The sequence below is a fragment of the Cavia porcellus genome, unplaced genomic scaffold, assembly GCF_034190915.1.
Source record: "Cavia porcellus strain 051 isolate PalLab524CR breed Dunkin Hartley unplaced genomic scaffold, mCavPor4.1 scaffold_14, whole genome shotgun sequence".
Lineage (NCBI taxonomy): Eukaryota > Metazoa > Chordata > Mammalia > Rodentia > Caviidae > Cavia > Cavia porcellus.
In genome coordinates this window covers 35407547-35479635 of record NW_026947497.1, presented here as the reverse complement: position 1 = coordinate 35479635, position 72089 = coordinate 35407547, and the positions used below count along the sequence as shown (strand labels likewise).

The following is a 72089-nucleotide window of genomic DNA, read 5'->3' as shown; positions in this document are numbered from 1 at the left end:
TATTTTTTTCTTCCATGGACTAGTGGCACACACTTTCATTCTTCTTCCACAGCTCGAATTTTCCACCCTTTAAACAGGGGGCTGTCAACTTAGATGCCAATAAATGAAGGAGCAATTAAGACTGCAGGTGCCTTTCCAATTTCCTTTCTGTCAGTGCAGATTTTCTGTGGATACATCTCTGAGGAGAGAACATACAAAGCTTTCTCGGGTCCCCAGACAGCTCTGTAAACCCCAAAAGTCTGCTAGGGCAAGGCTTTCCTAAGGCTCCAACTCCGCTTGATCCTTGGGCTGTTAGATTTCATTTCTGGTGCAGCACTCCTCATTCCATATACTTTGTGTATACTGCTGTTTTAAAGTGAAGCTATCCTCATCCGTAAACAGCACCTTTAATTCCCTTGCTGAACTTACTGAGCTGAACGTACCCTGTGCTGAGTGCCACACCTGCTTCCATTTTTCCCCTTCTCCTCCTTCTCCTCTCCGCCAGTCTTTCTCCCCACGTGCATTTTTGGCCTTTACTTGCAGATTCTTCTGCTTTGCTGTTTCCATTTCCTCATTTGTTCACACTTTTTCAGTCTCCCTCAACTTTGTTTTCTGCACAACATCCTTTCTTCTTCTCCACCCATCCCCATTCATTTATTTTAGCCTGGTTATTTATCAAACCATCAACGTACTTTAAAACTGGAAAATATCTTAACAGACTACGTGACAGAGGCCAAGAAATTTAAAAATAATAAATGACAGTACTTTAATAGCTTGCCTACTCCTTGACTATGTAATTAGCCTCTAACATACAAAAGACAATAAACCAAATTACAGAAGAATCACTTGTATGTTTTAAGTCATTTTAGTACACTGTTGGCAATCAATTACTAACATATGGAAATATTTCAAATCAGCTAATACTAGTGCTAAGTGGAGTAAAAAATATCAGGAAGTCATTTAAAGGTTTGCTAGAATCCCTGGCCTCAACCTAGAGTCAAATTCTACTAAATTGTTCAAACTTTATACTAAATTCTCTTCAGATGGATGCTGAGAGATCATTTTATAATTAAAAAATTAAGATTACTGTGTTGTTTATCTCTAAGAATTATTCAGAACATAAATGCCTATAAAGCTTAAATATTTCAAGAAATCACATACTTTTGTAATTGAAAAGGAACTGTGGATATTGAAATCCTACTATAAAGTCCTCTTTCCCCAGAACAGCCCTCCTGATACTGACCCAAATATTTTTTCTCAGTAGTAACCCAATTTAGCTCAATTTCAGAATTTTTTCACAGTAAGAATCAGCAGTTGGCCTCCCACTGTAGACACCTTAGAGTCTTTAAATATAATTTATGGACAGGCCCAAACACTAGAACCTGCAATTCCTAATAGAAAATTATATATTCCAGTTTGTTCTCGAGAATAATTTTGGCTATCATTTACAACTTGAGTCGCATGTTTTGGGATTCGACTAATGCACACAATCATAAATAATAAAGCAGGAAGAGCAAGTCCGCGTTGGCTCTGAAAAATCAGGGATTTACATTAGTTATGACAAGTAGTGAAGAACACACATGAAGACTTTTTAATCATCTTATATAGTTGTTTTTCCCTAAATGGAATCAGAACCCAGAGAAAAAAAGGATATTTTTAGTAAGAAAAAGAGTATGCACGATGAAAATGAATACCAGACAGGGATCCAAGAAGAGAAAGGGAACAGAAACACTAGTAAGAAATCTCCCCACCCCACCCCACCCCCACACATATACCTATAGCACTGCATTAAAATTCAGAGACTGTATGAAATAACTAGATCAATTCTTATTACAAATTAACTAGCCTGGAAATTACACATAATTCATTGTAAGAGAAAACAAACCTTATTTTCACTTACACGAGATTGATTAATCCAAGTATGCCCATGCCTCTGAAGTCTGTTTTGGGATCATCCCCCTGGAAACCAATGTCAGCCCACTGCTTGGAGATTCTAGCTGTCAGCTTCACCGTGGGCATCAGGAGATTCCAAAGCTGTGTAAACATGCTTCCGTATTACAAATAATAGTGCTGCTCTGAATTTAAAGACACCTTCCTTTTCATGGTTTACATAACTAGTAATGGATGCTTTTGATTAAAAAACTTTTGTAGACCTATCACAAGTAGTTCAACAAAGATTAATTATAGAAAACTTTTCAATCTCTCTAAAAAACGTAGTATATTTAACTCAAATGACTGCTATAAATACATTTTGAAAAGATAGTAAATAATACAAAGAAACCTCAAAAACTGAGAATAACAACTCAATAAATGAATTGTTATTACACATGTACCAGAATTAACTGTCTGCCTGAGAGCTCCAGGGTAACTGTGTCTTTCACTTGGCCGTATTGTAATAGTGGATGATTAAGGTCTAATGTGAAGGATGGAACCAGGTCTGAGGAAGAGGATCATCAACTCAATATCCTAACTAATAACTACTTTATAAATCTTCAGTTTTAGAAGAAAAATGTATGATTTGGTTTCAAATAAATATCTTTTAAAGACAGAATTTAATTACAGCTATCAGATACTACAAACCGACAAAACTAATCAAAGCAAAACAGACTTACAGAAGTCGATTTAACAAAAAGTTTGTGAGAATGTACAAAATACAACACCCCCTCCATTTCACTCCATTTCCAGCACTGCTGAGTAAAGGATTCCTAATAAAAGTATCACATTACCTAGAATAAAATGTAAAGACTAGTGACCTTCCTTTAAAAACTGGCTCTACCTGCAAAGTCTAGTCATTAAACTAGGTTTTACCTTGTCCTTACTTTTATTACCAACACACACAATTTGTTCATGTTAACATCTCCTCACAAATTCAGCAAGGAGTATCACAGGGGTGATGTGAGAGCTGCAGTGCGTAATCCGCAGAACTCAAAGTTTAGTTTAATATGCACAAGCATCAAATTTGTGGCCTCCATCCCTGGAGATTCTGATTTCATGAGGATAACATGGTACTCTGGAATCTATATACTAATTAATACCGGTTAGGTCTAGTGAAGGTGGCCCGAGGGCTGTACACATGGATTCCACAGCTTTGTAGCCAGGAAGATGGTGGAGTTAACGCATGCTGCTTAAGTCACTGCCAAGAACTGGCTCTCTGCCTGCAGCATCAAATTTTATAATGAATCATTATGGTAATGTTAGCACTTGTATCTTATCCCTTTTAAATGGGAAAGTACTGTATAGAAAAGGTCTGAAATGAAAAAAAATAACTACGAGGACAGAAAACAGTGGTTAATCGTCAGTGTGTCAGATATTACTTTAAACACTTTAAATACAAAAGGAAAATCCATGCAACAGTTTGAGATATCTACCTGTATTGTCCTCATTTTACAAAAGTAACATATATTAATTTTATAATCAGTTGAAGTATATATTTTATTCTTTTCATAGAAAAAAAACTTTTATTTTTAAACCTGTGTCTCTTACTTTAGATGTTCTCAGTGTTTCTTTCCACTTTTGGTTCTAATGACTCCTAGGTCCAAGTATATGTGCAGTATTCTTTAATCATTTAAAAATGATAATTAGAACAGGCATATAGGACAGAAAAAACTTCTCTTTTTTAGTTCCTACCATCTACTACTAAAGTGAATCACTTCATCTTCTCTGCGTCTTAAAACCCTTGTCCCTAAAACTGAATGATGTATAAAGTTTACTAATTTTAAAGGACTAACACACTTGAATTTTGGCACTTCATTTATCTTATCTACTTATACTTCAATAATAACAAACAGGAAGGTTTTTAAGTCTATTGTAGCATTGTCTAGTAACATTCCATAAATCTTAAAAGATTTACATAATAACTTATAAAGGAATATACAAAGCCTCAATTTGAGAGTAGCCAAAAATAATGCCAAATAGGAGCAATCTACATAAAAAGTGCTGTGAAAATCTAAGGTTTACGAATCTAGTTTTTTGGTTGAAATGATCTTTTATAATTTATTTCATAATTAAAAGCATTAAAATAAAATTCATTTGATTTAAAAAAATCCATTAATTTAATGATGCTTATGAAATTATAAATATTGCTGACTAAAAATCTTTCTGTATCAATATAATCTAACATAATAAAATTCTCTAAGGGGTAAAGCAACTGGATAGCTAAATAAGCCTTTAGAATTTGCACAAAGACCTTACTTAATTCAAGCTTAATTAATTATTTTATGTTCAACAATTCCAAATACCAAAAACAAAATTTACCTTTAGGAGTAGCTTTTCATGTTGTTCATTATCAGAATCATATGGTCTTTTCCTCACGTCTTCTACATCCAAATAGAGTTGTTTATACCCAGTTATCTGTAGCAAACATGTCTTCATGCAGATTTTAAAACTGAAAATGTTAAAACTTTTTTAAAAATCACACTATCACAATAAAGTAATACCTTGCATAGCTTGTAGCTCATGTGTCTATTTAGAAAGCATTTCCTGAGTTTCAGTTTAATTCAACAAGAAGCAAAAGTCTCCTTAAACACTCAACATATACCAAGTATTACGCAGAATATGGTAATACAGGGCCCAGGAGGATGTGATAGGGTCAAAAACCTTTGCAGTCACAAGACCTGACCTTCCTTTCCAGTGTTTCCTATGGGCGACCTCATACATCCTCAAATCTCTAGTTCCAGATACCAACAACAGACCTAACCCTCCAAGAATAACAAACAGCTCTGTGACAGGTCACTTGCATTTTCCTGACTATAACAGCTTATCTTCTCTGAAAGAACAGGGTAGGGGGTTTCTAGATGAACAACACCGTTAACCATTAGTTCCCCAGCAAGAGCACACCAGCCTCTGACCCACCTCTCTCTGCCAGCAATACACACATCAAAGGTTGGGGATGTAGCTCAGGGTAGAGAGGGGGCCTAGCAGGCACAGGTGCTGGGTCTGACTCACACACACACACACACACACACACACACACACACACACACACACAATACACACATCAAACAGTGCCCACTCCCTCACCCTGTCTTTAAAGTATCCTTCAAACTAATCCTCACATCACTAACTCCCCTGCTACATTTCTGGCTTTGTCATTTCTTTCCCATTTTCCTGTTTTCCTTATTCCTCTACTCATCTCACACATCCCAAAAGCTACCCTACATCTTCCCTCAGTACATATCTGACAATAGAGCGTGTGAGTCCACGTCTGGCATGCTCATCTGGCATGTAAGGTGTCGCGTGTAACCAACCCAGCACTCCACTAACCTCCTCTCGGGGAGCAGAGCACATGGGTGCCTGCAGCATAGCAGAGCGCTCCATGCAAGCACAGGGCAATGCACCTGACTCAGACCGAGGAGCCGAGGGACCTCGCCAGACACAAAAGCCAGTCATCTAACCTTGGGAAAGTAACAGTAAGCACCCAAAGGAGGCCAGATAGTATGCTGATCACTGCACTAGACTGGAAACCAGCAGACACAGGTTTTAGCCCTGTGGCTTTCCTCCACCTCTCCAGACCTCAATAGCTCCTGTAGTGATGTGAAAGGGTTGAATTAGATTATCTCTACAAAGTTTTAAAGCCATGTGATCTCTACACCTGACAAACTGTGAACACATTATAAAATAGTATTAATACTACTACTACTACTAATAATAATGTGAAGGCAACACACCTGGTATCCTTCTCGGGGTTAATATTTTTTTCCTTCATTATATCTTCTACATATTTATCCACTTCACTCTCAACTGCTTGTGTTGCTTTCTGTAAAATCTATTGACATGAAAGAAAGCTGAATGAGAAAATTCTGATAGGTAAAAGAGGTACATTTCTCAGGGATTTAATCAACTTTACGAAGAAAATATTAAAGTGCAGAAGGAAACCAACTGTATTTCAAATTTTCCTGGGGCCAAAAACGTGTGTGTATGTGTGTATGTAAATAAAATAAAAGCACCAATAGGGGTTGAGAGTTGTTTTCTTCCTTCCATATGGATATAGTTATTCCAGTACCATTTACTGAAAACTTTTCTTCATTGACACCTTCATCAAAAATTGTATGACCTCTTATGTGTGGTTTATTTCTGTGGTTCTATTATGTGTGGTTCATTTGTTCATCTATTTACTGAGGAAGTTTTAAGTCTGGCACTGCACTCTAAGTGTTTGAATTGAGTTCTTTTAGATGACTTGCATTATTCTAGGTCTGTTCCCTTTCTGTATAAACTTGACAACCAGCTTGTCAGTTTCTTCAGTAGCTTGCTGGGATTTTTATTATAACTACATTAAATCCATGGGTCAATTTGAGAATTAACATTTTAATACTCATTCTTCCAACTAGCAGCTATAATATATTGTTCCATTTTATTTTTCTTAAAAATTCAATTTGAAAATTAAAATTTTAATGATAATGAGTCTTCCAATGGATGAAGGTATCTTTCCATTGTACTTAAAAATGTTCTCCAACAGTTTTAATGCAGTCTTACATCTCTTTCATTAAATATCTCCCTACTTTATATTTCTAGATGCTACTGAAAGTGGTATTATCCTTATATTGTCCAAAAGTTTGTTAACATACAGAAACTTTGTCCTGTGCCACTATTAAATCAGTAATATAATCAAGTTAGCGGTTTCTGTAAATTCCCAATTGTATCACTGAGTAATTAAGTTCTACTTCTTTCTGTCTGATTTTTTTTTTTTTTTTTTTTTAGGCAAGGTCTCACTGTGCAGTTCAGGCTGGCTTTTGAGTTTACTCTGTAACTCAGGCTAGCCTCAAACTCACAATCGTCCTCCTGCTTCAGCCTCCTGAGTGCTGGGATTACAGGTGTGCACCACCACACTCAGCTTCTGTGCAATTATTAAGACTCAGACTTCTTTTTCTCGTTTAATTCACTATCCAGGATCTCTAGGACAATGCTAAATACAATGAGAAAACACCAACATACTTCTTGTGTTCTCAAATGTCGGCAGAATTTAGTATCTCAGTGTTTTCTATCATGTTAGCTGCAGGTTTTTCATAGGAGTCCCCTGCATAGGTAGTCAGGGGCTACATATAAAAAAAAACAGTCTTAAAATCATAAATGGATACTGAAATCTATCAAAATAATTTTTTAGATTTCAGGCCTTCAAAAATTCCAATGGTGAAATACACAAATTCTGGTATGTTTTCATGATTATTTGGTTTAATTTTCTGTCTGTATTTCCCAGTGAATTTTTCTTTGATCCATGAGTAATTCAGATATTTATCTGCTAGATATTTGAAGATTTTCTTTTTTTAGTAATCTTGATGTTTAACTAATCTGAAAACAAGTAAACGAGACTCAATTTTTAACAGTCAAGAATTTCCACTGTAGAACAGCTCATAACTCCTCAAGATCACTTTGAGATCACTTACTCTAGGAATCAGCCTTATTAAAGAAAAAGCAACTTTTATTTCACAAGCAATCATTCATAATGCTTAATCTTCTAACGGATTTTCATAAATGCTTCTAAAACTCTTGTAATATATAAGCAACTTAATTGCATTATCATTGATACTATTAATATTAGGCATTCTCTTAGACTGCTTTCATAGCACTGTCTCTAATTCTCAAACAATCATATATTAACACTTCTTACAATGAGAAAATGAGTGGCTTGCACAAAGCCAAACAAATGATTAAATCAGGATCCGAACACACATATTTTCTCATACAATAAAATACAGACCTGGGCAACAGAAACATCACAAAATCACAATAGATTTTCTCTACAAAGTAAGTGGAACATACAAATGAGATCCAAGATACACAAGAATTACGTTTAAACTGATAAAGCTTCCTATATATATTGACAGGTTTGCCTGAGGTTCAAAACTTCAAAAAAAGCACCTGTGATTTAATTCAGTCATTACACACTTGCTGTACAATCCACAAAACACTATCAGCAATTTATATTTTAATGAGAAATTATAAGAATTTTAATATTTATTCTTCAAAAGAGCTTTTCAACAGCCATTAAATAAGAACTAAAACGCGTGTTATTTTTCATTAATTGATCACCATCACTTCGGTATTCCCAAACACTCTAGTCCACATGTAACGCTACCTTTGGTAAACTTCTATTTATCATCATGCTCAATATTGATCTATTTCTTTTCTATCTACACTGAGTATCAAGCCTTGTTTCTCTTTTAGATAGCAAAGCCTTCAGTGGAATGTTGAATATATGGTAGTCATCACATCCGTCCTTGGTCAAGTAAATTTTATGTTCTTAAGCCTGGCATAATTCTACCACTCGAAATCTAACAATAAATTCTGAGACCAAAAATGTCCCTACAATCCCTTACAGGAATGAGTTACACTAACACACATGACACCATCACAGTTCCAAAACTTCTCTATAAATGGAAAATGAAACAAAAACCACAGACTCTATCTGTAGAAAAAGGAAATTTTCCTTTACTTGCTATTCTTCATCCTTCTGTATTTCCTTTTCTATCCAGAAAGCTTACTCCCCAGGTACTTTTGTACATACAAATGTTGCATCAGTGAGCAAGATAAGAAGTTTATTTTTTTCTTTTGGCCAGAAGAGAATGGAAAAACTTAAAGTAAAAGATAGTGAAACAACCAAGGAAGAAAGTGTTGAAGAGTCTGACTTTAAGCAGGTGGTGGTCAGAATGAGGTCAGAACACTTGGAGAGATGCAGACGGCTGACGAAGAACGGAAGGCAGGAGGAAGAACATCTGGCTCCACAGAAGTAGCACAAAGGCTCTGGGTCAGGATCATGACTTTGTTTGGAATGTAAAGTGGCACGCTGGTGATGACAAGTGAGCAAGGCCAAGAGCAGCAGATGAAGAGGGGGCCACAGGGAGCTCTGGGGGACAGCAGAGGTGGTGCTGTAACTTCCGGCCGAGGGCTCAGCTGGACCTGAGGGGATTAACTCCTAAGTAGGGCACAAGCTACAAACTGAGGGCGTGAAGTGCTTAATTATAGCTTCATTAATTTCAAAGCTACAAGTAAGTGCATTTTCACAGAACCATCCATTCTAGGGAGTTCACCACCCAAATAGTTCCAAACGTATGACATTCTGAAATACCATGTGGTCAGTTTGGGAAATGCACTGTCTCCCACAGAAACAAGGTTAGAGCAGCTGGATCCTAAGCAGACCCCCAAAGCATACTAACATAAAGACCCTTAAAGCTGTTCCCCAAGCAGCGGAAGAGCATTAATAACACCATCTGGGAACATGTTAGAAATGAAATCAGAACCAAACCAAAGATCCCGGGGGTAGGAATCTTGGGGCCGTTTAATAAGCTTCCAGAAGATTCTGCTCAAGTTTGAGAACTATACTTATAATTAGACTTTTGAACCAGCAACTTGTCAGCTTTCTGGGCCCCACATTCTCATTTAAAAAAAAAAAAAATTAATTGCCCCTTAAGATTCTAAACAAAAGAGGACTCTAGACATTCAGGTATATGAGTTATTTTTACATAAACCATACATTAGTAAAAGACTAAGTAAAACACTAGTTCATAGGATACTCACTAGAACATAACACATATCCCTACAACACTTACCAACCATTCTGTTTCTAGCAAAAATTAGTTAACTCGTATCAGTATCATTCAATAGTAGCAAGTCAAATTTATCTTGATTAGCATTTACATTATGACCAAATACAAACATATACATGGATATAAAAAAAAAGAGATGCACACACACATATAATTAAGAATTTCATACAGCAATATTTAATCTCAAGGACCAATAATTTTTAATATTTTCTATTGTTCCTTTCATTGTTTAATGCTAATTGTAGTCCATTAATAGGATTTCAAACAATGATCTAGATCACCCACACTCTGTGTCAGATCAAACAATCCACACATAAGAAAACTTCTGAATACAGCAAAGTAACAGCATGTGGTAGACTAACTACTGGTCCCAGCTTTTCACAGCTCTGTACGTCAATAATACACCCACCTGCCTATAGCATCATGGCCTTATGGTGAGGCATAATACCCTTTTCTCTGCTTCTTGAAGTGGGCTTGGCCACTTATTTTAACCAAGAGGATGCTAATAGACATGATACAAGAGAATTAAAATATGTCTCTATGTTTGGGCCTCTAGCAACTCATTATGAGATCATTCCATCAGTACCCACTATTTCCCCCACCTGGGTGTTCGAGCAAAGACAAATGAATAGACCTGAACTTGGCACCAGCTTGTAAGCCTCTCCAGCAAATCAACGGAACATGAGTAACAAATAATGTTTTCTGCTCCTGAGACTCTGTAATAGTTTGCTACATAGCAAAAGCTAAGACTACACAGCATGAGTTAGGACCTTTCAGGATATTCCAAAAGTACAGGATGCAGGGTTTTCTTTATCCAAAGCTGCTTGCTCCTCTCTCATATAACTAGTCCTCAGATGGTCTTAGAGAAGATTTTTTCCCTAAGACCCTGCCTCTTCCAAAGCTATCAACTCTTAAAGGCAAAATAAGAGAGTAAAACCTTGGAACAGGACAAGCTGAGAAACTTCACTGTGCATGAAAAACATACATACAGAGAAAACATTCAGAACGCAATCACTACTTCCAAAGAGGGAAAAGCCATCTAATGTTCTTTATAAAAAGACATTAGCAGAATAGTAAAAATAATTCTAAAGCTTAAGCATTATTTTAAAGAAAAAAATATGCTCAAGTTTTCTAGACTTATTCTCTTAGTATGATCTTACCTTATTCTTGGAATAGGTCAAAGAATTTTCTGAAATTAAAACAAAAATTGTTAACAATTAAATGCTGTTTGTCATTTACTCCATGAATAAAAATAATCAAACCACTAATAAATTACTTTCAGTTTGAAGATATAATTTCTACACGAATAACATCAAAAACATTTTAAAATTTATTTCTATAGTATAGAACTAAAGTAGGTACCACTCAAAAATCCTCAACCAAACACAACGCAAAGCAAACGATGACACCAACCTTATTTACCCAATTCTATTTCTAGATAGATCCCTGACATGTCTGGCTAAGTCAGGGCCCAGAAACCCAAGTGAATACTACATTCTTTTCTACATTTTTTTACTTTATGTTAGCCTCCAGGTGTAACAGTTTAGAGGTGCTAGCAAGTGAATCCTACAAGAACAAAGAGGCAAAGATTTATGTGGCCAACTACTCTCTAATCAAAGAATAAAACAGCTCCTTCATTCTGGCATGTTTCAAGAATGACCAGAAAATTTGTACTGGTCTATTAAAAAAACTCAGCAGCACACAACTGTAGTCCAGGTATTCAGAAAGTCAAAGAAGATTCCAAGTCCAAGGGCGTTCTGGGCAACTTAGTGAGAGTTCTGGTCTCTAAACAAAAACTTTTTAAAAGGTCTGGGAGTGTGGCTCAGTGAAGTGCTTTCCCAGTAAGCATGAGAACCTAGGTTAAAAAAAAAAAGTCTGGCATATTTTTTAATTATCTTTTTCTCTGCAATTTTAAAAATTTGAAAAACAAAAAAAAAAGGTCTTCTGTTACAAAATAAATAAGGCTTTTCAACATATGTCCCCCACACTATGAAAAACTAGCAACACTGCCTGCTAAGATTTCCTATCAAAGAGGTTATTTTGTTCTTCTAAGGGCCAATAAAGAGAGCAGGCAGTAATTTAAGTCAACCAGCAGTTGTGAGAAAACTAAAAAAGTAGTGAAGCTTCAACCACCCTAAGGCACATTCTGTCATTCTTCCACATCATCTCAGATGCACCTTCCAATGCCAACTCCCTGTCCCCCAACTTCATGGGGATGATTTTTCATTTAAAGTACACTTGTTTGACACAAAAGAGAATCTGCTTAATTCATGATTTTTCCACTTTATACAGTGTTCATGAACAGTAGCAGTTCTCAGGTCTTCCTACACTGGCTAAAAACTGACTTCAAACCACATTTCTCACTCATTTGTGTTCTAATTTAGGACAATGAAATCTTGAAAAGCCGTATTTCAGAAGAGAACAGCGCTGGCCAACAGCAATACAATGCACGTGAAAATGTGAGTCACCGGTGTACCATAAAAATTGCTCTAGCCAAATTAGAGTAAAAGGCAACTGATAAAATTATTTTAACTCAACAGATCCAAAACATCACTTCAGCATATAATGAATATAAACGATGAAGACCATCTTGAACGATGTTTACCATCTTGAAAAATCTAGTGTCTACTCGACAGCTGTGACACATCTGGGCCACATTTCAAGCGCTTAACAATCATACGTGGCTATGACCCGTACCTATGATACAGGGCAGCACAATTTTGAGACTACCAATGTTTCCTAGAGACCGCTGAACACTATCACTGTCCTTTAAAAAACGGGTGAGAAATTTAAAAGCCTTGTGAATGATGCCAAGTATAAAAACGGGTTTAGACCAAATCACCTCACTCTTCTCATTTTCGTAAAAAGGGGTTAGGACCTTTCAGGATATTCCAAAAGTACAAGATGCAGGACAGAAGTTTTCTTGGATGCAGGATGAAGTACGAAAAGTTTTCTCCAGAAAACAAGTTGGAATTGAAAAAACAACTGATAAATTTGAGCCAGATAAGATCATTAATTGCCCTGACACAAACTTACAGTTGGTTTCTTTTTCGATAGTTTTTCTATAGTTTTCTATATTTTAGAACTGAAAGGGTTCAAAAATAAATTACACCGCTAGCGAAATCCAGTGTGACTTGACCAGAATACACAGTACGCTGTCACTATTTCTATTCATTCGAAGTTACTTTTTTTAATAACATTACCTATCCCGTGTGTCCTTTGCGCACCTACATAGGTATCAAAAATTCGTTGTAATTCACACTTTCCAGTCATCTGTCGTAAGAGCCATTTCATCCAATATCGAAAAAAGTGCCCATAGAAGAACTCCCACAAGGAAAGAAACATTTTTCCCCCTGGGGAAGGAAATAATACAAGCTTAATGACCTTAAGTTGAATTTAAAACTGAAAAAAAATTTACAATTTATCCAACTCACCAAATCTCAAATTATTTTTAGTATCTATTAACTCACTGTTTTGTGATTGTGTTTCATTAGGCATCTAAGAAAAAGATGTAATATACACAAGATGATTAATTAGATAAATGTCAACGTGTCGCTTTTTAAAAACTGTAACAATCAGAAGAACTGCTTCAACCTACCTAGTGACTTAAAAGAATGACAGCAGATGTTCTGCGCTTCTGAACCAATTGTGCTGTACTTTACAGCTTCCCAATACTAGGACTGAACAGTCCACCTAAATGACAATTAAAATATACCAAAAATCTGAACAGTTCTGCTAAGAAATAAGCTCTTCTTCGCCCTCATGGATAATGTGTTTCAGCTGTCCCATTACCAGCTGAGATCAGCAACTAAAAACACTACACTTGGCTAGCAAACTGAAGCACCCAAGATGAAAACAGAGTAAATCACACCCTGATTCATCTTCCATTCACTGAAGGTCAGAAATCCTAGTAAGTTAAAAAAAAATCCAAATAAAAACCTACACACTTAATAACCCTGGCTGTTATAATAAACTCTTGGCTTGTAAATGCAGGGGGTCACGCATGAGGGGAGCTACGTTAACACAATGCTGGTCACCGGCGGTCTCGAACATCCCCACACCACGTCCGCTCCGAACTGGGCCACCGGGCCTGAGGTTTGGGGACTGGCGCTCCCCGCCGGTCAGGGCGGAGCCTGCGTTTCGAAGAGGTTCTGACGGCATCGATAACAACTCCGCGCTCCGGGACAAAAGACTCGCGGAAGAGCCCGGCGGAGGGGCGCTAGCCCGGAGGCGCCGCAGCTCTCCCGGTCCTCAGGAGCCGCTGCGCCGGGGCCTGCGGAGTCGCCGAGCCCGGCCCACACGCCGGCCGGAGCGGAGCGGGCGGTGCGCACAAAGCCCCGCCGTCCGGGGTGCCCCGCCGAGCTCCCGCAGGACGCCGCGGGGCTCGCGCAAACCCGCGCACCCTCGGCGCAGCCGCACGGAAACAGCGCAGGGTGAGAGAAAAGAAACAGCGGCCACCTCACAGGAGCGGAAGAACTAGGGGGAGCTGGAGCTGCCTCGGTTTCCCCAACTGCAAACAGCCGGCAACGGAAACGACGCTATTAGCGGAGCGTCCCCTGAAAACACCGCGACCCGGAAGTGAGGGGGGGGAGGCCGCCGCACCTCCCTCCCCGGCTTCGCGCGTCCCGCCCCCAGGGCCCCTTCCGATTGGCCAGCGCTCCACCTATTGCCCACACTGGAGGCGGGGCCAGGGCAGCCGCGGCGTACAGCGTGCGCCCGTTCTGGAGACGTCCTTGCGGTTTCCCTGGTAACGACTCCAAAGAGACACGCCCAGCGCCAGCGAGGTCTTTTGGTAGCTGCTCTGGAGGCACCTCTTTTCCTTAATATTGAACGCATTACTGTACTGTTGCTAGGCAGCCAGCACTGAAGCAACGGTGCGTGCCTTTAGTAACTTTCACATCGCCAAGGTTACGTAGTCATTCTCATATATAAGCTTCTGTGAAGTAACCATGAATTGTCTCATTTTATGGATGACGAAAAGGAACTCAAATCACTTGACTTGCTCATGGCCAATAAGTGGCAAATAAGGAGAGCTCTGCATTGTGAGAGCGTAGGACTTTTTCCTCTCGTAATAAACATAAAACTGTTAATTCATCAAACATTCATTCCTTAACGATTATTTCTATCGAAGAATTAATTTACGCGCATGAAAAGGGAAGAAAAATGCTTGTTATCTATAATACATCGGGATTGAAACAGTTACAACGCAAAAGGGATTCAAACAGTAAACCAAGGAGCAAATATGTAGTGTGCCAGCTGTTACTAAAAAGGACGTTAGGGGGAATTAGCTAAGGGATATGGGGGCGTGAGTCATGATATAGTGTCATCAGCAAAGTCGGTAATAGTGACATTTGAGCCTTACTGGATGAAATAAGGGAGGGACTCTGACTCTGACTCTGACAGACTCTGGAGAAAGTATTTCCAGTTCACAGGCTTCGAATGGAGCATATCTGAAATATTTGAGAAACAGCAAGCAGGCTAGTGTGGCTGAAGAAGAAAGCCAGGCAGGGAGTAAGCAATAAATACAACGAACAATTTGCATTCCAAATAACTCTCCTTCACCGCACCCAAGACTCCTGGTTCCTCAGAACTCTTGCTCAGGAGCAATCATTGCTAGCTCCTTATTTATACTTCAGATATATTCTATGCAAGTACCTACAGGTATATTTCCTCCATCTCCTCGTGAACACAAGTTGAAGCAAGCACTACACAATTTTCCACATCTCAACCAGCATTTTAAAAAGATACCCATTGTGGAACACTAGGCACTTAAGTGTTGAAGTTTGTAGTTCTTTTAGGTTCTCGGTATCCCAAAGAATTGAGCAGAACACACAGAAGTAGAAGTGAAAGCATGTATGTATTAGCAAAGATAGACTCATCGCGGTGGGAGAGGGGCAGTGGAAAAAGCTGACAGCCTGGAAGAAGCCAGGTTTCAGTGTCTATATGTGATTTTTACAGCGAAGGAGGAGCTCTGAAATGGCACAGAGATTGACTCTAACCAGTTGAAGTCTGTCTTCAACTGGTTGAATCCATTGATGCAGAGTTCATGACTGTAAAGGATTGACTGTGTGCTTAGCACTTGGTAGTGGTTTTAGTTCATCTATTTAAGCTGTAGGGGATGATTAATGTGAGGGAGAAGATATCCTTATTTGACTCCTGGAAAAGAGTCCAAGGATGTATGATGTTATTGACATCAAGTGGCAGAAGACAGTAGAAAACTTTCAGGAGTTTTCTAGCATAATGATGATACAAAAGGTACTAAATGCATTTAGTACAATGGAAAGGCAATACAGTATTAAGGTTTAAAAATTAAAGTTTAGAATGCATGGAAATGTTACGGTAGATAGCAATAGAATTACTACTTAAGTGCAGATGGAGAAATAAGAAAGAAAAAATCCAGTTCTTATTTTTACCTGCATACATCATTAGAATGGATATGAGGTTCATGTTATCACCAATTTAAAGCCAGATGTCTTTAAGAAACAGCTAAGTATGCCCTTCACATAGTTTTAATTAGATATGCAAAACGGAAGCCCTGAGACTTATTCAAATAGTTCTTTACCATATATATCAGGGAGTGTCAAAATCAGGCAAAAAAAGAAAAATCTTATCTTCTGTTAAGAAATACTGAAAACAGAAATGCTAACCTCCACTAATGCTTTGTATTAATCCTATGTGGCCTAGAAGAAAATAAAAAAGCTTTTAGAGTTAATGCTAAACTATTATGATTTGAACAACATCATTTCTATGCCTTAAACAAGTGTTGCTTATACCAGGCACTGTACAAGTTATACAAGAAGTCTAGATTAGATCAATGCTGCCACTTAAATCCACTCAAAGAGAAGGCAAGCACAGTTTGAGGAGAAATGGAATACATATGCATGGCCTTTCCCCAAGGATTTCTGACCTTCCCAACTCACTGCACAGTTTGGTGAGATTGTATTTAGGCATTACCACTGTAAAAATAAACTCATCATACTGATGACATTATGAAGACTCACTCTTGGAAAGAGAAACTTCAAAAAACTCAAGACCTGTAATGGCAAGTATGACTCACCAAATGTTGATTAATCCACTGGACTCAGAACCTGCCCTATCGGTGAAATATATAAAAATGACTGAGCCACCAGAGAGACTCTATAAATAGTAAATAATCCATTACTCTCACTCCAGGACTCTGCTAATAAAAAGGCAGATACAACAACTCTAGAGGCTAATTGGCTAGCTATGGAAAACTGACCCAAATATGTTAGTGAAATCCTAGCATTTCCATGCATTTACAGGACTCAGAAATTTCTGACAGGAGCATGCATTCGAATCAGACGTTGTAATATAATACTGCCGCCTTGTGGCAACTACTAGGAATTTTGGCTTTTAAAATTTTCATGATTTGGGTGAGCTTATTTATTTGTTGGCAAGGCTCTCATAAAAACAGTGCCCATGAAAATGGACACTTCCTGCTATTTTGGAGAATGTAAAACAGTAGATTCACTATGAAAATAAATATGGAGGTTCCTCAAAAACTGAAAGTAGAAATAGCTCATGATCCACAAATACCACTCCTTGACGTATGCACCCAAAGGATTTTAAAGGATGCCCACATGCCCATGTTTACTGTGGCACAATTCAAAAGAGCCAAGTTATGGAATCAATGTGGGTGACCATCATCTGATGAATAGACAAACAAAATGGAACGCATATGCACAGTGATGTGTTATTCAGCCAAAGAGAAAGAAATCATGTTATTAGTAAGAAAGTGGATTCAAATAACAGTGTCCTATTAAGTGAAATAAACCAGATTTAAAAAGACAAGCAGCAGAAAACCTTCTCTCATATGAAGTATCTGCAAAAAAGTATGGTATGAAAGCAAAAAGAAGACTTAGGAAAATATAAGAGAAACAGAATAGGAAAGAGGAGGCCAAGAGAGGGCAAAAGCAGAGTGGATAAGATCAAAATATATACTTGTAGGGAAATGTCACAGTGGAGCCCCTTATTGTGTATATAATTAATGTGCTCTAGTAAAAAAGAAATATTGCACTGAATCTCATCTATACATACTAGTATTAATATTTAAAAATAAAAACAATTACCATAATTTAAGAACTTCAAATTGTATTAGGATCTGAGCTACCTATTGGTGATGTAAGAAAGAAGCTGTAATGCAAACAAATTATGTAAATCCCAGGCTGACCTTGAACTCCCAGTGATCCTCCTGCCTCAGCATCCTGAGTGCTGGAATTACAGGCATGTGCCACCACACTGGACAGCACTTTTAACAGGGAATCACTGAAGAATTTTGGGGTAGGTGGTTGTCTGTTCCAAAAATAATAATTAGAATCAGCAATAAACTTGTCAGTGCTTTGGTTGAGTAACAACAGACAGAGAAAAAAGAGCCAAATGTCCTGAGTGCTTAGATTAGGACAGGATGTATGCTAAGTTGTTGTCAGAGTTTTTCTGTGGAGCCTCAGCAACGCTGGATGAATAGCATGTATCTCATCTTAGTGAAGAAGAGCTCAAGCTTGGAGAGGATTAGGAACCTTTGCTAAATGAATCCGACATCACAAGGTTTCTCTTCTATATAAATACAAATAAAGGGCAGAGTAAAAGAGAATAGGAAGTAGAGAGATACATGTCTCTTAAAGGTGAAAGGGATGGAGAGGTGGAGGCAGAGGGAGGGAGAAGGAAAGGGGCTGGCAAAAGGAATTAAAATGTGTTCTGCACAGGTACAAACTCCACACAAGGAGTGTAAGCATTATGTACCATAAATATGTATTAAAAACGTTCCTAACATGACATTGTTAGTAAATAATAGCATTGTTTGCTCCAGAAATTAACAGTTGACTTACTTAAGGGGAATATGAGACAAAACTTCTCCTTTCTCTATTTTTTCTTGGGCGGGGCGCACTAGGAATTGAAGGCAAAGCCAGAGACATGCTATACTTCCACTCTACCACTGAGCTGCATCTCAGAGCAAGTGTTTTAAGAAATAGATTTCCGGCTCAGTGTGGCAGAGATGGCTTGTAATATCCTCCCATAATCAAGGAGTTGAGGGGAGGCGGCTGCTAGGCAAGGACCACAGTTTTCAACTCTTTTGCATTGTTTCTTTCCTATGGAGAATTTGTGCCCAATTAAATTATAACGCTTCTATTTCTTCCCACGCTTTCCCTCCATCTTCCAGCAGAGGGAGACACTTCCTCCTCCTCCTAGGGAGGGCGCCCACAGGACAGAAAGCCTGGGATACTGCATGATGGTGTGGAAAAGCAGCCCATCAGCTGGAAGCGGTGGTATTAGATATTTGCTGGCCAAGAAAAGAAACCTCTGTTGTGTTAACCGATGGAGGTGTGGGGTCCTATCTGTTCCTGGAGCTGGTATTGTAACCAATCAGTTGCTAGTCCACTTAAAGTTATAAAGCAAATTGTTCATATCAATAAAACTTGTTTATTTGTATTTGTGAATTGGATGAAATAGTGCTAAATATCTGACTTGCAATGAAGGATGTACAGAAATGTTTAAAAAGCAGTAAGCTTCCCTTCTCATTCACTGGACCTCAAAAGAACTGAGGCAGCTACAAAGTTATTCAAGGAGAGTCACATAAAGTCTCAATGGTTGGAATCAATTCATTATTCTGTGCTGGTTACCATAGTCTCTGGGTTTTCTAAAAGAAAGGGAGAAGGTGGATAAATTAAACTGCTTAGGTCTCCTGGTTTTCTCCTTCAGATGTCCATGAAAAGCTTCCAAAAAAGCAAGTGGAACTGAATTTAAATTATGTAATTATTACTTCTTGGTTATTAAATTACTTTTCTTCAATTGAGCTATACCACAATTCCAGAATTTTCTTTTTCCTGGGCACAGGTATTTGTCCCATGACATGTATTTACACTGAGATTTCCTTTCTCTACAAGTAATGGCCTTATAAACTACACTGATACTTAAACCCACCAGCACTGTTTGGTTCTCACTGTTTGTTCCAATCCTACCTTCAAGGTTCATGTATGCCGGGCTGTTTCAATACTCTATAGCTTCTTTAATGGAATTATTCCCTTTTTAAATATTACTTAATATAGTTTGATTTTATTTAAAGTGACATAATAATTGTGTGGGGCACAACTTGAAAATTTGGTACAATTTTTATAATATGAAATGACCAATTCAGTCTACTGAGTATATATATATCCATTATCACACATGCTCATCCTTTCTTTGTAACAAGAACATTTAAAATCCACTGTTGGCATTTTTTTTTATTCTGAAGAGAGTAATACCAAACAAAATAAAAGAGTCAATCAAAACAGTGAACATGATACAGGACTTCAAAGCAAGATAATAAGAAATCAACAATGGCTACCATAATGCCTCTTGCTATCTTCAAAGTAGCTGCCTGTATCATCAGATATAATAAAATCAAACAAAACAAAATAGAATAAAATCGATCAAAATCAAACACTGAAAGCAATATAAGGCTTAAAAATAAAATAACAGGAAATCAACAATGGCTAGCATGATACATTTTGTTATCTGTAAAACAGCTGCCCATACCATTAGGTATAATAAAATCAAACCAAACAGAACAATGAAAATAATACAGGACTTCAAAACATGATAACAGGAAATTAACAATGGCTACCACCTTCCCTTTTAGATATTTCCTCCGCTTTCATTTTCACAGTATGTATCGTGCATTTTGGATCTCACTAACTCCTTCAGTTTTTTATACCAGGGAGCCAACACAGTGTTCACCCATGAGCATGATCTCAAGTTGCATCCATTTACCTACAAGAGCCTCGAGGTTATCTTTTGTATAGCTGAATATCTTTCCGTTGTACAGAAATTCCATGTCTTTCTTACCCATTCTGCAGTTGATGGGTAAGCCACCCCTGCTTTTTTCTGGTTCTCTGTCACATGGAATAGTGTTTTTTTCTCTCCCTTGACTTTCAGTCCATGAATTTCCTTTTGAGTTAAATGTGTTTCTTTATAAGACATTTCTCTCTTTCTGGGCCCTCTCTTGAGGTCTGTCTGTGTCCCTGCTCTACCAAAGGCCCTATCCACCTCCTGGCCATCAGAGTCCAGACTTCCAGGTGCGTTTTTCAGGAAGCCCAGTGTTCAGATCCCTCTCTCAAGGGCCCGAAAACCAGCCAGGCCAGAGGCGCAGTGCTGATGTGAAGCAGATCGCTTCAAATCAAAGACTGAGTGCAGAGCCGGACTGAGGTTTTCTCCCAGCACCTCTGGCTTGAGAACGACTCTTTAGGATCCTGAAAAGAAGCCGGTGCCAGCCACCCAGCAGCGCGCACGGGTTCCCAGCGCGCGGCACCGCGGAGCGGCGACAACGGGCTCAGAGCTCAGCGCAGGGACCGCTAGGGCGGCGCTGGGGACCCGCGACCCGCGACCCGGTGACCCCGGCCGCGCCATGCGGAACAAGCACCTGCACTGGCTGGTGGCCTTCGCCACCCTCGTCCCCATCGTGCTCTTCAGCTTCTCCTGGTTCTGCCTCTCCAGGATGGCCGACATGAGTAAGCGGGGTCCGCGCCGGGGTGCGGGGGCCTCGGCGGGGAGCGGGCCGACCACGCGCGCCCACCCACTCGTCCGCCGCCCGCAGTGGGCGCCGCGGTAACGGGCGCCCGGCTGGTCCCGCCCGGTCCGGTCTGGTCCGCGTCGGGGCTGCGGCGACCGCCCGGGGCGCGCGCTCGGGACCGGGTGGGGCGCAGGCCGGCCTCCCGCCCCGCCGCTGCCCCCCCCCCCCCCCCCGGCTCCCTTCTTCTTGATCTTCTCCAGCGAGGCGCGGGTGTCCGACTCGGCAGCTCCCGCCGTAACCGCCTCTGTCCCCCGGGCGCCGGTTGGGGCTGGACCCGCCCGGGGTGTTACCTGCAGAGCCGGCCGAGGCCGGGTGGCGGAGACGCAGCACCGGCGCGATTTGGGGCTCAGGTCCGGCACCGGAACGTTCTCAAATAAACCTGGAGCCTGTGTGACGACTACCCCAAGCACTCCAGCGTTTTGCCTTATGGGCCACAGGACCGTCAGTCTAGCAAACGGAAGTTAAAGTTGCCTGGTTAAATTTGAATGTCAGACACAGCGAAATTTTTCGTATAAAAAAGTTGCATGGGACGTAATTGTTCCAAAAACTTATTTTTGTTTTTCTGAAACAGCGCTAACGCGGTGGATTATTCATCTTTCACCCTAGTTGTCCACACTGTGCCGCTCAGGGTTCATACTTGAGCTCTTTAACACTTGGGAAAACTGGGCGTTATTAATCCAGGATGCTTTAGGTTAAATTCTTGTTTCTCCCACTGAACACATTTATGATTTAGGTGTAAACAAGGTAATCTCCGCAGTAGTTTAAAAGTGGCTTCATGTTAAATCAGTACTACATTTTGTCATCATGTACACAAAAATGCCCCATTCTAGCTCATCGAAATACGAGAAATACTAAAAAGTACGTCGTAAGACCTCTAGTCTTTCGCTTATATCCTTTTTCATTTTCTCTAAAGGAGACTTTTAAAATCTTTTTGTATTAGAACAAACAGTGAGCATATTTATAACAAAAATAAAGGGTTTCTTGTAACTAGAAAACAAGTAATTTTGTTTTTTAAGAGAAAAAATAACTATAGAGAATTTCAAAATGATACATTAACAATGGTGAATATACTGCATAGTATTATCTTCAAAATAGTTGCTCACATTACATGATACAGGCATGCAAAATTGATCCAACGTATAAGCACAATCCATTCTTTTCAATGAACAATGGAAATTAGTAGTATAATTATCAGCTATCCTGTGTGTGTGTGTGTGTGTGTGTGTGTGTGTATTCTTTTTCCTTCTTTTCTCCTTTCCCCCATCTCTGTTGTGCATTCCTCTTTCACAGTACCTATTGCACATTTGGATCTTATTTCCTCTTACATTTTCTTACATTAGGGAGACACTTTCTTACACATGGGAGTCTGATTTATTTCACTTATGAGTATGGTCTCAAATTGCATCCATTTACCTATAAAAGCCTTGAGATTATGTTTCTTTATAGCTGAGTTGTACTCCATTGTATAAAAATACCATATCTTTTTTATTTGTTCCTCGGTTGATGGGCATTTGAATTGTTTCCAAGATTTAGGTATTACAAATTGCACTGCTGTAAACATGGGTGCACATATATCGCTGTGGCATGATGTTTTTAATTCTTCTGGGAAAATAACCAGCAGGGGAATAGCTGGGTCGAATAGGACCTCTAATCCTAGTTTTTTGAGGAATCTCTACACTGATTTCTACAGTGATTGTACCAGTCTACACTCCTACCAACAGTGGGGAAGGATTGCTTTATCCACTCAGCCCCTCCAGCATTTGTTGTCGGTTCGTTTCTTAATGATAGCCATTCTTTCTGGGGTGAGATGGGATCTCAATGTTGTTTTAATTTGCACTGATTGGATAACAGTGATGCTGAACATTTTTTCATGTGTCTATTTGTCATTTTTTCTTTCTTCATCTGAGAAGTACGTATTCATCTAAGATGCCCATTTTTGAATTGGATCATTAAATTTGGGGGGCCTGATTTTTTTCACTTCTTTATGTGTTCTAGATAGAGTTTCTTTGTGTGAGGTATAAATGGCCATATTTTTTTCACATTCTGTGGATTTTCTTTTCCCTCTGTTTGTGATTTCTTTTGAGGTGCAAAAACTTTTTAATGAGACGAGATCCTAGTTGTTGATTTTTTGAGTACTTCCCAACCAGTTTGGGTTTTGTTCATGAACTCTGCCTATCTTGGGTCTTCAAGATTTCTACATAGTTTGTCTTGCATTAGCTTTAGTGTTTCTCTTTTAATATCTAGATCTTTGATCCATTCTTGATTTTAGTTTTGTGGTGATAGACTTGGGTCTAGTTTTAGTCTTTGACAGTGAAAAGCCAAGTTTTCCAGAACTATTGTTCCAATGAATATGTTTGGTCCCTTTGTCAAAGATAAGATGGCTGAGTGTGTTTGTAGTTGTATCTACATCTTCTAATCTGCTCCACTGATCCTCAGGTCTTTTTTTTTTTTTTGTCATTATCTTGCTAATTTTATCACAGCAGGAAAGCAAGTAATTTTGGAAGGCAATTTAGGATAGCAACCTTAGAAAACATTTTAATATAGTTAATATTCTTACAAGGACTAACTTAGATTCATACAAACATTTTGATGTTTTTTTTTCTAGTTATAACCAGAAATAAGTTTACTTCTGCAATGGATTTAGACTCCTGTTATTCATAGATACAAGTTCCAAAAATGATATATTTCTGAGAATGAAACTCGTAAAATAGAAGATGAGTCAGAGTTTTCATTTTCTATAAGTTCATCATATTAATGATTCATTATTTTTTTCAACAAATTATTTAAACTCTGTGAAGACAAAGTCTTCTCTCTCCTCTTTCTCTTTCTCTCTCTCTGACTGTTCTGCTTACTGCATTGTTCCTAGCATCTGGAAGATTGCACAACATCTAATAGGCATGTGAAATGTTCAAACAAATGAGTGATCAGGTTCACGAATGAATAATTGAATTTACTAAGTACCTATTCACATTGTAGGAACTAGGTTAACAACAACGACAATAACAGCAACAACAGCAAAATTCTGTTCTAGATCTTGTGTTATGGTTGGGGGAATACACATCGGTGATACGTGATTACTGTATGAAGTCAGGCGTAGGTGGGGACAGGAAGGAAAGTACTGACGTTATGCTTTGGTACTTAGTTGCTTTGAAACTCATCAAACTTGGTACTCAGTGCATTTTGACTCCATATTTTGTCCCAGTATTTGTCCTTTGTTTGATACTCTATGCACAAGAAAGAACTTGTTGTTGTCACTTGCCTTGTGACTCACTACCATTTCCAGCCAAAACAATTTATTTGATACTCACTGGTTTTGGTATTCTTTGCTCTTCCTTGGACTAATTAGTGAAGGTTACCAAGGACCTATGTATTTTGATGTGGTTGTCAGAGAAGGATCTTCTGTGGAAGTTATATTTGAACAGATTTATGAATGGAGTGAGGAAGCATTTATGTGGATATATGAGGGAAAAATCTTCTAGACAATGGGAAAGGCATATGCTAAGGTCCTGAGTTTGGATTGCATTTACTTGTGAGACCACAGTAGGATTATGAGTTTTATTCTAAATAAGAAGCCATTGCAAGGTTCTGAGTAAAAGACTGACATGATTATACATGTATATTTAAATAATTGCTGAATTTGGGATATGAAAGAAAGAAAAAGAAATAAAAGAATAGAAAAGAATCGTAGAATGCTCCAGGATCTCAGCATTAGCACTATTGACGTTTTGCGCTGGATAATTTGGGGGGGGGGTATAAGCGGTACATCCTACATATCACAGAATATTCACAGGGTCTCTCAGCTCTATCCAGTAGATGCCAGTAGCATGTCCCCACTCCAGTTGTGACCATCGATGTTTGAGAACCACTAGTGTTACAGTTTGTATCTAAAATGCCACCCAAGGTCCATGTGCTGAGGCTTGGTTTCCAGCTGATGGCTTTGGAACAGGACTGGGCCATGAGAGTGCTGGTCTCGTTATTGGATGAATGTGCTGATGAGTCTCATTGACAGCTTCATATCGAGCGGGCTGTTCGGAGACAGGGCCCAGGCACAGGGCATGGGTTATGGATGTGTGGCCCTGAGAACTACACGTCGCTCCTTACCCTGTCCTGACTAGTTATTTCCTTTCTCATTGCTTCTGGCTGCCAGGAAGTAAGCAGCTTTCCCTGCTATGCCTTTCCACTGCAATAACCTGCCTTGCCACAGGTCTAAAGCTGTAGAACAGATAGATGATCAAGCACCGAAGCCTCTGAAACCATGAGAAGAAACCTTTCCAGCTTTAGTTGTTTTTCTCAGGCATCTTATCACAATGACAAAGAACCAACACAACTGATTTATATGGCTAAGAAATGGAATTGCCATTTGTTAAAATGGTGAGGCTAGGGAAGAATTAGGTGTTGGTAGCAAAATCAATATATCTATATGCGTGAAGTACCCATTAGAGAACCCCAAGCAAGAATTCAATAGGCCATGGGATATGTCAGGCTGGACCAGGATTGAAGAGATTAACTTGAGAACTGTCACCATGCAATAGTTAAGTAGCGGGTCCTGACCTAGATCTCTGATCTCCCAAACGAGTGTATGGCAGAGGATAAATAAAAAGAGATAAATTTATGATTTTTTAGGGCTCCAGGAAGATCAAAACCCTTTAATTAAGCTTGAGACTCTGAGGACAAAGACAAAGAGTTTTCTGGATCAGTCCACTTCTATTAGGACCAAGGACAAAAGGCAGGGAAACTGAGGAAAGCACAGGCAATGAGCAGGACCTTGGGAATCACTTCAAGGACGTCTCCAACTAATGAATCAAGTCAATTCAGTAGCACTGTGTTATCATGAAGACATGGTAGAAGTGAGACTGTAGGAGTAATCTTTGCAGCTGCAGTCTCTACCTTGTTAATTGGGGTTGGAGCCAAGTGTCTGCACTGTAGCCTCATCATGCCCTTTGAGATATCTCTGGCCTCACAGGCCACTACAAACCTCATCCAGGACCACTGATTCATGGAGGGTCACTAACTATGAATCAGCTCCTGTCACAGGCAAGGGGCCTAGGCCTAGGACAGACTCACAGATAAACATAGAAAGCCAATTAGTAAAATTTAAATCCTGCTCAGAGCCGCTTCATAGTCGTCTCCAACAGCTAAGGTTATGGTATAGAATGAGATCAGCTAGGGGACAGATGGAAAATACCAAGCAGAAAGCCTTGGGGAATTCCAGTATTTCACCATCAAATGAAAACTAGGAAAGTAGGAGAGCAAGCCAAGATATTTCAGGGAGAAGAGTATGACCGTGAGAGACACAGTGAGTTTTCTAGGGCAGTAATAAAAGTCCTCTCACTATCCAAAAGGTCATCACTCCTGTATCACTGGTGACAGCAGCAGCCCCTGGTGTCCAGGGTTTTGGTTTTAGAGGTGCTTCTCCCCAGTCAACCATGGACAATAACTACAATGTCAGAGACTGACGCTCTCTCATTCCCAGGGAATGATGAAGGGGGTGATCGCTGCCTTTAAACCCAAGTTGGGCTGATAACCAGTCCTAGACTGCCTCCTTTGCCAGTGTGTTTCCTGGAGGCCTTAGTCTTGTGTTAGCCGCCTAATTTGGAAGCACCCACACTTACCTGCCACCTGCAGCTGGCATGCACTGCTAAGTGCTGCTACAGCTCACACTGAGTTTCTTCTGCTGTGTTCTGTTGGTCCCAGCAGTCACAAAGTACCCAGATTGAAGCAAGAAAAAAATTGTTGGAACCTGTTGACCAATGACAGGGGAGGTCACATGGAAGAACATCCGATGAGGGGGAGGATGTTGTTAGCCATCTTTGCTGTGCCCTTCTGACCCCGCCTTCCCCTGTGTAACTGAGTGGGAAGGAGGTAGGGAGGCAGGGTTTTCTGGGCAATAGCAGTGTGGTGGTCTCGCTTTCTCTGGAAGATGTTTCTGTGTGACAAACATCCAGCACTGGCTCTTTAGTGGGATGCGGCTGCTTCCCAGAGCCTGCTGGGCCCTCACTCCGCACTGCTTATTCCCTGGCATGGGCCACCCACCACTGCCATGTGCATGTCCTGTCTCCTGGCCTTGCCAGGACCTCTGCCTGCTAAGTCTTTTGCTTCACGGGCGCCTCCTTGTGGTTCTCGTGCAGTACTCACTTGGCCAGGGCAAAATCTGGCATCATTACCACTAGAATCCTGGGAATGGCTTCACAGATGACTCTCCGTGCTTCGCGGCTCCTCTCCTGACCCTCTACATCTGGCAGCATGAGAGTCCTTGCAGGTCCAGTGATTCTGCAGTTTTCAGGGTAGGAGTGCTCCACTGCCCCTGAATTAGTGAAGAAAGGCCTCATTCTGGAATACCCACACTTAACTTTTTTGAATTTTTCATCCCATACAAATGGAGTATTGTATAAATATAACTAAGGTGTCTGGCCTTGTGGGAACATGCCAACCATGTACATTGTTACATCGTTCCATGGAGCAGGGCTGGGGAGGAGTGGAGTGCAGCCCTAAATCAGCAGAATCTGGGGTCTAGTGTGGATTAATGCCTGGTGGAGTTGAAAATACATTATGCCAACTGTCACAAGTCAAGGTGTATTTGTAGGGAGAAGTTGTAAATGTTTTAAATTTTATCACTGTCAGGAAAGGAGTATATAATCCTAGCACTCTGGGAGGCCAAGCAGGAGATTCGCAAGTTTGAGGTCAGTCTGGGCAACTTGGTGACTACAGGCGGTCTCTCAAGATTAAAAAGTGAGAGTGGTGGTGGCTGAGGTTGTAGCTCAGTTAAGGGCTCTAGGTCCAATCCCTAGTACAAAAAAGGTAAGAAATTAGGAATTTGTAATGGACCATAGTAAATCAAGAATTCGTGTTGTAATCTAACCACTAAAAGAAGAGAAAAATGACATATAACTGTCTCACTAATTATATTAAATGCTCCAAAATGAAGTTAAAATAATTTCTAATTTAATATAAAACAAGAAAAGCTTGATACTTACAAGAAACATATTTGAATTATAAAGACAAATATTGGAAGAAAATGTAGGAGAAAATATACAATCACAATCTCAATCAAAAGATACTAAAGATAAGGATAGTAGCATCAGTAAAGTAGAATCTAAAGCAAAATGTAACATAAATTTTGAATCAACCTAGAATAACTATCAATAAGATGCTTTTATTTCCTATCATTATGTTAAAAATCATGAATTCTAGACATTTGGAAAGAATATCAAGATTTAAAAACCAACACAGATTTCCCGTGAAGAACTATACATTTTGATCATTTCTATTACAAAGCACACACACTGTCTTAGCAATTCCACTACATAATAGGGTTTTATTGGTGTACTTCTTACTATAGATTTATAGCCCAACTTCTGATCTCATGGATTCGTATATCTAATCCATGTAGGATTAGGTTGTTAAATATTTTAAGTAACATCCCTACCACCATATATCTTAGGGCAGTGGTGGCAAACTTAAGGCACATATGCTACAATCAGCTGTTTGCATCATTAAAAAGCTCTAAAAAGTTTGCCTTCCCTGTCCTAAGTAACTCTTGAACATGCTCACTAGGACACATGTACCAGAATATTCTTGGTACATGAATGTTCTTATAATATTATTGCTCAACAAGAGGAGAGATAAATACATTGTGGTACAGCAACATCTTTTTTTTTTATTTAAAGAAAAGGAAACAAAAAAAAAATACATGGAGATTAAAAAAAAAGGGTAGAAATAATACTAAATTACAGACAAACAAAAGGTAAGAAATTGCCAGTTGATGAGTTACAAATTGTCTTCTTCGAAATGGCTGTTCATGTTATAGAATTAAAGTATTTAGAATGACATTCAAAAAAGTGACCCTACAAACCATTCTGCTTTATGGCCAAACAAAAGCTCCGTAATATGATTATCAGTCCCACCTATTTGTTTTACATCTCTAAGAGGATAAGGTTAACCATATCAAAACAGAACAGAACATTTAAAAAAAAAATAAAAAACAATTTAAAGAAATACAGATTTCAAAGCAAGTCCACTGGAGATCTACCTTATCTAACTGTCTCTAGCGTCTTACAAATAGTTGTCCCTAACTTCACCCACTTTCTATACTTATTGAATATTATAGAACAAATCAAATCATTACAGGATGATGGAGTCTTTTTAGGTCCTCAAGTTCCAGATTAGGGAAGACATTTCCAACTACCATCGCATCTCTCATTCTCTTTGTGATAGCCGTCCCCATCTCTGCATATGCTGAAGTTGAGCTGAAGAAACCAGTCCAGAGTCATTTTAATCAGCAAGCAATAGATTGCTAGAATTTATATTATAATGCTACAAAATAAGCCTCGGGTTTTTCAGGTCTCTTCCTCAGAGTATTTGTTCCTATCCTCTCTGTATTATAGGGAAAACCAAGTCATAACAAGACAGCGAAACAATTTCCTAGATAAACATGCAATGGATAAGACTTATAAAACTATAATATAAATGATCTTCCGTAGCTACTATGTTTTCTCTTGCTATTTTCAATAGATTTGTCGACAACACTGGCTTATTATAGTTAAATATACTATCACCTATTTTTATAAAAACTTATCTTTGACTGCATTGTAGTATTTGAGAGCTGTTACTGATTCATACCAGTATGGATATCCTTTACATCCTGTCATGCTCAGAGTAGTTTCCTCTACTTTTAGGGTTGATTCTAACACGCATACCGATTTCAAATAGGATCAGTCAAGGCCAACCAATAGTCTTATGATTCAGATACAATTAAGATCAGTCATAGTAAGACAATGTAAGTAATACAGGATTTCAGCTTAAGTCAATAGGAAAATAAGGATAGTTACCATGGTATAACCTGCTATTTTTGGTTCTAGAGGTCTGTGTCCTCAAATCTGATATGAGTGGACAGACCAGAACAAATTTAATTCAATCTAAATATGGCACTAGGACTACTGTGTCTTTTAAATCGTTATACACCATTAGCAATGACCTCTGCTTTTTTTTTTTTTTAATATAGTTTCAGAGCTGTCTCTACCAAAGACTAGCTTACCGTCTCTGCCTCATGTCTGCTACTCCACTTTTCTGCTATAATTTGTCCACCTTATTCCCTCATTCCATGGTCTGCCCCGTTCACTGAGGCCTCTCTGCCACTGTAGCTGTAATCCTGATATCTCTTCCTCTCTTTCTCTGTAATGTCCTTCAGCGCTCTCTGTAGGGTTGGATTGGTGGCCACGAACTCCCACAGTTCCTCCTTGTCTTGAAAGTATCTTATTTCTTCATTAATTTTTAGAGAGAGTTTTGACGGATATATGAACTTAGGTTGCATATTTTTTTCCTTCAGGACTTGGAATATTTCTCCCCACTCCCTTCTTGACTTAAGAGTTTGTGTTGATAAGTCTGCTGTACAGCAACATCTTTACAGCAGTTAAAATGAATGAACTATAGATTGACTCATCAATTGTGAATGAGTCTCAAAAGCATAAATTTAGGAAAAGAAGTAAGTATAGAAGAATGCATCTGTTTTCTTTTAATTGATGTCTAACAGCAGTGTAAGTCAACTTGCAAAATGTTAGAACCATAAAGGGAAGCAGTGGATAATTAATATAAAATTTAGAATTCTCATCTGAGAGTGGGAAGGCAGGAGAATGGGATGTGTGAGGGACCTAGGTGGGTTTTCTAAGCTCTGGGTAGTGAGTTCATGGATGCTCATTTTTATTTTTTAGCCTTTAAGCTGTTTTATCTACTTGGTCTCAAGCCTAATATATTTCACAATAAAACCTGAAGCAATCCAGGGGATAATGGTGCATGCTTGTAATCCTAGCACTCTGTGGGGACTGATACAGGAGGACTGGAAGTTTGAGCCCAAAAAGTTTGGGCAACTTTGTAAGACCCTGTCTCAAAATAAAAAATAAAGGAGTAGGGATGTAGTTTAATGCAAAGGCCTCAGGTTCAATCTCCACTGCTGCAAAACAAAATAATAAAAAAAAAAAACCTAATGTATAAAGGGCTTTAAGGAAATTTAAAGGGATTGATGCATACTATGATTTGATTATTACAAAGCATACGTGAAGGTGAGTAATTCAAACTGTATGTTCCCTTTTTAGCATCATCTCCTACCAACTGCCTCCTGTTGTTTGAATGCTGAATATTCCCCCAAAGCCAGGCTTGGTCCCTACAGTATTACTATTGGAAGTAGTGGAATGTCTAAGAGGTGGGGCCCATTGAGAGATTGTTAGGTCTTTGGAGGAGGTGCCCACTGGTGTTGCTATGTCCTTGGTTTGGAGTGTCCTTACTTGCTTTTTGCTGTATGACAAAATTCTTTTTTTTAAAAAAATTTTATTTTTATTAGTATATGTTTGTAGAGCATGATTGTAGTCAATGTGGGGAGTTGGGATGTGTGCATAACACGTCTTAATTCTCGTATGTCCCTTTCTTCTCCAATCTCTTCCCTTTCCTCTTTTCTGCATCTCTTGGTTCTGTTCCCATTTGCAAAAGCTCTATCTCTCCGTTTCCTATTATTTATCTTTTATTCTGCTCTTTAACTGATTTATACTTTGGCAAACTCTGTACCTTCTTCAGCCTCTCAGATATTCCCTCTGCTCTGAAACCTTTCTACCTCCCTCACCTTCTCCTTCTTCCTCCTTAATCACCCCTGCCTCGCTGGGCCTGTGGCTCGGAAGATAACTCCCTTGTAAGAGTTATAATTAGTTGTTTAAATATATGCTGTTTGTCCCCATCCCTTGTAGCCTGATGGCCTTGATGTAGAGTAAAAACCTGGCTTTATCCTATTTGTTCTGTAGTCTCGTGCAGTTAGGGAAACACAATAAGTAGTCAAAGAGAGAAAAAATGAGGTGTCAACCCACCTCTTCTCGCTGGGGTATTTACTGAATGAAGAAAGCCAGTGGAGGAGGGCGCAATCATTTTGTTTTTGGCTTTGTGTACCAGGGCAAGGAGTTTGGGCCTTGCTCAGTATTTGTTCAGGGGACCTTTTATAGGCCCAAAGCAGTGTTTCCAGAAGATTCATCATGAATTGGAGGTAAGAGATCAATTAAGAGGCAATTATAATACTACAGCTATAGACAGTAAAGGGTGAACTATGCTAATATCAATGATCATAAAGATAAAACAATTAGAGAGGTCTGCAACAGCACTTCTTAAATTTTAATGTGCACACCCCAGTCAGCTGGGAACTTTATCGAAATGCACATTCTGATTCAGTAGCTTTGGGGTGAGTGGCCTGAAATGCTGCGTTTCTAGGAAGGTGAGAGCTGAGACAAGCCAGAGATTTGCCTGGTCCAGTACAGTAGCCTCTGCCAGGTGGCTGACAAAAATTCAAACCATTACTGCAACTGGGGGACAGGATACTCACTTCAAAGTGATTTTAAGCAGTTCAAATTTATACTTAAAAACAGACAATGCAAACTGTTTCTTCAGCACATGAAACTGCCTTTCATTGTAAATATTACAATTCAGCATCTGAATTGAGATGAGCTGTTAAGTGTAAGAGACACATAGGATTTAGATTAGTTAGTATACAATGTCCCATTACTTATTTTGATGATTTAGTTAATTTATTTTGATAATTAATGGGACATTCAATTATTTTGATATCTAAATAACATTTGAAGTTTATTGAGTTAAAAAAGATACATTTAAAATTACCTTCACTGGTTTGCTTTTTACCTTATAAGAATGTGGCTACCTGCAAATTTAAAATTATAAATGAGGCTTATATTTTATTTCTACAGGACAGCAGTGTTTGGGCCTCCGCTGTGAGAAGCAAGGCTCCGTAGTACTTAGGATCTCCCCTTTATATGGGCAGGCATCATGCTGGTCCCTTACACACATGAGCTGGCATTTGTTTCGCAATTTTATTACAAAGATGCTCAGTTGACTAAAGCATCTCCTCATTGCTCTAGAAAGTGACTCTGTAACGTTGTCTTCCATAATAACCTAATTGAATGCCTAACTACCACAATACAATATTTCAAATAATACATTGATTCCTTGATTTGTCACAGAAGAATGTACAAGAAGCAGATCCAAGATTAGAGAGATGATCTCTCTTAATACTGCTGTGTGGCGGTTTCTGTAAATGCTGCTTCCCCCGGAGAAAACGCTTTCTTTTAGTGCTCACCAAATTGGTCCTTCAGGGATTGGCCAACATTGCAGAAAGCCAGACATGTTGCCTCATCCACAAACATTAACTATAAATATATAATCCATTTTGTAAAAAGAATATTGGCTGGAAAACCCTGATCCCATAGTTGCTACTGGTTACACCACATCTACCTCATTTGTAAGCATCCTCAAATGTATACTGTGTGAATATTCAAGATTTATTAACTTACAGTTCTTCTGATTAAAGTATGATTCCATTTTAAGAAATCACTAAAATGAGCTTCTACAATAAATCTATTCATTCCATTCATTCAACCTGTATTTGTGTAAGACCTGTAGGCTGGTCATTGTAGACATTGACAATTTAATAGGACAAACAAAACAAAGAGGCTTGGCGACACACATCCATAATCTCAGCTGTTCAGGAGGCTGAGGCAGACAGATTGCAAGTTCCAAATTCAACCAAAGTAACTTAGTGAGATCTTTCCCCAAAACAAAAACATGCTTTCAAAAAAAAAGGTTTAGTGATGTAGCTCATGGTAAATCACTTGCCTAGCATGTTCCAGGGCCAGAGCTCAATCCCTAGCACTACAAACACAAAACCAAAACAACTTCAAAATTGATGCTATTCTTAAACTTACTTTCTGGAGATCTCTAAAGATGGACACAATTTAGTAAGTTGGATAGCGATTGGTGACTTTAAAAAAAAGACAGTTTGCATAGCATGGCAGGCTGTGCTTATCTGAGGCACTACTGTTGCAATAGAAAACTGAATGCAGTTAGGGAGCTGTAGCCACACTGAATCTGGGGATGAGCACTCCCTATGGAGTTGGCCCAGGAGCCAGCACCCCATGGTGTGGGAGGCTGGAGCTGGGAGGGAGGGCAGGAAGTGAGGCCAGAGCAGAATCCAAACGCAGACCTGTAGGGCTGGGTTTGCAACAGGAAAGTCTGTGGCTATTTTGCTGCATGTGCTCTAAGATCTCAGGAGCATCTGAGCTGAGCAGTGGCTTCCCCCAGCGTTTGAGCTCAGCTGTCCACATGTGTGCCCTTGCTGATGCAAGGCAGATGAAAGAAAAATAGTCAGTATGGAACCCAAACAAGTCATTATTATTTGTGTAGTTTCCTATTGGATCTTAGTTTTTAAAAATCCATCTAAATTTATTGCCACCCAAACCATGTATTCATCTTTTATTCCACCCACATCATTGCCAATTTCTGTCCTTCCCCTGCTAACTAAAACACCATTTATCCATATTCTCTTATCTCTAATAGTTTCTCTTGAGATAAGGTATGATCAAAAATATGGTGACTGTTCAAATTTAAATTATTACAGTAAAAGACATTGCCATTAATCCTCCCTAAAATATTCCCCTTTACTTTGAACACACGTATCCCTTTATTCTCACCATGTTCTGAAGCAGTCCTGGAAATCCTCTTTCCTGTTTTTAGATGCCCTGTTGTGGCTGCGGCAATGTTCTGAATTAGTTCAAAACATTTACCTTTGTGGTCATTTTGTGTTTGGGGAACGTCCCAAAGTTGCATGGTGCCAGATCTATTGAATAAGGTGGTTAAGAACCTACTGTAATGTTTTTAGGAGCCTGCCTTTCTGTTGGATGCCCCTTGGCAGTAGCATTGACTACATTTTTTTATTATACCTCATAAAGACATTTTATGATATATATAGTATATGATATATATAACTATATTGATGTACATATTTTACATTTTTTTAATCACAGAAAATTGTCATACAATTGCGACTTGTATAAATATAACTTTGTTTTCTTTCTTTGCAGGTAATCAATTAACTAGTTGTAAAAACCATATTTTGGAGTTTAAGGAAAATATTCTACATTTAAAAAGTACTAACAAACATAATCATGAAGAGCTCTTGAAAACCTTGACTGAGATGACGCATGAAATCATGCAGAGAGGAAATCAGTCAGAAAATTTAGGTCAGTGTTGCTTTTGTTCCTTGTGTATGGTAGCTTATTTGTCTTAAAGTTCAGTTTTTGGAGATTTAGATCAAATGCCTTCTGATTTTTAGGCATTTTCCCCTCCATAACCGTAAGTAATCTTAGTTCCATGCTCTTAGCGTGCGGCTGTGGACACCAGCTGAGAGACATCGCAGGTCACTCTCCTTGAATCTGCTTGGACAGTGGTCTCTCTCTCTATGGACTGCACCACCCCATTCACCCTGTAAATACAGCCGGCACCTGGCACCACCGCTGACCCTGTCCTTGCCTTCCTCCAGCCCGTCAGCAAGCAGCCCTCTCGATCCTTATCCTGCTACCTCACACGTCTGTTCACAGTTCCACCCACTTCCATGACTTCTGCTCATCTCAGTGCTGGACAAATCACACACTCCAGTTCTTCCTTCTCTCCAGTGTCGTACTCACCTGTTTGTATCCACAGCGGCCCACATGAAGACCACACCACCATGAATGTGAACCTTCCGTCCATTACTCCAGGGTAAAAATTCCCACCTGTGTTTCTCCTGTGTAGTCCAGTTCTTCATCCATCCACACTTAAACCCCCGGCAATCGCGGGTCGGTTTCCTGGTTGCCGTGGAAATGCAGCCCTACAGGGCATCACCCTGCGAGGCTGGCTTGTTTCACGCAGCACAGACACACGCAAATCCTTGTGCGAATAATCATTTCTCCCTCTTTTATTGCTGAGATTTCATTGTATGGGTGTACAATGGATACAGTTTGCTAATCTTTTCACCAGTTGAAAGGACATTTGAGTTGTTTAGGTTTGGGGCAGTTAAAAAAATCACTATTGCTTATAAGCATTCATCACAGGGAATTTTTTCTTTGAAGAAAATTTTTTAATTTTTTCAAGATTACAACTAGAATAGGACCGATGTGGTTTACGTCCAGTCTGTGTTTAACTTGTCAGAACCTGCCAGACTATGGGGGTCTGTGTCTAGATCCCCAGTCTCCTAAATGAGTGCGCAGCAAAGGCTCAAATGAATGAGAGGAGCGGCATGATCTTTAGGGCTCCAGGAGGACCAAAACCCTCTGCAGAGTTCTTAACTCTGGTGGCTGAGACAGACAGTGTCTCTGGGCGGGCCCTATTTATTTAGCATTCAAACAAGGAAGGGGTTAGAGTAGAAAACACAGGAAACCTGAGTAGGACTTTGGGAGGGGCTCAAGGGCCCCTCCCAGCAGCAGAGGGGTGCTAATTAAGGAGAACTACCCTAGGAGACTCTCCGGGTGTCCTCAGCTGTGGCCTATCTTGCCCCCTGAGGCATCTCCTCTTTCTCAATTCAGCCATGCCCAGGCCAGCCATAGCCCTGCATGTGTATTCAGCTTTGATGGCTCTGACACTGCTCACCAGGGTGGGCAGACTACTTCACATCCTCTGCAACAGTGTAAGAGATTTCCAGTCACTCCTGTTCCTGTGGCCATTCCAGTGTCACTGTCCTCAGTTCTAAGTATTAATCCCCCTGTGATTACTGATGGTTGACATTTATATGTGCTTCTTTGCCATCGAGAGATCTCATTTAGAAATCATCTGTTCAAATCGTTTTCCCCATTTTTTAATTGAGTTGTTTGCTTTCTTGTCAAATTTTGACATCCTGGATACATCTTATCCTGGATAGATACCAGATGGATACATGCTTGAAAATATTTTCTTCCAGTCTGTGCCTTGACTTGCCTTTTTTCTTTTTCTTTTTTTTCCTGGCACTGAGGATGAAACCACCCCCAGGCCTTCACAATGAGCTGTATCCCTACCCCTTTTTAAATTTTATGATAGTGCTGTACTAAGTTGCCCAGGCAAGACTTGAATTTGCAACCCTCCTGTCTTAACCTCCAAAGTACTGGATTAACAGATGTATACCACAATATTTGGTTTTATTTTCTTGATGTTCTTCAGAAGTCAGACACTTTAATTTTTCTTGAAGTCCAATTAATCAAGTTTTCTTTAATGTATTGTTGTGCTGTATCTAGGACATCTTTACCTTGCTCATGGTTACAAGGATTTTCTTTTATTTTTGAAAACTTCATAGTTTCATGTTTTACATTTATGGTTTTGAAACTTTTGAGTTAATTTTTGTAAGTGGTCTGCAGTACAGAGCAAGGTTCAGTGTTTTTATTCGAATTCATAAATGTCCCTGCGCTAGGCTATTAATTGTCTTTTCTGGATTGATCAGTTGCTTGCTCAGCTTTGTCAAAAATCAGCCAAGCATGTATGTGTGATCAATTTCTGTATTCTGTAGTCTGTGAAATTGCATATTTTTATGTAATATCATACTGCTTTGATTACCAAATTATATATTACATAATAAGTTAAACTTCAGTAGTATGAGCCCTCTAGGTTTGTTTTTCTTTTTTGAAATTGCTTAAGAAAAATTTAATGAAGGGTATGAACAGTCATTAAATGTTAAGGGGCTACAAAATGGTTATAAAGTTGCAAACATTACTTAAGTGATATTTACCAGAATTGAGAAGCCCTTTCCTGCACGTTTCACTTAAAGCTAACAGCTTTGTTGGTCTGTGGTGTAGCTCATAGTGCTAGGCTTCACTTAAAATTGCTTTTAAAATAAACTTAAATCAATAATCTTTGAGTATACTTTATTACAATATAATTTTGATAGTTTACATATAAGTATACATTTCTCTTTCATACTAAATTAGTCTGTGGATTAATTTATTAACCCTCATTTAGAAAATTTGTATCAGAGAGAAAAAAATGCCTATGGCTAAAAACTCAGAAGCCCTGTTTATTTTATCTTCCAGATGAGAAGGAAACGGATACCCCGAGTAAGGAAGAAACCATTTCTAATCTATTTGAAGACTTTAAGTTCTTTCTTCCTCATCTAAGGAAAGTCAAAAGAATTTATCCTGAAGTATTAATTGGCCAAGGGAAAACAGGCGGTAAGAGACCTTAGACTTGGAAAATTGGAAGGTATTTTGATCTTTGGAAGGTATGCTTTTAAATTTGAAAGTGTAACTCCCTAATATCACTGGAGATTGAGAGGACACCTCCAGCCTGTCTGGCGTTAGGGAGGCTGTGTACACCAGCAGCCAGGATATTCTGTGGTCTGGCAAAAAAAAAAAAAAGTTGTATAAATATTTACTGATTTGATTTAAAATTCAATTTTAATACAGATGCTTTGAAAATAAGTCAGCGTAAACCAAATATACATTAAACATCAGCTGAATACTTGACAGATCTTTTCTCTTTGGTTTTGTAAAGCTATTCGTACCTGGCTGTTTTCTTATTTTCCCATCTTTTTTGAGACTCAGGTCAGCAAAACGTTTTACACAGAGGCAGCACTTAAGCTCATCCTTGAAGTATGAGCTCAATTACACAAAATAAGAAAGAACAAAAAAAACCACTGGAATTTGAAGCAAGGGTGTTGAGCCAAGACTCAGAATTTTATCCTATAGCAGTGGAAGCCATCCCAAGAATTGTACCAAGGTCATGCCTTCCACCCCCTGAAACTTGATTGCTCCATCACAGGGCACAAAAGAATCAATTCCAGATGGATGGTAGGTCCAAACCGAAAGGTAAACAATAAGCCTTCTTGACAAGAACCCAGGAAAACATCCTTAGGATGTAGAGATAAGCAAAGATTTCTCAAAAGAACCCAAAAAGATCAACTATAAAGGAAAAAATGACTAAGCTGCACTACTTTAAAATGAGGAATTTCTGTGCATTAGGAGACACGATATTGAAAAGGGAACCCAGAATGGGGATGTTATCTTTATGACACATAACAAACAAGGGGATCATATTTGGAATATGTAATGAGCACCAGGTAACTAGTGAAGGAGCCAGGTGTAGTGGCACCACCTGTAATCCCAGCACACCGCTCAGGCAGGAGGGATATCACAAGTTCAGGCCCAGCCTAAGGGCTCCAGTTGTTCAAATTCAATGATAATCAGTAAAGCACTAAATTTTACTGCTGTTTCCAAAGTTCAGTCTCTTTCTTTAAATAAACGTTTCTCAGTTTGTTGTATATTATGGCCATAAAATAACTATTTCATTCATTTCTTTTCTTTTTTTTTTTTTTTAAGTTTTCTTACTGCTTTTTAGGAAGATGATTTTCTGAGTCCCTCATTTAGCCATTCTGGAAATCCTTTTCATTTTCAACGTGGGGCAATTGAGGATAGAGAGGCTGTGTTCTTCCCTCCTCTCAGACCACCAGAAACTGGGGCCGCCATGACTGGCTTTGGGCGGAATTCCTTGATGAAATCTTGATTCAGTTCTCCTTCAGGATAACATGGGGATGGTTTTCCTCAGTGCTTCACTTTGTACTGAGCAATAAAAGCCACTTAAGGGCGTGGAGCCATTCCATCAAACCACTTAGAAATTACTGCAGACATTTTTCTCACTGGTGAAAACATCTCATAGTCTTTTCACTGTTGGCATTCCAGAGTCTCTTGAAGAGGAAGGGTAGAGGATCAGCCATTGTGTGACCGTTGGTATGAAAACTGTGATAGGTAGCAAGTGTTCGATTTGATTTTTATTGCACCACAACCTTCCAGCATAAGAATATTGTGGGGTCTATTTAATATACTGACTAAAATATAACCCACTGGAAATGAGAATTCCCTCCAACAAAAAATGAAAGATGTGATAACACAGTTAGGGTTGTTTTTATGATGCAGTTTCAAACAACTTTTATGAGCCTAAGACTAACCCAAACATAAAAAGAAGCACAGAATTAGTGCTGTTGTTTTGATTTATGCCTTGAAATGACGCCTCCATACTCTGGTATGTGCAGTTTCTTTTGCAGTAGGAATTCCCACCACAAGCAGAGGAAATCACACTTACCTGAAGCAAACACTGAACTCTGTTGTCAGCAGGATGACGCCTTGGGAAGAGAAGGATGCTGTCGTGATTGTTTCTGTTGCAGATGTATGTATGCAAAATAACAAATTCTTATTCTCTCCTCTTCCAAATTCCCTTCCTCACTGGGAATCACCTTATCATTTTAAATTTTTATTCTAAAATTTTAAAAAATTGAGCTGGGGATATAACTCAGAAGTCCGGTCCCTGCTGGCAAGTGCAAGGTTGAGTTTGAGTCCCAAGACCAAAAAAATAAATTGATTAAATAAATAAATAAAATTTTTAAAAATGCAATCCACATGCATGCCTGTTTTGGGTTGAAGACAATATATGTAATACTTTTTGATGCCATTGAGAAAGAATTCAATATGTAAATCTACAAAGAAAACAAAATGCTTTAGTATGGGAGAGATAATTTTGCTAAATTTGAATTGCATCTACTATAGCATTACTGCATTCTATAAGATACAGAAATTATATTTTAAACAAAATACTGAAATTGATGCTATAGTAGTAAGTTGTGCTTAGCCCAATAAAATATTGATAAATACATTTGGGAAACTGAGGTAAGAGGATCGCTGTGAGTGCGAGGCCATCCTGGGCCACCTAGTAAGATCAAGGCCTACTAATAATATTTTTTAAAGTTGTTATATTATCCAGAAATAATTTGTATTAAGCCACAATAATTACCTTTAATTGAGAGAGTACTTATGCCTGAGGGATTGTGGAAAATTTTTCTAGACATTATTTACATCTTGTGTTGCCTCCCTGTAAAGTAGGTATCAACATCCTCGTCTTACTGATGGAGGAACAAGAGTTTAAAGAAAGTTAATTAAGTTGCCTAATATTTAAAGGTTCAAATTTAGGTTTCTATAATGGCTCCAAAGATTTCTGTCTACCCCTAATGCCATTATGGTAATCACTGTAGAATCTGAAAATTTGAGTAAAACTATATAGTACTGTGTATATATTAGGAACATAAGACATTTTGGAGGAATTTGGCAACATGTATCATATTTAAAATGTGTCAATCTTTTATCTCATAAATCCAAATTTGGTGAATTTATCCATAATAGATAATTATGCAAGTGTTTAAACACAGTAAGAATCTGGCAGTATAAAATAATAGTTGAAACCACAGATTCTGCATCTGGATTGTCAAGGTTCAATTTCAAATTCTATGCTTCCTGGCTTGTAATCTTGGGCAACTTATTTAAGTTCTCTGTGCCTACTTTCCTTGTCTGTTAAATGATGATAATACCACAGCAGTCTTTGAGGAATAGATTAGCTAATATACTGAAAGTAGTTGGATTTAAAATGATACAAAAAGTAATGATTTCAGTACAGCTCGATGACAATATAAGAAAAGACCCAAAATATCTACCAGCAAGAGGCTGAGTAAATATTTTAGATCTCTAATGCAATATTGTATAGTCCTTAAAAGGAAAAAGAGTATCTCTACACACTGATATAAAATCACATCTATATCGTATGGCTGAATATAAAAAAGTTATAAAGCGTCACATTTAACATAATATAGTCTGTGTAAAATGAGACGGAAAAGAAAACACATAAAAAGTAAATGCATAAAGCAAAAAGAGTGTAATAACTCTAGAATATTCATCAGGTTTCTGTGTCTGTGACAAAACACTGAAGATACACAATTTAAAGGAGGAAAAGTTTACTTCACCTGATGGTTTCAGAGGTTTCACGCTATGGTGGGTTGGGTCATTGCTTTTTAGACCCAAGGCAAGGCAGCAACACAGTGATGGAAGGACAGGGTAGAGGGAAATGATTCAATTCTCAGCAGCTGGAAAACAGAGAGGATGAAGAGGGTCTCAACTTTCCCTTCTAAAGCACATCCCCAGTGACCTAGGCTGGGACCAGCCCTTGAATAGATGGTATTTGGGCAACTTTCAAGATCTAAATCATGGCACTAAAATAATGGCCCCCAAAATATAAATAATGCTTATCTCAGGATGCTGGGAGTTAGAGGAATCATAGTTACTCTTTCTTTTTCACTTGAGTGCCTTATAATAAAGATGTATTTGAATGCAGAGAAAGAAAGCCCTCTAAACCAAAAATTTTCAGTGGAGCTACCATAAAAGTGTAAACAAAAGATTAAACACTTGTTTTAGTTCATCCCAGTTTCATTTCGTATATTGGGAGCACACATATAATCTCCAAAATATTTCGACATATCTCTGTAGTTTGTAGTTTTTGTTTGCTTTTTGCATGATACACATTGTTTAAAATGTTTAGACAAATAAAATATTGGGGAACCAATTTAAAAGTGCGATACAGAAGGCTTAAGAAATATAACTGTATTGTGCTTAATATCTGTCAAAATTGATTCAATTTATGCTTATTGGTACTTTAGGCCATACGTGGTGGCACACACCTAAAATCCCAGTCCTTGGAAGGCTGAGGCAGGAGGATTGTGTGAGTTCAAGGTCAGCCCGCACTGCTTAGTGAAACGCTGTCTCAAAATGACCAAGAATAAATAAATAAATAAAGTAAAATTAAAAAAGAATTTTAGGTGCTACAATAGACTTGGCTACAATATACCTGATGTTTTTAAACACCCTGATTATATATAGTCAGAGCTGTCTTTTTAGCATCTCAGGTTTAACAATAGACTTGTCATTCTTTCAAATACTTTCATAATTTTATATTGGAAACCTTTATGGGTTCTGAAACCACATCTTGTAAGTGGCATCAGTTATTTTTTTAAAAAATAACTCCCAAGGAGATACACACCAGAAGCTTTTCACGAATGAGTTTGTAGTCTAATCCAGCATACTGTTTGAACAAGTTCACAGAGTTTAGGTCAGAAGAAAATTTTGGAGTTAGGCCAAGTAATAAAGTCACAGAACTGTGGCACTACTTTATAAAGTAAGCTTGTTGTCACATAACACTCAGAAAATGAAGACATTTTCCAAAACAGTAGTTCTTTGAATTAAATCATTCCAAGGTGACCAGTTTTGGAGCAAAACACTTAGATAGAGAAGGTTCTGTGTACTAATGCTTAAATGTAAAAATGGACAGTAATTTTTCATATGAGAGCAAAGGGACAATGATGCAATATTTTCTGTATTCAAGTCACAATTCTTAAATACATGTTTTTAAAAATGTCTCATACAAACTGAAAATGCTAGAAAATATGAGGACACCAACATTTCACATATAGATTTACATAGAGCAAAAGTGTTTTAATAATAAAACCATGAATCATGCTTACTTTCATTAAATTTTTCCTGATTTTTAGAGTAATGAAGATTATGTAAAATCGGTTGTTGACATGGTTAGAAAAAGGTAAGTACGGAGTGATAAATGACAAAGTTAGCCATTCTTTCATTTTTCCCTCCTACCTTTTTCTGTCCACTAGTACTATTACTTGTTAATGATTGTATTCTTTGTAATGAATGCAGCTGTGCAGAAAGAACCTGGTAGCTATTGCTAAGTTGCGATGAAGTATAGCTTACAATTTCTCTGATTTTTGTAGGCTACCTACTTATTAAAATTCACAGATTATTATTGTTAAAATATATATCCTTCGTGGAATTGTTTGATGCTGACAAAAACTACTAGATGGGGTTCAAAACACTATTGTAGAGCTGGGGATTTAGCACAGTGGCATAAGCACCTGCCTTGCAAGCAGGCGGTTGTGAGTTCGATCCCCAGTACTGATAAAAAAAAACACTATTGTATTCCTTACTGCATGAGGTCCAAGTGCTGTAACCAGCCAGAGCACATGCTGTTGAATCAACACAAAGTCATTCATCAAGCAGGATGCTATAGAAGGGGCTCAAATTCATATCTTCAAATGCGCAGTACTACTCGTTAAAAAAACACACCAGAGTGTGGAGGCTGTCATTGAATAGTACAGTTAAGACAGTGTGAGAATATACAGGAGGAGTATTCAACTGTATTTTGCCAGTAGAAAAAGGACATTCGCATTTGTGCCTGCAGTCTCAGCATTCTGGGAGTGAAGTAGGAGAATCACAAATTCAAGCTCAGCCTGGACAACTTAGTAACTTAGTGAGACCTTGTCTCAAAATGTAAAAAGGCTGAGGGTGGAATCCAATCCTCAGTACCGCCCCAGTGCACAAAAGAAAGAAAAAAGGATTTTTTTCGAGAAGATAGTGATTGAGCTGAATCTAAACGTGTAAGTAGATCTTCTTCAGGGAGACAAGAATACATTCTACTTTAAAGCACTGAAGTCCTTGAGTACTAACGCATACTATTTCTTTTAGGAAATTTATCATGAATATTTTAATAGTGCTTATCTTCTTGTCATGGAACTCAAATACAAAGCTAACGCCTGTTCTTAGTTTGGCAAATTGTAATACTTCTGAGTTCAGATCAGGTCTGAACATTTTATCATTTGCAGTGCCAGGTAATGAGAAGCTATATTCTGCGTTTCCTTAATGAGCTTACTTTGGCAGCATCACTTGCGCTGTGACTTGCTTTTCATGGCAACCACCTTCCTCACTGACCTGCCTGATAAGTTCACCCCCGCCAACTTCCCTTTGTTGTGGATCTGGGGTCTCTCGCAGTGGAAGCTGCCAGCATTTCCGAGGGCTGCTGGCTTGTAATCACATGACAGAATTACTACCAGCACCATTGCTTCCCACACTTTCATCTGTCGGTGGATTCCCTCTTTCAATCTCCCACTTTTATTAAATGCCACAAGGGTTTGTTGATGACTAGGAGACTCCTGAGACAGCACACATGCGTGTTTTCCTCTCTGAGAGTGAAGTGGGTAACCCACGCACAGGGACCAGTCGCCAACTGACTTTGGAAGAAGCATTGTGATTGGTCACTGATGAGCATCTGTTCTTTCTGTAGTGATCTGGAATTAGTAGAAGATTGTTGGCATGATTATTCAGTTAATACACTATGGTAACTACAGTTTGAACAGTATTGGTGGCGGAGGCTGTTACCACACACAGTAATTGTAATTGAGGTGTTCGGACCAATGTAGTTGGAGCTGCCAGTTTTGCACAATATTGAAGTTATGTGTATGAAGCATTGTCCTGCTTTTTATTTTAGGCAATAAAAACTAAACATTTTCTTGAGCTTTTAGCATTTTAATAAATAACATAATACCTAAATTTAAATCCTCCCTAGAATTGGCTAAGGGAAGATCATTTAAAGCTCCATCTGGTCTGTCGTTCCTTATCTTGATGATATGAGATTCATATTACGGCTTTTGTGAGCAGTGTTTTATGTACTTTAGTGTTGTCCTTGCTGGTCTATCTGTATTAACTTTCAAAAAATAGAAATACTAAAACAAATACACATAGCTCTCCAAAGAGTTGTCAGTGTCAGATGTGACCTTCTCCTGCTCTGTTACTGTCTTTCAGAAGTCACATTGCTATACTCAAAAGGACTTTATTAAACTCATATACATTTTTAAAAGATTTATTATTATTGCTTTCTTGGGGATATTATCATATTGCATTAGGGTGTGGTATCTTAATGTCAGCATCTACCTCTGTTTATAATTTTTTTTAAAAAGTACTCATGGTTTTTACAAATGGAAGTTATTTTAAACATTAATTTTTGATATGCCTGCCATTAAGATGGAATGCCATTAATTAGTTTTAGTTAAAAAGTAATTATAGGTTATTGGTACCATGTAACAACATATGAAATAATTCAGTTCCCAATATTATGTGGAAATACATGAAGAAGTTGTATTTCAGTATTTATGTTATTTTGCTAAATTAAATATTCACTAAAAGCACCGATTTACTTCTATTTACAGATTCAAAAGACAAGTGAAGTCTGGAACCTTAGAAGTTATTTCCGTCCCTGACTTTTTTTATCCAAGCGTGATACATGAGGAAGCAATTAATTATTCACAAAAAGAGAAGCGGTATGGCATATTAGAGAACCGAACTGCCTCGGTTACTGGTTACTGTCTCCTCCCTCAGACTCCACATCCAGCACCAGCAGCTTAAAGGAGGAGAGGTTTCCATTGGCTCACGGTTTAGCCAACAGTCAATTGGTGGCAGAATCAGCACAGGGGACAAAAGCTGCCCACATCCTGGTGGCCAGGGCACGGTGAGAGGGAGAGATGTCGCCTTCCCAGTCAGCCTCAGGGACCTGCTCCTTGTGACCAAGTCCTGCTCCTAAAAGCAGGTTCAGGTGCACATCTGCAAGCGGATCAAAGCACTGATGAGCCCCATGGGCCCCCCTCTCCCTCCCCCTCCCAGATCTAATCACTTTCCAAACATCCCGCCTCAGAACACAGAAGGCTTCTGGGGGGTCAATTCTAAACCAAAGCCACAACGAGTACTCTAAATAGCTGACTTCACCTGAGGAGACCTTGGGGCCAGCATCTGATAGCTGTTACCATGAAGGCGGAGGGATGTGGGGGAGCCGGCTCCTCCCGGCCTGCAGCGCTGCTGTGTAAACACTTCCCAAGTTCCCACTTCCCAAGACTCTGAGCTAGCAGCATGGGTCAAGGATGGCAGGAGCATTTACACCATGGAAATGGGCAATAGCCAAAATCAGGGCTCTACATCTCCCAAACACTGAGTCAGCTGTTCAACATTTACCTGTGCACTACTGGCTGTACTCATATTTCTGCAAAAATTATTACCAAGGGCACCGAGAAGGGGTTTGTAAGTCCTTCTACCCGGATTCCAGACCGAGCTTTCTCTTGGCTGGCTGTGCTCCGTGTGTTGTTACTCTTTTGATCCATTGCCTCTTTGAGTTCTCGATATGTTTAGAGAAACACTTTATATATGTAATATTTCATATACAAATTTATAAAGAGTAATTTTGAGAATAACATGGTAGTTATAAAGAAATATTGAGAAATTAAAAACTATCCATATGTGATGGATTATATTTTCAAGTAATAAATGTGATAGCTATTAAAGAATATAAGAATTTGGTTCCTCAAAACTGAAAAAAAAATCAGAAATCAGAAAAAGCTCTTACAGGGAACCCCTTAGCTCTGTTTTTGTTTTAAAATTGTGAGTGCAGGTGTGGTGGCACAGGCCTGTGGTCCAGCCCTGGCAGACTGAGGCAGGAGGATCGCAGAGGGTTCGAGACCAGCGTGAACTATGTAGTGAGTTAAAGGCTAACCTGAGCTACAGAGTGAGATCCTGCCTCAAAATGATAAAATAAAATAAAATGTTTCTCAACATCCAGGGGTCATTGTTAACTTTGTTTTGCTTTTAATTAGTTGTTCTCAAGTTTTCCATTCATGAAGTTGTCATCCTAGATCGTTCTTTTTTTTCCTTTAAATCTTTATAGCATCTTTTTTTTTTTTTTTTTTAGACAGCTTCTTGCTATGTAGCTAAGGCTGGCCTTGAACTCACTATGTAGCTCAGGCAGGCCTCCAATTTACAGCAGTCTTCCTGCCTCAGCCTCCATTGCTGGGGTTAGGACAATTGTGTCCTAATTTTACATTTTAGAAGCCCACACCATTTTATTTACTTCTGTGATAAAGAGGATTGAACCCAGGGCCTCTCATACCAGACAGATATTCTATCACTGAGCTACATTCCATACCCTTCATTTTATTAATCTTCTGTCTCATCATAGTAGATTATGCAATCTAGAGAGCAAAAACTGTTATGTGTTCTTCTTTATATCTTAAGCAAATGGCCTAGCATTTGTACTAAATGAGAATAAAGTTTCTTTATGCATTCATATGAATAAAACTCAAGATCATACAGAATGTTAACTTCTTACTTATATCAAAATTTAACCAAAAATGTAAAAAATAGGTTATGTTTATCCCAGTTTAGCAACGGCAGGTACTTCCCACTGAGTAACGGGACGGGCAACTCTTTTGTATAAACATATTCAATTTTATTCAATGTGGCTAGTACTGTTAATAAATTGTAAAAAAAAAATCTTTGTTCACTGACATAGTTCTAAGTAAAAATTAAATAATGATGAATATTAACAGATTTTATTATTTATTTTTAGTTGGCGTATAAAACAAGTATTGGATTTTTCCGTTTTAATGGCATATGCCCAACCCAAGGCTACATATTATTTACAGGTGAGAATTTGATATATATATAATTTAAAATAGCAGTATTATTTTCTCCTTACTTCCTTTAATTCCTTATTTCTTATTGTGTTCCTTGGCTTTGCTTTGCTCCAGAAAGGAAAAAAAATACTCATAGTATTAAGACGTCAGAAGGAATGTTAAAACTGATTTTATATTAATATTCTCACTGGGATTATTGTAACAGAGGAAATTATAGTTACGTGAAACGAACTGAAAAGAAAATCTGAATTAGGGAGAGAAAAAGGAAATTTCACTGCCTCTATTTTTTTCTGCCCATAGTTTTATTAGCTTAAACAAGTGTATTTTGAGTACTTTCTTTATGTTAGACATTGTACGTGCTTTCCACTTTTTCCCTACATCTCCTCATACTTTATGAGTTCCACAGTTCCGCAGTGCCTGATACATTTGTAAACACAGATCAGTTATGTAGCTTTTTCCCCTTGTTCCTTCCATAGTTTTAAATAGTAATGTTGTGGCTCCCGAAATCAGTCTGTACCTTGCCAATTGCAAAGTAGAAAGTTAGATAAAAGCTAAATACAAGATTTTCTCTTTTCTTGGAAAAAACTCCTGTTGATTCTACTTAGTGGCAGTATAATGGAAACATAAGAGCCAGCCAAATATTCTTTCCAGTCCACAACTCCGCAGTTCTAATGCATCCTGTGCCCTGGTAACATGCACACTGCAGAATCATTGAAGGGCCCAAAAGGGTTTCAGATTATGCATTATATAAATTAAGTGGAAAAAAAGAAATAAAAGGAAACGTAGCTCTTGTTTAGTCTCTCCTTGCTCTTTGGGAGCCCTGTTTTTCGGTATCCCGTGCCATCTCTGTCACCAGCTCGCTGTGGGTGGGAAGAGTTCATTTTCCTTTTGTCACCTCTCTGCCCAGGACTGTTTTCTCAGTCACAAAAGCTGGAGACAGAACATGGCCCTGTCATTCCGAGCACAAAGTTAGCCTTGCTGTTATCAGGACGTGTGTGTTCCTTGGCACAAAATGACTCTGCTGGGGTCCAGCCCCCAGAGGAGTGGCATGAAACAGCTGGGGCCTTTAGAGGTGATCAGATCACGAGGGCTGGCGGACATGTGGTCACTGGGGTGAGTACTCTCAGACCGCAGGCCCCTCCACCTCATGAGGGCGCACAGGAGACACCGCCTAGGAGGACCCAGCCAGCAGCACTCCCTAAGTCTGCTGGTGCCTTGATGTCCGACCTCCAGCATCCAGCACTGTGAGAAAGCCATGACCCCTGTGTGTAAGCAGGTGGTCAGCAGTGCTTTGTGACAGCAGCCCAGATCTGGCTTACCTGCGAAACCGGAGTACTGGTGAGAATGAACGTGGATTTTGATGAGTCTCTTCCTGGGAGAATTTAAACTGAATACTAGTGGTTACTATTTAGGAAAGACAAATATAATATTTCCTCTGGTTACGTTCAGAATCAGAAACTAAAAGCTGGCTATAAAATATCCTCAGTGAATTAGACTAAAAATAAAGTTATTATCTCATAAAACATCTTTTCAGTGTATGCCGTTGTAAATATTTTTTACTTTCATGTAACTTACTCAGTAGAAGCACTCAAAATACTAATACCTTTTAATGCATTTTTTCCTCCAGCTAGAAGATGATATCATAGCTAAAAAGATGTACTTTACAAAATTAACAGAATTTATTAAAAATATGACTTCGAATGATTGGTTTTGTGTTCAGTTTTCAGTGCTGGGATTCATAGGTAAGCAATAGATTTACTGTTAGGTCAAGTTTTTACACACAATACTCTTCAAACTTAGAGAATTTATCAGCAAATTGGTTACTAAATAGAAAGGAATGGCAGAATTCCTTTAAATAGCCTATAATTGTAATAATAAAGTCAGCTTCAGACAACATATTTTTGAACAACTTTTTTCTAAATAGACAACATTAATGAGTGAAACAACATACATACACATAGGTTATATAAATACATAGTTAGCAGCTTCTTACTAGGTCTGGCACCTGTTGACCTAGTGACAAGGATGTACTTTTTTTTTTTTTTTTTTTTAAGGGAATCCTAATGGCGGGGGTGGAGCTCAGTGATAGACAAGGGCAAGAACCCTGGATCAACCTGTAGCACCAGAAAGAAAAAGGGGGGGGGCACTGAATCATAGAAATGAGGTAGTAATGGAAGGAATTTTATCTCAGAATGATTGTACTCCAGTGTCCGAAGTTTCTAGTATGCCAAATGACTTTAATGTCTTAACCTGAGCCCGTAATTTGACTTTCTCCAGTTCATCCAGACTGTCCTCTTTCTTTCTTGTTTTTACTTCCTGCTTTCCATCTTTTTTTCCCGCTGAACTTCAAGATCTCATGTTGAATTTCACAGTGTGACATTACTGACCCACCCGTTACTGATTCACCTATTCTCTTATTTTATTCTTTTATTCCAACCCCTACCTCAACTTCCTCCAAGGCCCTAAAAGGTTTCACTTTAATATGTTCAAAATATATGTATATCCACATAAAGCATTTCGTGTTTCTCAGGTTTGTATTTTAATTTACTTCCATGGTAACGTGGCAAGCCTATTTCTGTTCCTTGCACTTTTGCTCTCAAAACTAGATTAAAAACTCAAAATATCACTTTATGTTCATTTGGTTTACTGTTTCCTACTGCTACATACATGCTGCATAGTAATCCTCTTTGCCGTCCATTCCCCGAGTGGCAAATCTTATTTCCAATTTTCTGCCACTCCAAAAAGACTGAAATGTCACATGTGTTCCCTGAGGTGGGACTGCTGAGGACAAATACAGCTGGGTAGCTCATAGAACCTGTTGCTTTATAATTGAATTGGCTCTATAATTTATGCTGTCATGAGTAATGTGTATGAGTTGGGTTTCTCCACAAGTTTGTCGACATTTGGTTTCATCCTGTACATTTTATTTTATTTTACTTTATTTTCATTGTCATTCAGAAGAGCATAAAGTTTTTCTGATTGCTAATCAGTGTGCTGTTCTTTATATGCTTATTTGGTCACTTTTTTTTCTCAATTATTCTGTGAATTGTTAAGGTTTTCACTCAGTTTTGGCCAAAATAAGAAGAAAAATTGTAGGTACTTGGAATACCTGATGAGAAGCTTCAAGAGTACTTGCTCTCAGTGCTATCCGTACTACTCTGAGAATTTACAAGTTTCAAAGAATTCATCTTTCCTTTCCCAGCAAGTTAAGAAGCTCAGAGTACAGTAGAGTACAGTACTTACGTTCTCATCACACAAGAGTATGTTTAACAAGGACCACTATGTATGCGATGCTGAAGTCTTATTAAGCTTCCTTTACAAAGGCTTTGCTTTTTGCTATCACAGCAAGTTATTTTATTCATTATTTATCAAAAATATGAACCTGAGAAATAGAACTGTACAGCCTGCTAACAGCAGGTTAGGAAATGAATCAAGTATTTCCATCAATGAATCATTTGTTTTGGCTTCTGTATGAATAAGTATCAACATTTAAAATATACATATTCATTTCATTAAAGTGACCCACATAGACTCAAAGGCAAGGAAACATTGAAACAGACTACATCCTACAATCACGCTTATTATTTGGTTGTAGGTATTTTATATTGTTTACTCTAAAATGAAAATTTAACTAAGTCTTACTGCTTGAATTTCACATTAAAACTGAAAATACAATAGGTCATTAATAGAACAAATAAGATCCTACCTAAAATATAGTAACTATATTTTAAATCTGATTTAAGAACCACAAATATAAAAAGTTCTGATAAGACAATGTTCACATGTTGAGATAATACAACAGTGATAAAAACTAAGTGAATATGTGAATATGTGATAGATTAAGTGCTACAAAAGTAAGATCAACAAATTAGTTTTTATGCAATTAAGTAACAAATTTCAGGTTTCATAATTTTTTTCTTTCACTTGATTTAGACAATCAGTTAGCACTAGCTATCAAAATTAATTTCCTAAGAGCAATGGTTAAACTTACACTTCTTTTTTCAGAGCTGATACTTCTTAATAAGTACTTTAGCAGATAGAGTGTCTTATTTCATCATCTTCCAACTTTATTATTCTTTAAACTTTATAAGAATAGGATACATTCATATTCTAATAATTTTTTCTCTTTTTTCATTTTAATGAGTTCGACAACTGTTTGTGAGTTACTTGCATTTATTTACCCTTTCTCCATAGGAAAACTGTTCAAATCTAAAGATTTACCTGAGTTTGTACACTTTTTTTTAATGTTCTATGAGGAAAGACCTATTGACTTACTCGTAGATGAAATTTTTCACATAAAGATATGTGATGCAGGAGAACCACTAGTGAGTATTTCTTTACTTTAAAATGACAACTACTTTAAGAAATCATTGTCTATTTAATGTGATTATCCTAAATTAATTCACTAAACCAATCTGATGAGTGCATCAAATTTTTAAACTTCTCATAACCTAAATATTTACTGAAATTTTCATATATTAAATGAGAGGCCAAATACACTGTGAAAAGTAGAAATAGAAGAAAATAGAGTATAGAGAAAAATAATGGTAGACATAATCTCAAACATTATGATATTTATAGTAAATATTAGTGTTTACGATATACCTATGAAGAGATGCCAAGAAAAAAATTTTAAATTATATTACTGTTATGGCTTGCATTTAGAAGTCCCTCACAGCCTCATGTGGTCATAGATGAGACTTTTTCATAGGTGGCTGGATCTAGAGTGTGTAATTAATTCATGGTGCAATGCTGGGATTAAGGTGTGTGATTACTAAATCAGTCCATTGATTGGTTTGGACCACCTTAATCCCAGATAGAGCATAAAACACCAGAATTGCCTCTAACAGCAGAGTCTCAAAATACATGAAGCCAAAACAGAACTTAAAGGAGAAACAAATTCATCTACCATGACAGTTGACTTCAAGCTTCTTCTCTTGGTAATTGATAGACAGGAGATGAAAACCACTAAGGAGACAAAAATAACTGAACAACAACATCAGAAACTGAATTTGGTAAAAACCACGACACCCAGCACATATTGTAAACTTTAAAAATTTAAGCTGAAATAACATCACAGTATGAAATAATATCACATTGCTTCTCTTGTCTGAGAAACCAAAGGGTGAATGAGGAGCATGGTGGAGAGTAGATAGTGGGAAGCAGTAGTTCAGATGGAAAGGAAACAGTGGAGGTGGAAAGAACAAAGGAAGAAAGGAAAGGAAAGAACAGAGAATGGGGGGAAATGGAAACAAAGCTTCTGCAAATGCAGAGGAGAAGAGCAGCCAAAGGGAGGGGAGGTAAGTGAGGGAAAAAAGAGCTGAGACAGGTTATGGACAGGAACAAGTTCCCTGTGGTGAATGTGATCAGTATGTATGACAAAAATTTTTTAAATTTTTTTAAATTAAAAATTGGAAAAATAAAATAATAAAAAAAGAAAAGTATGTTCTCTGGCCAAAGTAGACTTAAATTAGAAATCAGTAACAGAAAGATAACTGAAAACTCGCTAACACTTGGAAATTAAACAGCACACTTCTCAGTAAACCTCGGGTAATAAAGGAAGCCTCAAAGAAAATGAGAAAATCCTTTGAATGGACTGAAAATATAATGTATCAACATTTGGGAAATGCAGATAATGCAGTCTTTAGAGAAAAATTTATAGTATTAAGTCTAAATCTTACAAGAAAAGCCTCATTAAAATTCTAAACTATGGGGCTGGAGATATAGCTCAGCAGCTTAAGTGTTTTCCTGGAAAGCGTAAGGTCTTCGATTCCCAATACTCTCCCTGACAAAAAGGGAAAAAAATCTAAGCTATCATAATAACATCAAAAAATAAAAACCATATAAACTCAAAGAGCAAGTAAAAAGAAGAAAATTAGGATAAAGGTAAAAACTAATATTAAAAACATAAAAGCAAGAGAAGCTAATGAAACTAAAAAATAGTTTTTTGAAAAAAGCAACAAAACTGATTGTCGTGAGTGTCTTAGAGCACTCTGAACTCCGGGAAAGGTAAACACGCACACACGCCTGATCGGGACACGGGGGGTACAGTGCTCGGAAAGGAAGACAGGACACGGCACTTTTACTGTCTGCACCGCGTTACACTGCACTGCACGCACAATCTTTATTTTAGGATTCATATATAGTAAACCCGATCAGTTCACAGAGCCCAGATAATTAAGTAGTGAAAAGGCATTCTTTGTGGCAAGCTACAACGTGACAGACTACAATGTTTATTCTAAAACTATCTAAGTGAAGTAAATAATCACAACCAGTTCTCATAACTTCTCTAGCCCAGGAAGAAATTCATTAGCTCAAGAATGTTGTTAATTTGTCTGCTGTTAGTGTCACAAAGGGTGGCCAGCCACTTCCTCAAGACTTCTGCAAAACAAAGCCAGCTCACAGTATGGATTCCAGAGGGTGAGGGGTCTCACTGAGAACAGGCATTCCTATTCTACCTCCTTCTCGCATACCAGGGCGGCTATTGTAAATTGCAGGTTAGAGGGGGTTGGGCCTACAAAGTGACACCTCATCCCCCACACTTCCTTCCTTTTTATTTTTTAACAACAATTTCCATAAGATCAGGTTATTAATAGTATTTCGTCTTATGCAGTAAAAATACACAAGAACTATGGCAATGAGAACTATAATTAAACTAAGTCCCATGCCACTTAAAGTGTGGGTTATGTTCTGCCAGATTCCTTTGGAATCTAATCCTTTCAAAGATTGAGCAAGCAATTGCGCGAATTGTGCCAGGGATTCATCATCATTTTGCTTTGCAAAATCCTTGTCAATTTGATTATGCAAAGATTCTATTTCCTCCTGGGCAGAGGTGTTTCCATTTAGATACATTCTAATCACTTCCCATTCATGTTCTGTTTGATTATAAGGTCATTGGGTTATACAGAAAGTAGTTGAATTCCAATTACATTTTAAAAACACTTGATGCTGAAGAGCCAATATTTTTCTACCCATCCATTCAACTGTTTGTTTAAGGAGGTCTATTTGTTGTTGTAGTTTGGCGTTTATTTGCCACTGAGTTAACCAAAGTTCATGAGAATTTTCATGCCATAATTCTACAACATGTTTTTCTTGCAAAGAGGTTTGTAAAGCTATTCCTGAGACTGCTGCTAGGGAGGCTACAGTTATCAGACTTAACAGTACAGCAACCACTATTCCAATAAATCTTTTTGTACGTTTTAACAGATGTTTAAAAAATTCAGTAGTAACAGAAATTACTGGGTCTTGAGACCATGGTCGAGTTAAATTTACAGGCAACCAAATATGAGTTTTTTGTTGTAACAGCATAACTGTATAAGGCTTGGTGAAATTTAGTGTGCTATTTAAGCATGTAAACAATTGACAATTTAAACAAGTACAAGAAAAATGTGTAAAATTAAAAGTTCCCACTAAAAAGACATAAGGCAGAGGTGCACAAACAGTAATATTATACATTTTAAACCTAGTAAAATTATAAGTAGTAGATACAGATCGACTAGTCCCTGAATAGGAAACATTGTACAAGGTTACAGGTTGCATAGCGGCTGGAATCTTCCAAATATGATTTTGAAGGTGATGAGGGTATTCTTCGGCTGCAACAGCAGGGTTAGCGATTCCACCATCTCCCCACCACAAAAGAGACGTCTTCTGAGGAAATATAGGAGCTCCGTCAGTTATTTTCTTTGGATCTGGAAGACTATACACAACAGAGAGATTACATCTTGTCTCATTCCAATCAGCACATCCATTAACGAATTTTTCAAATGGTCCCCAAATAATATACCCATCAATATTTTTAGCAAATTTTCCCATACATAGTTGCCAAATTATGGGATTATAAGAAATATTTTTATAAGTGAATTCAGGGCATACAGGAAATGTATTTATGTCAGGTGCTGTTAAATTTCTCCAGGTAACATTAAAGGTTTGAGCAGCCAAGGCTTGAAGCCTTGTCCTTTTGTTGCCTGCTTTTATTCCATGTTGAATCCAATACTGCCATCCCAGAGGGATGCAAGGGGGTTCCCCAATGCAAATAGGCCTTTGATTACCATAATAAGTAAAATTGAATAATGTCCCATCATCTTGATTGTGGGGGGTTAAATCAGCCCACGGTGCTGACAAAATTTCTCTAGGTGTGGTATAAAGTAAAATATCACTAGTTCCCCATTTTACAGGTTCTAATAAAGGGGGATTTGGAATATATGCCCAGTACGAATGTGGAGGTACCTCAGTCCCCGATGCAACGGTGAGCAAGGCACATAAAGCTAAAAACAAGTTTTCAGGGTTTAAAGGCTTTCCTGCTTGAAGGACAAGCCGTTGCCCTTCTATGGTCAATTTCTTTAATTGTCCCCATGTAGGGAGGGGATTTAAATTTGGTCGCTGTGAGCGGCGGGATTTTCTTAGCTGTAATCTGGCCATGGCTGCGATAGGAACAAGCTCAGCATCTTCAGCCTCTAGCTGGTTTCGCGCTCGCTTCTGAAGGCACGGTTCCGGTTCCTTGGGGAGTTGTCTCCGGGGCTGGCGAACAGGGTCTGGAGGCGCGGATCCTGATCCATCGTCCAGGGACCCACTGCTGAATTCCATTTTCTGTGGAGATATAACCAAAACCTTTCCCCTTATAGAGCAGTGTGCCCTTCTCCCATTCAGCCTCTGGAGCTGTTTTAGTCCAAATAGGTTCATTAATCACAAAGGGCTGTTGTTGCTGTTCGAAATGTCTTTCAGCTCTTGTTAATATTTCACCTTGTGGTAAATTGAGAAAATTTAAAATAAACAATGCTTGATGCAGTAATGTTTTTGGACTGTTTTGCAATTTAAACAGTATTGGTATCTGAATATCCTCCTGACTCCTCCTTTTTAATTTTTTAATTTGCAACTTAACAGTGCCATGTGCTCTTTCAACAATAGCTTGACCCTGGGGGTTATATTTAATCCCTGTAATATGAATAATATTATGGAGATCACAAAATTGTTTAAATGTTCTGCTAGTATAAGCAGGTCCATTATCTGTTTTGATTTTAGAAGGAATTCCCATAACTGCAAAAGTCTCCAATAAATGTACAATAACATTTTTAGTGGATTCTCCCTGTTGAGCAGTAGCCCATAGAAATGAAGAATATGTATCAATAACTACATGTACATAAGAAAGCCGACCAAAAGAAGGTACATGTGTAATATCCATTTGCCATAACTCATTAGGTTGAGTTTCTCGAGGGTTGACACCTGCGGGAATAATTCTTAAATGTAATGGTCTACAAATAGGGCAGGCTTTTACAATTTGTTTAGCTTTTGTAAAAGGTATCTTATATTTAAGATGTAAATGTCCTGCATTCGCATGATTAAATTGATGTTCTTCAACGGGTGTAGTGAACATAACTAAGGAATCCATTGCATTGTTACCTGATACTAATGGTCCGGGTAACTGAGAATGAGAACGTAAATGAGTAATAAAATAAGAATGATTTCTTTTTTGAACATGTATTTGTAAATTTTGAAATAAAGACAATAAGGCAGGCTTATTAGAATATAACACAGCTGAATAGATATTTGTCACTACTCCAACAGAATAGGCTGAATCGGCTATTATATTAATAGGTTGGTTATGAAAATCTAAAAACACTTGTAATATAGCAAAAAGTTCATTTTGTTGTACAGAGTTAAAATTTGTCTGACGTACCCAGTAAGATTTTTGAGTCCAATATGCAGCTTTATTTTTAGATCCATCTGTAAATATAGTCAAAGCTTGTGGAATTGGCTGTACAGCTAATAAGGTATTAACCACAAATTGTTGACGTCTAAAAAAATCCCATAATTTACTTTTAGGAAAATGATATGAAAAAGTTCCCATGAAATCTGCTAAAGCAATTTGTAAGGTTTCAGTAATTGACAACAAATATTCCCATTGTTCCTTAGTTAAAGGGATAACTATATTGTTTATATCTTCTCCTATCAAAGTTATAGAACAAGCTCTACCATTCATAATTAAAGCTGCAACCATGTCAATATAAGGCATAACATTTTTAGATTGCTTAGTTTTAGTGAATACCCATTCTACTGGCATAGCATTCTGACCTAAAACTGCAGAGGGATATTGAAAAGTATTAATAATATATAAAGTTAGAGGCAATTTAGGATCAATCCTAATTAAAAATGCATCCTTAATTCGTTGTTCTACAAACTGTAATTCTTGCTCTGCTTTTGCTGTTAAAGAACGAGGGCTGGATGGATCTGAAGAGCCCTGTAGAGTAGCAAACAAATGTTGTAATGCATGGGTAGGAATACCTAGTGTGGGACGAAGCCAATTAATATCCCCTAATAATTTTTGAAAATCATTTAAAGTGGATAACTTATCTCTCCTAATAGACATTTTTTGTGGAATCACCTTTTGTCTAGTAAGAATATATCCCAAATAATGACTAACTTCTTCCTTTTGAATTTTATCCTGTGCTATTACAAGTCCAAACGGAGAAAAATATTGAGGTAAAGTTTTAAAAATATCTTCTAAAACATTTCTATCACTATATGAGAATAAAATATCATCCATGAAATGAGCCGTATAAACCTGAGGCCATCGTGCACGCACTGGTTTTAATGCTGCATCAACATAAATTTGACATATAGTTGGGGAATTTTTCATTCCTTGGGGTAAAGTCCTCCATTGATATCTTTGATAAGGTCTTTGATAATTTGTTTGAGGAATTGAAAAAGCAAACCGTTTTCTATCTTCTGGATGTAATGGAATGTTAAAAAAACAATCTTGTAAATCTATAACATATACAAACCAACCAGCAGGGAGCGCTGAGGGTAAAGGAATGCCGGGCTGAAGGGCTCCCATTTGAAATAAGGATGAATTTACAGCACGTAAGTCCGTTAAAAGTCTCCACTTGCCTGATTTCTTTTTTATCACAAATATTGGAGAATTCCAAGGAGATGTGGATGGTTCTATGTGATGTAGAGAAAGTTGTTGATCAATCAATTCCTGCGCTGCCTGTAACTTTTGAGTAGTCAAAGGCCACTGATCTATCCAAATTGGGTCATCATTTTTCCAATTAAGCTTTAAAGGATTCATTTCCCTAAGCTGTAGAAACATGCAAAATATTAAAAATGTATATAAGCTCCCCATTGTTCTAATATATCTCTTCCTAAAATAGAAACTGGCACCTCTAAGATATAAGGTTTAATAACAGCAACTTGACCCTCTTCATTTTTTATATGTATATGCATTGTGGCTTGTCCAATTGTATTTACTGGAGTTTTACTTACTCCTTTTATATTACATGGAATAATAGTATAAGTAATATGAGAAGGCCAATCAGTGGGTTTAACAATAGTAATATCCGAGCCTGTATCTATAAGAGCCTGAATTTTCTTATGCTCAATAAAAATATTAATAAGAGGTTGTTGTTGAGATAATTTAGCTGTCCACATTACATTAATAGGGTTAGTGCTGCCGAACCCTCCTGTTCGCTGAACAACAGAGGATCCTATTGGGATATAAGGCAGTAAAATGAGTTGAGCTATACGTTCTCCCTTTAATAATTTATAGTCTGTAAGTGAGGACATCAGAATTTGAATTTCTCCAGTATAATCTGCATCTATAATTCCTAAGTGAACAGTAATGCCTTTTTGATTTAAACTAGATCTACCCGTGAGCAAGCCAAAAGTTCCCGCAGGCAGGGGACCAAAAATTCCTGTAGGAATTCTCACGGGAGATTGTCCTCCTCTTAATTCTACATCTTTTAAGGCTGGTATGTCCACTGCGGCACTGTGTTGGGTGGCTGGCTGTAGGGAGAATACGGTAGATTTACCCCATTGATTTGTCCGGGGCCCGGGGTAGGGCCCGCTCTCCCGTTTCCCTTCTGTTCAGCTGAATTAACTTGTTTACTCCTGAATTCACGAGCCCAATGATTTCCCTTCTTGCATTTTGGACATAAGCCAGGAGCTCTAGATCTCTTTTTTTGATCATTGCCTACAAGTTTTGGACAGGCCCTCTTTACATGTCCTGTCTGACCACAATTAAAGCATTTTAAAGACTGTTCCTTTTTAGATTGCCAATTAGTCCACGTGGTTGCCATGGTTTCAGCAAACAGTTGCATTTTCCTAGATTCTGAATTTAAATCTTTACATTGTTTTATAAAATTGTCAATCGTTCCAGTATCTTTTATTGGAATTAAAGCCCTTTTGCATTCATCATTAGCATTTTCAAAAGCTAACATTTTTAAGAGATGCTCTTGTAAGTCTTGTCCCACTACTGTTTTTTCTATAACATTTTGAAGTCTTGCAACGAACTCAACATACGGTTCATTGGCTCCTTGCAGAACTTTAGCCCAAGATCCATATTCTGATCCTTTAGGCCGTATTTTATCCCAAGCTTTTAAAGCAATATCTTTTAATTGAGCATGAATCTCTCTTGGAGCTCCTGCCTGATGCTCAACAGTATCAAAGAAACCTGTACCAGAGAGCATGGGATAAGAAATGAGTCTAATATTAGGATCTCGATCGTCAGCATTTTGTCTTGCCTTTTCCGCACAACCTTCCATAAACCACATGTGCCACTGTAAATATTCTGGCTCCTTTAAAAGAATTTTGGCCAAGGCTTTCCAATCATAAGGAGCAAGATTACCATACTGATCTGCTACCGATGTTATTAATTCTCTAGTGTAATGAGCCTGAGGGCCATAAAGGGTTACAGCCTTTTTTAATTTTGCTAAATCATCCATATTAAATGCTTCCCATCTAGGGGGAACTGCCTCTCCATCTATTGGCTGCGGCCTGATTACAGGGAAAGCAAAGGCAGGCTTTTCCTCATCAGAATCCCCTAATTTTGGTAGATCAGCCAAAGCTAGCTTGGCTTTACTCCAATTAGGGTTAGATGGAGGAGGTGCAGAGGGAGCTATAGGCGGGTTCTGCTTAACAGAGAGTTGTTTCACCTCTTGTGTTAAATGCTGTATAGCCTGTAAAATTGGGCGATTGTCATAATTTGATATTGCTGCGGCAGCTAAAGCTGAGTCGGCTGTAGCGGATTTTACTTTCAGTTTGGACGCCTTTTCACTACTTAAAGCGATAGCGTCATTTTGAACTACATTCTGCTCCTCCTCTGTGAGGGGCAATTCCTGAATAACTGGCTTAATTTCTAGTTGAAGATTTTCTACAATATGTTCATCTTCCATAGCTTTTAATAAAGAGTACACAACCGACCAAATAGCCCAAAAACGTAAAGGAATCTTTTCCTCCTGTTGCATAGCCCTTTCTATACTAACCCTTGCCTTCCTCCATACTTCTACATCCAAAGTTCCTTCATCTGGAAACCAAGGATTATATTCTTTAATTGTATCAATACACATATCCAAGTCAGCTGACCTGAGCGATATGCCATATATAGATAATAAATGTTTAAGAATTTTTAAGAAAGGAGAGGAAGCAGATTGTCCCATTTCCCCGTAATAAAATTATACTTACCTTCCTAAGCGACCTTCGGAGTCCCTGAATTCGGGCGCCACTTGTCGTGAGTGTCTTAGAGCACTCTGAACTCCGGGAAAGGTAAACACGCACACACGCCTGATCGGGACACGGGGGGTACAGTGCTCGGAAAGGAAGACAGGACACGGCACTTTTACTGTCTGCACCGCGTTACACTGCACTGCAAGCACAATCTTTATTTTAGGATTCATATATAGTAAACCCGATCAGTTCACAGAGCCCAGATAATTAAGTAGTGAAAAGGCATTCTTTGTGGCAAGCTACAACGTGACAGACTACAATGTTTATTCTAAAACTATCTAAGTGAAGTAAATAATCACAACCAGTTCTCATAACTTCTCTAGCCCAGGAAGAAATTCATTAGCTCAAGAATGTTGTTAATTTGTCTGCTGTTAGTGTCACAAAGGGTGGCCAGCCACTTCCTCAAGACTTCTGCAAAACAAAGCCAGCTCACAGTATGGATTCCAGAGGGTGAGGGGTCTCACTGAGAACAGGCATTCCTATTCTACCTCCTTCTCGCATACCAGGGCGGCTATTGTAAATTGCAGGTTAGAGGGGGTTGGGCCTACAAAGTGACACCTCATCCCCCACAACTGATAAACTATTAATTAAACTGACAAAAAGACACAAACTATAAATACTAGATTTAAAGAGAAACTATTATGACACACTATACAAACATTAAAAGGATAAGTGAATATTACAATTATGTAAATTGATCCACTTAAAAATTCAACAGACCATTTATCAAAAGTTACAAACTATCAGAATTCACTCAAGATGAAATCTGTCATTTAAACAGTTCTTTATTTGTGATAAATCATGGGGCTGGGGAGAGTTAGAGCCTTAATTTCGTTCCTTTATCAAAGTTGTTTAGCCTGTTTTGAGTGTTTTGTATTCCTACAGAAATGTAAAAATCAAAATGTTAATTTTTATTAAAAATGATGTTAGTATTTTGATAAAAATAAATAAATAGTTCTATATGTACTAGATAAATTGAATTAATAATTTAAAACTTTCAGAGAAAGAAACTTCCATATGCAGATAATGTCAAATGTAAATTCAATGTAAACACTTACAGAACAGACAACACAAATTGTATATAATAACTCTTAGAAAAATATATATAACTCAATATATATAACTCTTAGAAAACTATATACATATATATATACATATATATATATATATAAAACTCTTAGAAAAATAACAGAAGAGGTACATCCCAATGTATTTTAAAAGGACAGTACTACCTTGACAAACCAAAGGCAGTGCAAAAGACCACTCCATAAATAAGTATTTCTCTTGAAAAAAGAAATTTGTAAAATTTTTAAAATTCCTCAACCAAAAGACCAGCGGGCTGAGTGTGGCAATATATAAAAAGAATGCTGTGCATACATACCAGTTGGTGTTTAATGGATGCAACACTGGTTAGTATTTGAAAAACTATCAAATGTTGTTCATCAATTTAAGATTGCAAGGAAGAAGAATTACATATCAATACCAATTGAAACAATAAACATTTGACAAAATTCAACGTCTATTCATAAAAAAAGAAATCTCAACAATCCAAGAGAGCTAGGAATAGCAAGGATTTAATCAAAATGAAGAACGTTCATGCTACAAGAGATACTGTTAAGAGGATGACAAGATACCACAGACTAGGAGAAAATATTTGTAAATTCTATAATCAGTGAAAGACTCACGTTGAAAAATTACATAGAACACTGAAAACTCAACAATAGGTAAGCAAAGAATCCAATTAAAAAACAGGCAAAAGATTTGAACAAATGCTTCCATGATTCCATCCAGTTGTTACCACTCATTGCTATAGGAAATGAATCCAGCTCTACTTTACACACTATTTTGAGAGTATGGTGGGGGAGGGTGTCCCAAAATTTGATAATACTCTTCCACTACCATTTTTATCAATAGCTTAGCAAATATTGTTAAATTAAAGTTTAGCTGCTCCACTAATTTTGTTTGGTGTTAATTTAGTTCAAGCTCAATTAAATCTAAATCATTAAATTACAGTTATAAAAATAATTTCTTGGTATAATATTTTACCTACCAGTATTGGGTACAAATGCTGTTCAAAATATTTTTGTGTATATAAATGTGAAATTTGTTTTTCAAGATTTAATTTACACAGAGTGTATAAAATAAATTTCAGATAGTGATCATAATCACTTCAAATATTTTTTTTTGTTTTTGTGGTGCTGGATTTGAAGCCAGAGTCTTGCACATAGGAGACAGATAGTCTACCATTGAGCTACCTTCCAGTCACGAATGTTTGTTTTTTATAGGAGCAATGCCACAAATCATCTTGTTATTTTTATTTTTAATGGAGATTATCCAATTGTATCGAGTAAATGAAATACAAACTTTTGACTTAAATCATATACGTTTATTATTTAGGAAGATACCAAGAAAGATGTAACTCAATACAGAATTCATCAATGAATATAGGGAGAGAAAGATAGAAAAATGCCGTGTGACAGAAATAAACAGAAAGAAAATACTAAAGATCTACTTAAATTATTGGAATAAAGAGAGAAGAGAGAGAAATTGTAGCTGTAGCCTATTTTTAAAAGGTAGAGTTTACACAAACATGACTTTAGATAAAATCCCTCTTACCCCAACTCTTTTGCTCTCTTATTCTTAGGAAAAAGAGGAAGATTTAAATATTTTTGTTTAAATTTTCAAATATTAACACAGAACTCTTAACAAAAAAAAAAAACACAGCAAAAACCTTTCTATTGGTAAATGCAATAGAAAGAAAAATTTGAGTTTTTACAGAGGATTATTGTTTCTCTTTTTCCCCAGGAACAATGTCTAAAACGAAAGACACAAGTGCGTATAAACTATAGACCTTCTCTTTTCCAGCATGTGGGTATACATTCATCATTACCCCAACGAGAACAATTCTTAAAAGTAAGATTTTTGAAGTGTAATTTTGGTAATATGTTTCATGAACTTGTCAAATATTATGTAAAGAAGGTATAGTATGGTGAGAAAGGTGATAAAATATGATTATTTAGATGCCATTCTTCTATGACAGAACTGTATGTTGTAAGTTGTGTTTATAAATTTAGCAAATGTCTTTAAAGATCCAGTTATCTATTTTGGTAAGAAAAATTCAGCCTATGTAAACTTCGCCTTACCTTTGCATATGTACAAGGCAAATAATTAGGCTCAAAGCATTTTTGAATATCACAATAATTTCACTATTTTCATGTAACATTTAAAATTCTAAACAAAATAATGAATTATGCCATAAATTGTAAACATAGAGAATATTTCAAATAATTATTATGTAATTTAAATGGATTGATATTTTGATTTAGACCACTTTTAACTAGATGAAAAAAATTTCAGTGTTGTTTGTTAGTCATTCTTAAAATCTGCATTATTTTAAAAACAATACCATTGATAAGTGCTTAGATCTATGTTAGTTTGTTTTCTGCCACAATGATAAAATACCTAAGAGACCATCAATTTAGTGGCTCAGAGGGTTTACACCTTTGACTCCCGTTGCTTTGGGCCTGTGATAAAGCAGAGCGTCAGAGCTGCAGAAGTGGCCAAGGAGCTGCTCTTATCACGGCAGTCAGGTGAGAATGAACCGAAGAGGGAGGTCAAAACATCGCTGTGACGGCTCAGTGTCACTGTCAGCCTGGCTGGCTTGAAGGCCCTTAGTAAAGCACACTCCCGTGTCTGCGTGTAAGTGAGTCAGGAGGGATGAGCTTGGCATCATGTGTGGCCCCTGACCCTTCCTTTCCTGTGCTGTTCCCTTGCTCCTCTTCTCGGTCACCGTGAACTGAGCACCTCCACAAAGCCCTTCTGCCCTGGGGTTTCCACCTTGAAGCCAGCATCTCATGGACTGAGTATCCTGAAACCATGAGCCAAATTCAACTTCTTCTTTGAATTACGAGTGTTAGAATGATGTTCCAGCCGCAGGAAAGTGAATACAATCCCCTTCCAGGGCACATCTCCCAGTGACCTAACTTCCTCCCTCCACCCTCACCTCTGAAAGATTGTACCACCTCCTAACAGCATCACAGGCTGGGGACCAAGTGTTTAACCCATGAGGCTTGTCGGGGGTGGGGGCCAGATTATCCAGATCATAGCAGCTTCTTGACAGAATATAAGAAACAAAAATTCAGAATCAGAACACCAAGAGTTTAGGCAGAATGAACTAGATGTGTATAGTATATCTGATATTGGCAAGACCCAATGCTTCTCTGAGCTTCTTCATCTGTTCAATGAAGCATTTAAATTAAATGATCTTTAAGGCTTCTTCCACTCTTGAAATACTATCAGCATTTCTAACCTTAGTGTCTTCACCCAATGAAGGAAGTGGTTTCTTTAATCCTTCATCATTTGAAAGGAAAAATGCACACATGTATCCTCCCATCATCCATGCCTGCACCCCCACTCCACCTCTTCTCTATGTCTGTGTATCTTATTACACTCTTTAAAAGAGGGCGTGACATAGTGTGAGGTTGACCAGTGCTGCATCAGCTGTCAGGTAAGCTGGAGTTCAAGAACAAATGTATGTATCAGCTAAAACAAGGAAGAGCTTGAAATAATGAAAATGTAACTGTTGTGAATCCTTCTACAAAAATTAACATTGTTGAAATACATAAATCACAGCAGCAGCTGATGTAAAAGGAAACAGGTCTATTCCATTTTGTATCTCAGGGCTATCATAATGATATTCATTTCTTACCTTTTATAGTTTTTGCCAGAAAACATATAAACTTGCCTTTGTGAAATCATGACAGTTTAAAAACATTCACATAATCACTCATATTATGAGGGCTTTTAAAAAAGACTTTATAGCATGTAAAATAGAAATCAGCAGAAATTTAGTAATGCATCAAGTATGAGTATATTTATTTGCTTTTTAAAATTCCTAACAGGATTTTTTTTACTAGGAGTTTCATAAATTAACAGCTTCTTTAAAAATTATTGGACTCATTCTATGGAAAAATAAAACTTTCTCAACTTTCTTAAGCATAATTAAGAGACTACAGTATAATTTTAAAAGTTAAAGTGGTAAGTATAAATTTAATATGAATAATTAATACTTAATATGAGTATATAGACAGCTATCATTATGTTAATCTTATATTTTAAATCCTGCTGTTCTGCAGATACTTTGACTTTTATTTATTTTCATTCCTGTAAGTCTTTCTAAAAGCTTTTATGTAAAATTTGCTCCTTAACCTTTTAAATTATTTTTACACAAAATTTTTAAATAAAAGATAATTTTCTATACTATAGTCTTATTAAGTTACAAAAGAATTTCATCTGTAGGGGCTGGGGATTTAGCTCAGCAGCATAAGCGCCTGCCTTGCAAGCAGGCAGTTGTGAGTTCAATCCCTGTACCGATAAAAACGAAAAAGACACACACAAAAAAAAAAAAAAAAAAAAAGAATTTCATCTGTAATAACCTAGCTGATAGTTTCATAATAATTTAATGAAACAAAAATTATAAGGTCTTCTTTCTAATGAACCTTTTTAGTTTTTTAAATTTACCTAGATCTTCAATTTAAATAAATACTCTTTATTGGAACATATTCTGTATCTATAATAAATATAACAATCTTTTAGAAATGACAAAATATTTTGGCATTACTAACATTGGCTTTTTATGTGTGTGTGTGCGTCACTGTGTTACTGTTACTAAGCATTAGGAGTCTCATTGGAGGCTGTGGAGGAGAGGGAATAGGATAGAGCCTTCCCATAAAAATGGTCTTCCCTGAATTCTCGTTGAAGGCTATGTCCTTTATTAAATGTTATACACAGCATTTTTGCATTTTATTCTAAACTGTTAAGGTTTTGTGTTTCTCCGTTATGTAAGATACATGTGACAACTTTCTCTTAGAACTTGTGGCTAGAAATTTATGTTCTTTCCATATTTATGTCTGTCATGATTCTCTTGGCCCTTTGTGGGTTTTCTTACAATTGTCTTACAAGAAACTCAAAGGAATATAGTACCCATATTATTTTATACCAACAGCAAAATGTCTTCAGTTCTTTGAATTGTATATTTTTAATCTCTGACTTTCATATATAATATTGAAAGATGATTGTATGTGTTTTCACTGTAAGCTACCTTCAGTCATTTATGTATTTATGTTTTAAATCATAAACAGAAATTGTGTTTTAAAATATTTGTGTGTTATCTACAACAGTTCTATAGTTGTAATGTAATCTGACTATACACATCTCCCAGGAAGCTCATGGATGGGAATACATTTTCAATAGTTTTAACTCTGTATCAGTTAGTATTGCAACTGACATCACCTATTGATACATCTTAAGAATAATACTTTTATCAGTGCAAAGTTATCTTCTCAAAGGGATAATATGATGTTATCCAAAAGGACCCAAGAGGAAATGATATCAAGAAATCATAAATTTATCTGTATGAATTAATAATGTATTATTTCTAGATGTTATATATTTTTCTTAATTTTATTTCAGAAAACTTGAAGATAGGAATAATAAAAAGAAACTCTGTGATACCTGAAACCTCAAATAATCTTGATTTTTAACGGCACCTTTTGGAAATTATAATGGTGAAAATACATAACTATCTAGAAGAGGAAAAAATAATCAACACACTAGTATACTAGAAAGTATTAAATGATTTCTTATGACAAGAAAAAATATGACCCTTATTTATGATCTTTGTATCCAATTAAAATTTAATTTAAAATTAATAAAGGCAGGATTCTTTAAAAGAACAGAATTTTATTCTCTTAAATAGCAATGTCATCATATAGTCTTAATAAATAGGAAAAAGTTCAGAAACTGCTACTGTTAAGGATAAGTTCTGTATGAGGAGATGCATGCTCTTAGCCGTTTTGCTAGAACATCTAAAGAAATAGCACAAATTTAAGCAAGTTGGAGTCTGATGACACCACAATGTGTTCTTTTCTTTTAGTAAATCCATTTGAAAGTATAAGCTTGCCTTAACTGCCTTTTGAGCTGATTATCAAACATCTTGATATGTATGTGTTAAGTATTTCATGGTTCAATGCACAGATTATTTGGGAGTGTGTTCATTTTTACAAATGTATTCAATTTTCCCCATTTTTTGTTGTGACTTCTCATTTACTTGCATTGTTAATAGCACTTTGTGATAAAATGTGCATCTTTGCGTCCCATATAACTGTTAAAAGAATTCATTGACTCTGGACAGCTGCATTGTAAAATGTGTTACATTCATTATTATAAGTTTTGACTTGGTACGTTGAAAAATCATAAAATATGAGGCTTTTTAATTAAGTTGTCTAAGTCTTTTAAATGTTTACTAATTTTTGTCTGCCAGACACAACTGTTTCTTACAGAGCTTTATTAAAATTACTTTTCTCATTGATGTTCTATTGAATTTTACCCTTTTTCTGAGCAATAATAAGAAATAGTTATTTCTTATCCTTTAATACATGTTACAAACCTTAACTTTATATTGCTCTTATCCTTGAATAACAAAATATTTCACATATGCCTCTGTATGAACTGTATCATATGCAAGTTTATAAAGAGAATAACCAAGATGAACTGCTGACGTGTGTTCCTTTCATCCTTTCCTTTTAGAGGAAAATAAAACATATATGTCTTACAGAGATTTTAAATTTGACTTAAATTTTGAACTCAGATTCTTCCCCAGAGCATATTACAAGCTAAACTAACAATTAAAAACTAAGCCAAGATATGGTTTTACTCAGAATGCAACATTCCTTGAAAAGATGCTTAGGTGTGTGTGTGTGTGTGTGTGTGTGTGTTTTCCTTGGGCTTCTCTAGCCCACACCCAAGACTGGAACAAAATACCTGCAAGCCTGGGATTATAAATTGGTCTGGGTTTCAAAGGAAGCCATCAGTATGTTCTGGATGTCACTAAAAGTTGAGCTGATTCCAAGGGAATGCTGTGCTGTTGCTCAGAAAGGCAAATTAGAACCTTCATTAAAACACAATGACACTGGCAGAGGCCAGAAGGGGAAGGAAAAAGTTGAAGCAGTCTTTAAACTCAAACTCTATTGACCGGCGCAGCCCCAATGAAACAGGAGACGCTCTTGTGGGCGACAGTTAACTGCTGCTTTATTTACGCGGGCTCTGGTTTATATATTTGGCCGTGACCAATCACAGGCTGCCATGAGGAAGCAGGGCGGGAATGGGACGCAGGCTCTGGCTACTATATCCAGCTGTGGCCAATCAGGAGTTGCCACAGAGCACGGAGTGAGCACGGGGTGCGCACGGGTTGGCTAATTTAAAGAGGGATGTAGCACATTGCGGAAGCTGGCGTGGTCCTTAGTCCCGGGTGGGGTATGGTATGTTGAGCGCCTGCGCCCAACATCTCCCCCTTTCTTTATAACTGATGCAGGGTCTCCAGAGGTCGGTGCCCCTCATGAGGTGTCATGCTGCGCAGTCATGACGGTACCTCACTACCCGTTGGTGCTCTTTTGGAGGGGGCGGGAGTGTTGTTTTATGAGCCCAACCCGCATGCTCATTGACTTGGAGACCGGGGTGTCTCCTGGCCAAGGACGACACCCCCTGCGATGCTTTGCTCCACACCTGCGTCACAGCATGGCAAGCCATGCTGCCGGGCTTTGACCAGATTCCATGATCAGCAATGCTTGTTTGATACTTTGTCCCTATTCCTTTGTCTGCGAATCCGAGAGAGCAGAAGTAGACTGCCGAATGCGGTAAGTGTAGCCATGGTAGCCAGAGCCCCTATTCCTGCCCATTCCTTTATGAAAGCCAATTGGAGAGTTGGCCCGAGCTGGATCACAGGAAACTCGTCTGGGTCCGTCATAACTGGAATCGGTACGAACTGGAGTACCTGCATAACGACAGCTGAAAGTGTACTGTTATCCCAACATTGTAACATATAACAGGTTGCGGTGGAGCAATTTGGAAAAGTCATATTTGTGGTGTTTATGGTGGCCAGGGAGAATCCCCATAATATCTCCTGGGAGTATCCATCCAGGGGGTCACAAGCGGTAAACTGGAGGACCCTTGCCCAGATAGGGGTGCAGAAGGATCCCCGGGGCCTCCGAGCTGGCGCGCCCTTAATCGCGGTGGGCTCGACTTGGGCACCCTGCAAGGGGTCAATCCAAGAGGAGAGGTTGGTAGTTTTTAGGGGAATGCATCCTGATAATGCAGAGGGACTGAAGCAAAGAGTGCTATTGAGGGAAAAGGAGGTGTTATACCAGCGACTTGCGGTGGAGTTAGCATCTGGGATGCAGGGAAGATTGTGTCCACACCGAGAGGCAAAAAAGGATGGGGAGATGGGGACTAAGTGCGTGGACCGGCTGAGGGGACCCATTTACTCTGAGAAATCCTGCGTTGCAGCTCATTTATGGCCTCAGAGTAGGGCCCTCTCGACTGCGTGTGTGTGACTTCCCCTCTTTCGGTGGTGTCTGCATCCGCCATTTTGTATACTTCTTCTTCCTCCCCCTCATTATCTGACAAGTCCTCTGTTTCTGGGTTGGGTGCGGTTGCCTCGCCTGCGGCACTGGGCTCGCGAGATTGCTCGCGGGAGGATTCTGCCTGATGGTAACCAAGCGCCATGGCGCCAGCCCTTATATGGTCACGACAAGAGGCGTCTGTGAGGCAGCTCCTCACTACTGCCCAAAGGGGTCTGACTCCTGGCTCCAGGAGGCCCTTTTCTACTGCAAAGTCAAGATCTCTCCCTAATTTATCCCAGCTGGGAATGGTAACGGACCCCATGGGACCAAACCAAGGTGCTACCTTATCGACCTGATCGAGGAAGTTTTGAATTTGTTTTTGTTTCATTTTTAATCCCTTTTCTCTCAGTAAGTGGCCCAAAGCGACTGACAGCGGCTGAGTAGCAGTGTTACCCATGTTAATCGGAATTTCAAGAGTTTCTTTTTATTTCTTTTTGTTTCCTTTTTCTTTTTCTTTTTCTTTCTTTTTTTTTTTTTTTTTTTTTGTAACAGGGACAGCTTAGTCCCCCCGCCCCTTTACGGCGCCCACAAAACCGGCCTCTTTACGGCCCCCGGAACTCTCTTTACAAATTCCTCAATCCTGCCTTTTTACGGCTCCCGGAACTCTCTTTACGAGCTCCTCAATCCTTGCGACGCGTCCGTCCAAGGTTGCCCGATAGCCCCCGCCATCCGGCCTGGCAGCACCCGCTGCCTGTTGAACAGTTTAACCTGTCAGCCCCCGCCCGCTGCGTAGCCCCTGCTATCGGCGCTTGACGGTTTTACCTGTTGACGCTCTGTTCCATCGGAGAGAGAGGTTCCCCGTACTGTCGCAGAGAGGGTCTCAGCGCTCCCCGTACTGTTGGAGAAAGGGTCTCAGCGTTCCCCGTATGGGCCACCAGTTGACCGGCGCAGCCCCAATGAAACAGGAGACGCTCTTGTGGGCGACAGTTATCTGCTGCTTTATTTACGCAGGCTCTGGTTTATATATTTGGCCGTGACCAATCACAGGCTGCCATGAGGAAGCAGGGCGGGAATGGGACGCAGGCTCTGGCTACTATATCCAGCTGTGGCCAATCAGGAGTTGCCACAGAGCACGGAGTGAGCACGGGGTGCGCACGGGTTGGCTAATTTAAAGA

The 72089-nt window shown here is 38.2% G+C and overlaps 2 protein-coding genes across 6 annotated transcripts in view; one reads left to right on the top strand and one right to left on the bottom strand.

Annotated features, from left to right (window-relative positions):
* Elmod2 (ELMO domain containing 2) overlaps positions 1-14138 on the bottom strand; it is a 23619-nt gene extending 9481 nt beyond the window's left edge. The window contains exons 1-7 of one of the 5 annotated variants that reach the window (XM_013160344.2): positions 13117-13970; positions 12953-13016; positions 12722-12871; positions 10679-10707; positions 5646-5743; positions 4234-4363; positions 1880-2013 (exon numbers count right to left, since the gene is read on the bottom strand). In XM_013160344.2, coding sequence (XP_013015798.1) covers positions 1880-2013; positions 4234-4363; positions 5646-5743; positions 10679-10707; positions 12722-12871; positions 12953-13016 — 605 coding nt within the window. In that variant the 5' untranslated portion in view covers positions 13117-13970. The other 4 variants (XM_013160345.2, XM_003476827.5, XM_013160346.3 and 1 more) reach the window with 4 other exon arrangements.
* Positions 14139-20811: 6673 nt separating this feature from the next.
* Positions 20812-71727, top strand: Mgat4d (MGAT4 family member D). The gene is made up of 12 exons (XM_063260517.1): positions 20812-21025; positions 34989-35147; positions 37938-38075; positions 39932-40065; positions 43265-43311; positions 45770-45880; positions 47953-48028; positions 49647-49761; positions 52214-52344; positions 64322-64429; positions 70402-70631; positions 71622-71727. The coding sequence occupies exons 1-12, from the start codon at positions 20923-20925 to the stop codon at positions 71725-71727; spliced, it is 1458 nt and encodes a 485-aa protein (XP_063116587.1). The 5' UTR covers positions 20812-20922.
* The last annotated feature ends 362 nt before the right edge of the window (positions 71728-72089 follow it).

What these genes read in the sequence shown, in the direction of transcription:
- Mgat4d (XM_063260517.1), top strand. Translation starts at nt 20,923, where the DNA reads ATGCGGAACAAGCACCTGCACTGGCTGGTGGCCTTCGCCACCCTCGTC. An exon ending in GTTGACATGGTTAGAAAAAG is followed by an intron (nt 43,312 to 45,769) that starts GTAAGTACGGAG and finishes TTCTATTTACAG; the next exon opens with ATTCAAAAGACAAGTGAAGT. An exon ending in GGGTCAATCCAAGAGGAGAG is followed by an intron (nt 70,632 to 71,621) that starts GTTGGTAGTTTT and finishes CGTCCGTCCAAG; the next exon opens with GTTGCCCGATAGCCCCCGCC.